This window comes from Ostrea edulis, chromosome 1 (genome assembly GCF_947568905.1).
Source record: "Ostrea edulis chromosome 1, xbOstEdul1.1, whole genome shotgun sequence".
Classification (NCBI taxonomy): Eukaryota; Metazoa; Mollusca; class Bivalvia; order Ostreida; family Ostreidae; genus Ostrea; species Ostrea edulis.
The window spans coordinates 65,682,068-65,754,156 of record NC_079164.1 but is presented as its reverse complement, the minus strand read 5'-3'; the positions used below and the strand labels follow the sequence as shown (position 1 = coordinate 65,754,156).

The 72,089-nt window shown below is 34.8% G+C and overlaps 4 protein-coding genes across 4 annotated transcripts; 1 reads left to right on the top strand and 3 right to left on the bottom strand.

Annotated features, from left to right (window-relative positions):
• Nucleotides 1-7,322: 7,322 nt before the first annotated feature.
• Nucleotides 7,323-8,314, bottom strand: LOC125679192 (uncharacterized). The gene is made up of 3 exons (XM_048918239.2): nt 8,194-8,314; nt 7,706-8,056; nt 7,323-7,561 (listed from the first exon to the last, which is right to left on the bottom strand). The coding sequence occupies exons 1-3, from the start codon at nt 8,312-8,314 to the stop codon at nt 7,335-7,337; spliced, it is 699 nt and encodes a 232-aa protein (XP_048774196.1). The 3' UTR covers nt 7,323-7,334.
• Nucleotides 8,315-23,219: 14,905 nt separating this feature from the next.
• Nucleotides 23,220-24,830, bottom strand: LOC125664883 (uncharacterized). Its single transcript, XM_048897685.2, has 2 exons — nt 24,681-24,830; nt 23,220-23,936 (listed from the first exon to the last, which is right to left on the bottom strand). Exons 1-2 carry the CDS (start codon nt 24,760-24,762, stop codon nt 23,305-23,307), a joined length of 714 nt encoding a protein of 237 aa, XP_048753642.2. The 5' UTR covers nt 24,763-24,830; the 3' UTR covers nt 23,220-23,304.
• Nucleotides 24,831-33,047: 8,217 nt separating this feature from the next.
• Nucleotides 33,048-34,124, bottom strand: LOC125679248 (uncharacterized). The gene has a single exon (XM_048918365.2). The coding sequence runs from the start codon at nt 34,122-34,124 to the stop codon at nt 33,048-33,050; it is 1,077 nt and encodes a 358-aa protein (XP_048774322.1).
• Nucleotides 34,125-40,247: 6,123 nt separating this feature from the next.
• LOC125647045 (signal recognition particle receptor subunit beta-like) lies at nt 40,248-58,394 on the top strand. The gene is made up of 7 exons (XM_048873744.2): nt 40,248-40,425; nt 45,016-45,107; nt 51,878-51,958; nt 54,087-54,169; nt 55,137-55,196; nt 57,496-57,627; nt 57,937-58,394. Exons 1-7 carry the CDS (start codon nt 40,320-40,322, stop codon nt 58,151-58,153), a joined length of 771 nt encoding a protein of 256 aa, XP_048729701.1. The 5' UTR covers nt 40,248-40,319; the 3' UTR covers nt 58,154-58,394.
• The last annotated feature ends 13,695 nt before the right edge of the window (nt 58,395-72,089 follow it).

Genomic DNA, 72,089 nt, shown 5'->3' with positions numbered 1-72,089 from the left:
ATGCGTAACCAAATCTAGCATCGTGCTACCAGCGCGCTAGACCACTCGACCATTTAGGAAGTCAAAAGACGATGAAATTCTCGCCACGCTGTCACATGCTACATGCACGTAGAGAATGGAAATGGGATTGTCAATGTAAATTTCAGAGGATCATACAAGATACACACTGTATTTGAAATATTTTATATTTCATTTTGCCAATTGTGGTCATGGGAATTTCAACATATTTCCATTTTATAAAATGTATAATGACTGCAAAATTTCCAGAGTTACAAAGGAGGAATACTTTATAAAATTGTTTAATCCCAAACTTAATAGAAAATAACTGTTTAAAATTGAATATACATTTAACCGAAGTTTACTATACTTAGCCACTGTATTTCATTTTATAACTGTCTGAAGAGGCTTTAAAGCCGAAAGCGTTAAAAGTGAAATGTTATTCGAGTTTTGTATTTCATTAGGTCAATTGCTGTGTGGCGTGGGTCATACCAAATGTTAGGTCGTTTTTTGCATACCGTTTTTGGCTACAGGTTACTCCATTTGCCTGATGATCAAGACATAAGGCCCACTGTGGATGTGAGATGTAATATGAGTTGTTTGATACAATTACTTGTTTACGTTACTACATAGTAAATCCCTAAATATTGAGTTTTGTGCGAACAATATTAAATATGAAACATGTGGGATAGGGATCTACACCTCGAAAAAAAATACCGGAAATTCCAAAAATGAATAGTATGGTCTTATAATTGTACGGGTGGAAAGTAACAGTGAGTGAAAAATATAAAATTTTAAATGGGTGCTCTGTTGCATAGTATATGGGATAGGAAGATCTTTCGCAATTTAGGATAATTATGTAATCGATATTGATTCAAAAATACAAAGGGAAAGTGACAGATCATGTGGCACTGTTTGAAATATAGCATCATAAAGCTTTAAAAATGTTGACGGTCTAGAATTCAAAGGGAAAACTCTTGTCGTTTTATCTTCAAGAGCTACTTGTACAGAAGTGTTATTGATATTGTACAATTGGAAAGTAATTCGGTCAAAGTGTTGGGCTGTTTGTTTGATAGGTATTTTTTGCCATAAGATTAACATACGTACATGTGTCAACAACCCTCATTGAAGGACTGAAAGAGATATGGGTAATATTAGTTCTCAACATTATTAATCCATAGATTGTCATTTTATGAACAAAATTGAATTACATTACATTAAGATTAATGTAGTCATATTTTAACCATGCGTCAGTTTTAGACACATTTAATATCCCAGTCAATGGGTCGAACGAATGAATATGAGTTACAATGCCTATACTGGATTCCTAAACTACATAAAAACCCTTACAAAGATACATTGCTGGATCCAGTAAGTGCTCTACCAAGTCCCTATCTTTCCTCCTCACGAAAATATCAACAGGTGTGAAGGAGAAACTTCAAACTTACTGTGCGACTACATATACTAGAAGCGGTGTAAATCAAATGTGAATTCTAAAAACTTTTAAAGAACTTTTCGTAAACTTGAAATCCCAAAACTTTTCTTAAATCAACAACATAAAAACCTATGATTTTTCAACAATTTACACGATCATTCCTCACTATAAATTAAAGACTAGACTTTCTGACATCAGACAGTTGCTTCTTCAACAAAAATGGAAAAAGGAAATATTCATTTCTAGTGATCACTCATCCAAAAAAAATTACTTTGTTAAAAACCACTCTGATTGCACGTACCAGTATTCTAAAGTTGAAATAAAAAATATGCTAGAGTTCCTCATAGAAAATATCTTCGTGCACTTTGGTGATCAGGTCTCCCAACAGTCTCTTGGAATTCCCATGGACACGAATTGTGCGACTACATATACTAGAAGCGGTGTAAATCAAATGTTGATTCTAAAAACTTCTAAAGAACTTTTCTTAAATCAACAACATAAAAACCTATGATTTTTCAACAATTTACACAATCATTCCTCGCGATAAATTAAAGACTAGACTTTTTGACATCATAGACAGTTGCTTCTTCAACAAAACTGAAAAAAGGAAATATTCATTTCTAGTTATCACTCATCCAAAAAAAATTACTTTGTTAAAAATCACTACATAAAAACTGGTACAAAAGTACCAGTACTCTGAAGTTGAAATAAAAAATATGCTAGAGTTCCTCATAGAAAATATCTTCGTGCTCTTTGGTGATCAGGCCTCCCAACAGTCTCTTGTAACCTTTACTTCCACATACTTGTTAGAAAATGTTATCAATCAAATGTCTTTGGAATTATTCTAGGTAGGACTTTGATGTTTTCACATAGGTGTTTTATGACATAACCTTGTGATACAATCGTGTTTGATCTTGTGACCTTGACATAATTTTCTTTAAAACCTGACCTAATTAATATCTCCTGAACTATTCAAGATAAAGCTTTCATATTTGTATATATATTTCTTTTGACAAGATATTTCATTTCACACTATGACCCTCTTAACCAGAAAAAGACGGTCATGTTAGTCATATTGGTGTTGAGGCACATCCATGTGTTGTGAAATCATTTTCAGTTATGTTGTGATCCTTTGAGGGCCACGATATGGGGTCAAAAATTTTCATGGGAATAAAAGTTGATAAAAATTGTTTCAAAATCACAACTGCTGTCCAAGGTCACTCAGGTGAGCGATGTGGCCCATGGACCTCTTGTTTGCTTTCTCAGGGTTGTTTATTATGGAAATCGAAAGTTGATTTTTAATCATTTTTGCGCTTATTGCATACGAACTTGGCCTCATATATAAAACAATATTAAAGGTGCAAGCGTTTTGGAGTTTCTCAATATATAGATATATTTATTTTATGATAATTGTTTTTGAAAGTATTATATAAAACATAACGCGTTAAAAACTCAATAGTGGCAGTATCATATAATACATTATGATATTGATTTTATTCACTCATATTGAGACATCACCAGTTGTAAGTGAAATACCACACTTGTAGCGCTTACGACAGTAGCAACGGGGGCTCTTTAACGTGGCAACGCCTATAACGACACGGGACCTTCGTTTTTAGCTCACCTGTGCTCAAATTAGCTTTTCTGATCACCCGTTGTCCGTCCGTTGTAAACTTTGCATACTTTCTACTTCTTCTCCAGAACCACTGGGCCAATTTCAACCAAACTTGGTACAAATCATTCTTGGGTGAAGGAGATTTAGGTTTATACAAAGGAAGGACCATGCCCCTTCAAAGGGAATATAATCACATAAAAGGATAAAATACGGTAGTCATTTAAAAATCTTCTCAAGAACCACTTGGCCAAAAAAGCTGAAATCTACATGAAAGTTTCTTGACATAGAGAAGATTCAGGTTTGTAAACATCGTGGCCCTCGGGCTTAGAATGGGGCCACACTAGGGGATCAACGTTTTATATACAAATATATAGGGACAATTTCTAAAAAATATTCTTCTCAATAACCACTGGGCTAGGGGAGTAACAATTTTACATGAAAGCTTCCTGACATAGTGTAGATTCAAGTTTGTTAAAATCATGACCCCCAGGGTTAGGATGGGACCTCAATAGGGGATCAAAGTTTTACTTACAAATATACAGGGAAAATCCTTTAAAATCTTCTACTCAAGAACCATTGGGCCAAAGAAGTTTACATTTACATGAAAGGTTCCTGACATCGTGCAGATTCAATTTTGTAAAAATCATGGCCAGGGGTAGGTTGGGGCCACAATAGGGATCAAAATTTTACATGCGAATATATGGGGAAAATCTTTTAAAATGGGGCAAGATGACTCAGGTGAGCGATGTGGCCCATGGGGCTCTTGTTTAAGTTCATTTCGCGAAGGAACAATCGCTACCTACATATGTTTACGTCTTATGTCAGATGCCCCATGGCACGAGCGGGACACGAACTTGTGTCATCCCAAGTATTCAATAAATCATAGAATGGCCATCAAACTCTATTTTGCATTGCACTACAGGATAGAATATTAATTATTATCAATTCAATCTATTCTCCCTCGAAAACCCTACTATAGATTCCAGTTGTCAAAACCGAAACTTTACAGGAGAAAACATGACATGGTTTTTTTAAACGGTAGAAATAACAACATCAATTCCAATGTCATTTCGTTGCTCTGATAATTTAGGGGAAAAAAGTTTTGTTATAAAACTGGCTTGCAAATTAAATCGAATCATATTCTGAGATAGCCCATTTGTTCACTTAAAATGATGAACTAGAAAATATCTGGCAGCTGTATCTAAAGAACAGAACACTATTTTTTTTCTTTTGTTTTTTTGTTGAAATATTACTGAAAGTAATCTAAAATTTTATCAAAATTATTTGAATATGTGCATTTCATGTGTGGCACTCAATTAAAACCTGGTAAATGTATCAAACAACCCTAATAAAGGATGTGGATATGCTTTATTTTATACAATTCAGTTAGAAAGAAAAGGTAAAGTGATATACAAGTATCATAATGCAGTAACATGGTTCAATATGGCGTAATGATAAAAATAATGACAATTGCCATGATGAAACTCTCAGAGAAGAGTTTACAGTATAGAACATCTTTATTTGGCTACTCTAAAATTGAACGACTACTCAGTGAATATAGCGTTTGTCTGGATATCGCTGATTTGCTTCTTGAGTTATCTTGACATTTACAAAATGTACCTACACAACGACGAAAACGTTTGCTTAAGCAACAGTATACGACAAAACTCAACGAATACACAATAATACCAATTGGATGCAAAATGCCATGTAATTTTTCCAGTACACATCTTTTACAAGAAATATTTTCTGAGTAAGAGAAATACATGTGGCATATCAATGCTGGCATTTCTGTTGTTAGGATACAACATACTATGACGGTACTGATTAAAGTTAACCTGTTTGATTCTTTATGACGATGAGATACTTGATGCTGATGTAATCCAAGATTGTTCGTCTGCTTATGAGCTCTCCTCTGTAGGGTCCGTATTAAACATACATCAAGTACTGCTAAAAGGAGTATGGGAATGATTTTGGATATCACAACTAGTAAGAGGTCAGCCACTTTTTGGTTTATGATATTTGATTTTTGTCGTACACAACCAATGATAGTCTCAGTGGGTTGTAAAATAGACATGACTGAAATAGCCGTATAGTCACCAAGAGATAAAAATGGGGGGAAATTCCCACCCAAAGCAATGATGCCAGCAAATCCAATTTGGATTATTGTTTTCTTCGAAGTAAAATAGTTGCCAACTTGAAATGGACGTTTTACGACCAACAGCCTCTGCAGTGCGAGGAGGACCATTAGGTTTAAAGACCATGTTCGGAAAAAACTTGGAATGATTCTTGAAAGCAGTTCCCGAGGTAAGCACCAGTGGAAAGGAGTGTACTCATCTCCGTATCCTAGTGTGAAAAAATAGACCGATGGAACAATGTTTGTCAAGCCAGTCAGGCTTTCCAGCAGGGCAATGTTTACAAGGATTTTGTGAGCAGGCGTCCTCCACTTTCCTTTATAAAACGTTGCGATCATCAAAATGTTAATTGGAACAATACAACAAGTCAGAATCACAGATATGTAGCCATGTGTGATCTTAATGAATCCATACTCTCGATGGGCCCCTAAACGATGTGCATTCATGGAACTGGGCGGCTTGAGACTTGTCGTTTCATTATGTGGAAACATTACTGCCTGTGACATGGTTTCACTTTAAGACATGATGTATTCTGTAGAAATAGAAAAATAAGATATATATAAATATATACAGTGTAACTTCTCCAAACCGGCCCCTCAGAAAACCGGTTCTCCCTGAATATCGGCCGATTTTCAAAGTCGCGGCAGAAATCTTAACATTTCCTTACAAAGAAAGTCTTCAACTACAAAACCGGCCACCCCTGAAAACCGGACATCGGTCACTTTTTAAAGTACATTTGTTAATAAACATGTGTAATTTACTCTTATATTAGCGGCCCCTTTTTGAAGACGATAAAATTTTGGCCAGAGGGTGATCAAGATCGGCCAAGAGTGCAAATTGACTGACCGACCGGCCATTAATTTTCTTGGTTTCCATAGACTTAAAATTCCTAAGAAATATTCAAATTAAAAATTCACATTTACTACTGTACCCGTCAAAACAAATTTGTTGATATAAGCGATGAATGTAAACAGAGTTTTTACAGGTAAAAGGAATTCCAAAAATATGCCTCTGCGTTTTCTTTATGTATCCTGTTATAGATTTTCAGTTTAAAATTAGATGATTTCAGCGAGAATATTTCTTGTTATTTATATTACCTGTGTATTTATAATTGCCTGTAGGTACGAGCGGACTAAAATTTGATCACCATCGATAATTGATCATAGATCACCAGAACAAAGTGAACAGTACCTACTTTGTGAATATTGAGATAAAATGTCTCTAAATGCTAAATTCTCGTTCACTATATATATACATTATATATATATATATATAATTATATATAATATATATATATATATATATATATATATATATATATATATATATATTTATTTATATATATACACACAAAGCACGGTAATACCCATGCACTCTTAAATGAACATATTTGTTCCTAACCTAAGTGAAGGAATATTTAATATAAAGCATCTAACATTTCACTTTACTTAGATACCCACTTCCGCCCGCCCCTAAACGGGGTTGAACTCACGCCCTGCGGAATCAAATCTCCTAGCAGAATGTAACCAGCGCTCTAGACCGCTCGACCATCTGTATATATATACACACACATACACACAAATATATATATATAATTAAGAAAAATTAGAACGCCGAAAATAACTTAACCGGTTTCATTTTCAAGAGTTATGACTCTTGAAACCGGCTGAGTTATTTTCGGCGTTCTAATTTTTCTTTATTATACTATTACTTGTGTGGATATTTACTTATATTTTGGATTATATATATGAGTTGCATCAAGCGAAAAGGGACCTTCGGAACAAGATTTTGGAAATTCACTTTTTTAGTTTTATTTAAAGAACAAGTCCTCCTGATTATTTGTGTATCAATTTTCACTTGTTTTCTAAAAAATAATTGCATAAAAACTGCCATATAAGCAAAATGAATTGTTCTGTGTTTTGACGTCATTAGCGTAACGTCAAATAACGTTACGTGGTTTCAGTTTAGAATACATGACATATAATTCTGATGATGCCTTATTATAAGGGCTATTGATGCAGTCAAGGGTCAAAATGTGTGTAGAAGCAACAACAAAGAAGTATGTACATGTAAGCTCTTTTATGATGTTAGAGCATCTATACTTCATTCCAATAATGACAAAGTTTCAATAATAGGCCAAATTATGGTGTGATTATTCCTCGTGATTCGGACAAGTCAGCTCTTTATAAGGATCCCTGACAAATGGTCTGACCATACGATAGAGGTATTTCTGTCTCTCTGGAGAAATCCCTCCTGGTGGTACAGTATCCGGCATCACGGTATTACATGTAGCTGTCAGGCCTTCAGGTGTAACAGCAGACTTTAATAATACAATTTCGGTCTCTACCTGATCAGCCCTTTCTCTGACGTACATCTTTCCTGGAAAAAGAAATAAATATATTTAGACATTTGTAAAATATATTCTTGCAGCCAATGATAAGAAATTCCTACCTGAATCAGTATCTCATGCGCTGATATACAGTTAGTTTGCAAAATGACTGGGGATTTTATTTCTATACTTACCAGGAAATGACGAAGAAAATCTAAAATGGTGCATTTTCCGTATGCCTCTTACTGGGCCAAAGTACTGGGATATAAATGTCTTCCAATCAAACCATTCCCAGTTGTGTTCCCCCGCATCATTTAGATATGTCACCGATCTGTTTGACTTGGCACTTCTGTTTATGACATCCACTAAACCGGATAAACTATCAACATCAGTCCTGTGGTACAAACGCTTGATGTTGGCAAATCCAGCATCCACCAGACAACGTCCATGATAGGGCACCTGCGTTGAAAGGGTAATATCCTTGTGTAGACCTAACAGTGTCCGCCACGACAGATACCCCAGTACGTATCTGTTTTTATTTTCACCTAGAAGAATAGTTACCTCTATAAATATATGTATGAGTATTTTATAGATAAAAAATACACAGAATCATGATGTATAGTTGAAGGTGAGCAAAATACAAAAAATGCATACACTATAACGTATTCAAATGTTAACGTACCTGCACAATTATCACAATGGATAATGCATTCTTTTTCTCCAGATCCAAATGTTGTAAGGCAGTGATGTAGCATAGAAATCACACCGTTTGAAACTTTGACGCCAGCCCCGTTTTCTCCCATTCCCTGTTTATAGGTTATAGACTTTGTATGGGAAAATATGACGACCGAGTTTTTTGGCGCGTAGACGGACCGAGCTTGCGAGGTCGTCATATTTCCCATACAAAGTCTATAACCTTTTTATTATATATTTTCAATTTCATTTAGAAACTAACAATAATTTTATTTTTAACAATAACTTTATCGGTTTAACTGAGTAAAAGATGAAAAACACGAAAAATTTGAAAATTAACGGCGTAGAAATTTGATTGTGACGTAATGTTTGCGGGCCGGAATGTTTCCGGGCATATATCGTGTGATATATGCCCGCAAACTTTTAAAGAAAAAAGAAGAGATGAAATTGAAAGTATATAATAAATGTGTGTGTATGTATGTATGTGTATATCATATATATATATATATATATATATATATATATATATATATATATATCCAGTAATAAAAGTCAAGAAACACAAAGCTCGAATAGCATTTCACTGTTAGCGATTTCGGCTTTAATGCCTCTTTAGACAGTTATAAAATGAAATATAATTGCTAAGTAACGTCAACATATCACGACGTGAATAATTGTCGTTTTTGACGTCATAATGAATTACACTGGTAGCGATATAATACGTGTGTACACAATATTAGACAACACTTGGCAATCATTTATAGAGTTCGGTTAATGTAGTTTCAATAGTCCTCCTTTGTAACTCTGGAACTTTCGCAGTCATTATACATTTTATATAATGGAAATATGTTGAAATTTTCATGACCACAATTGGCAAAATGTTCGCAACATGGTGAACCTCTGATTCTTGGATCGCGAATTTGCTGCTTGTGGACGCGCACACGGGCGTTCAGTTTGCTGGTTTGTCCGATGTAGTTTCATTACAGGAAGGACAGGTCATGCAATATATCACGTTTTCAGATCACCATTAAACTTTATTTGTGCTTTTATTCCATTATACATATTATTAATCATTCTAAAACATTTTCCATCAATGTTACCATATAGCAAACTTTTATTCCAAAGACCGATTCGCCAAATAGAATCAAATGCTTTTTCGTAATGGATAAAAGCACGATAGAGTTTCCTTTTACTAATTTTAAATAGCTCAATAATCACATGTAAAACGAATATATGATCAATAGTTGAATGGTGTGTGGAATCCCGTCTGGTTTTCTAATATCAAATTACAATGATTTGCGTATTTGTTTAGTTTTTCATTTAATATAGATGTAAAAAGTCTTCCAATACAACTTGATAAGGTAATAGGTCTGTAATTTGGGGGGGGGGGGTCATTTACATTGCCTTTGCTTTTATACAGTGGAATTATCTGTCCGTATAGCCATTGGGGGGGGGGGGGGGGGGGGTCATATCTACACCACTTGATTTATTGCGTTTTAGAGATTTGATGCATTTCTTAACTTCTTGTGAAATGGGTGCGTTTTTATTATTTCGTTAAGCTCTTAGATGAAATATTAAGTAATTGCTCAGAAAACAAATCATAATCTGCTACATTACGGTCTTTTTCTGTATTTAATTCTTTATAATTTAATTCTTATTGTATCCTTGTCTCTGATTGGTCAAATTCCAATTGAGGAACGCAAGTTATTTTTGTATAACCTGGTTTGGTATTGGGACACACCCCCTTGACAACCAGATGTCGGAACTATTTTTTTTCTCTCTCTCTAAATTTACATCGCAGCACTGTTTTCAGCCTTCTATGGAATAGAAAGTCAACTTGCACAATAAAATATATACTTCGGTTTGATACACATGTTGTTTTCTCGTTGTCAGTATTAACATCTAGACCTACTTGTACGCAAATCACTAATTGTAAAACATCTTACTCTGTATCATGTATAACATGTATGGTCGAATAATACTATTAATAGATTAAAACAAAGATATTATATTCGAATTAATGATTTGCCAAGTAAGTATTACCCTGTTCATTTTGAAATACATTTCTCACTGGGGAAAAGGAGAGGGGGGGGGGGTTCATTCCTTGATCCGTCTTTCAACAAAGCAAACAAAAATTCATACGTCACACTTTATCACATGACGTGAGACACATTGACATATGGATCGCTATTTGTTACTTGCTTACATATTTTCTTGTGTCGGATTTACTATTAGCGACAACATTGCATACAAGGGTACGTTTTCATCTAGTAGAAGTTTTCACAGAGTTGAAAGCCGTAAATTATTGCATTTTCTGATATTTGAAGATTTATTTTGGGTAGGCCTAAACAATGCAATTTCCCGTATTTTCTCAATCTGTCGGAGATGAGCGACTTCAAAGTCGATCTCTACATGTATCTCTAAACGGCAGCTGAAATACGCATTACATGGATAGTCTACACATATTTTCTATCATGATAAACTTCACTTTCGATACAATATTTTGATGAATGGCTAAGCTCCGTAGAACTAAGATTAAAGATGGCGACCATCGGCTTCGCAGCTAGACGCTTCGTGTCGCTGTTGCTAAGTAAATCATTGCGCGGCTTGGTTGACTTGTATTTTTCCGACTTTATGTACATTTTTATAAACGAAGGTCAGCATCTTTGTCTCTTGCATTAAATTATAAGGAATGACTTTAATTCTGGGGCAAGTTATACGAGTATAACCTGGTATGGGTCAGTTACGCGTAAACTGACTCAAACCAGGTTATAATCGTATAACTTGCCCCAGAATTAAAGTCATTCCTCAAAAAGAACTCATATAATTGCTCAATTCAAATTTTTGTATTTGATTTTCTTTTAATTTTAGGGTTTATTACTTTCCAGTATTCTTTTGGGTTCGATTTCCTTAAGTTTTTAAATTTAGTTTTGATGTCTTTTAATGTGAATTTACTGCGCTTCTTAGTTTCTTTTTATGTAATCTTTCTTCTTTATACATGTCTTCCTTCAGAGCAATATTTCTGTATTTTTTGTGAAGGCGTTTAGCTCTTCTGTATTTTTGGCGCGCAATTTTACATTCGGTAGTAAACCATGGCTTATTAGTATTTTTACTTTGTGTAGGGTTTTGAACACTTTTACGTACTCCAAAAGTATTTTTAGCACTATTGAACAATATCTCACACACTTCTTTAACAACATGGTCAATAAAATTTTGATTTACATTACATGTATCAGTGTTATCCAGTAGCCTACATAAATTAGCAATGTGACAAGCATGACCATCTACATTTATATTAAATTCACTCTGCATATTGTCATCCCCCCGCCTTCATTTCTTCAACACTCATATTCTTTACACGGTTTCCTACCATTATATCACATAATAAATTAATAGAAACATGAATTGGTTCATGACAATCAAAATACAAACTAGAAAAATCTTCAACTTCAAATTGCTTTACAATACCCCAAAATTCTGAATTTCCAATGCAGTAGTCCACTACACTTCTCTTATTACAAGTAGTTTTTCCACTGTCTCTGTCAGCCCCGAAACGCCCATTAAGGATAAATAAACAAGAGTGTTTATACAAATCAAAAAGCGATCACCAAAATTGTTTCAAATTTTATCCATCGAAGGTCTTAATTTTGACACATTCAGATTATCTGATACATAGGAGTTATCATTAATAACATCAGGGTATAACTCAGTATTATCAACGTGATTCAGATACGCAGTAACATTACTAGTTCTTGCATTAAATTCACCTATTATTAAAATCACCTATTAAACACGTTTACGTGCAATCATGGGAATAGCGAATGTACTTATCTTCTAATTCATCAAAAACATTTGGAATTTTCAGGTGGAATGTAAATAACTTCTATTAATACTCGGTCGTATTGTAATGATCTTAACTTTAATCATAAACTGCATTAACTAGAGTTTTCAACAACAGAAATGCTCGAGAAAAATTTATTTTGAACAAAAACAACGATTCCACCAGATTTGACATGGAACATTTTATATCTGTGTTTGGTAAATATTTTAAGTGCCCAGGTGTATCAATAGGATCAGTATCGTCTGTTGTAGACTTTGTGATACAAATAATATCATAATTTTGGATTTTTGAAACAAATTCATGACATTTCAGCTTACCGGTACTAACTAAACCACATAGATAAAAGATCCACAAAGGTATTGACATCACTGAGGCAATCTCTAGCCTGAAAATCTCGTTTGATATCGTTGTCTGTTGGTACTTTCTGTGCGCAATTCGCACTGTGACCAGCTTCCTCAACGACCTATCCAGTACGAAGCGGAGCGTCCTCCCTCCATGCGCGTGAAAAGTCCATCGGCTGACCGGATTCCTGTGGATTAGGCTGCTTTGGGTTTCCTCGGGTTCGGAATCGTCATTGTCGTCGGACTCATCGTAGAACTTGTCATTGACCCGTAGGCGTTCTCGGACTATTTTACTCATTAAAGGCAATGCTATTTTTTTTACAGATTGGACTAATGATCCCATAGAAATTAAGAAACTGAGCATATGAATTATTGAAAAATATTTTAGAATATTTTGAACATGTTAATATTTATATCCAGAAGTTTATATTTGAAATTATTATAGATTATACAACAATATGCAAACCATTTGCGCGCTTGTGTGTTTTTTTAATGATGCTCTTCGATAGGTTAACATTTTGCGGGAAAATAATGTGTCGGAATCTGGAGAAATTAATTTTCATGACAATGAAAACATCAACTTTTATGATTGCGATTTTATTTGTCAAATATGCTGTTTGTGATGTTTTTATCCTTTGGAATATATATCCGGATGTAGCGAAACCCTTTCATGCCAATCACTTCGCTTGACCGATATTATTTCATCATCAACACACACACACACGCGCGCACGCACGCGACTTCTAGCTTGGCCTACATCACCCAAAAGAAAATAAGTAATCCCAAATATTCCTATATGTATCTGATAGAAAAAATTGTTTCTGTTATCAATACAACAAAATAATGATATATGAATTAATAATAATTAACACTAAAGTTAACTTAAAGATGAATTCAATATATACATTGTCAATCGTAGACTGACCTAATAACAACAAGCAAACTGAAGAGGAAGCTGAACTAGCGTAGGTTTCGTTTCTAAAAATAAAAGTTCAGCTTTTCAATTCATTTACCTTCAATTTGATAACTTTAACGTAATATATGTTCATGTATTCATCGATAATCCAAACATGTGTTAACACATTGAACCTGCTGATCATACATGCACATGTAGATTGTCTTTTCCAGCGCAATATGGTAATGTGACTCGGATGCGAATACAGTAATGTATCTTGAATAGAAAGTGTGCACTGATAAAAGATATTGATATTAAAAATATCATGAAATATAGATGAATTGCGAATTTCACAGTGTTTAATAATTCTTATTACCATGGTAATTTAAAGTAAAAGAAGAAAAATACATCGAACGTCATTTTCTTGGAAATCCTAAAATTTCTGCAATGTAAGGGGTTTAAGAGACTCCTTCAACTTGTCGAGAAAACGTTCTGGGAATACACCTTGTGCGTGCATAAAAAAATTAAAATTGACCAGTGAATTTTTTGTAAACAAATTGTTTTCGTTATATACCACCGTGGCCAAACGTCACTTGGATACAACCATTCCTTCGCAGAATACAATATTGCTTTAACGTAGAGTACAACCAACCCTTACTGCAATTTACTATGGAGAGTGTAGATGTCCGTGAGGAGGATATTTTTTATACATATAATTCTTTAAAATTATATAGCCTATCAGTTGACGTAAGAGATTCTGGTTTGAATGATATACATGTACACGTATAACATTCGGCAAGATCCCCTACCACTTGCTCAGACATATGCTCATATATAGAGCGTACGTGAGAACAGCTCCCCTTAATATTACATCGTGTACACATGGGGTGAAAAGACTGACCCAAATCAAAAACAGCTTTCTCTTTACTGTACAGTGTAGTGGGTTTAAAAAGAAAAAAAAATGCCCTAAATATTCATTCTCCACAACACAGGTTTTCGATTTTACAAAAACATGTATAAACATAGTGTTTTCGATAGAAATTCATTTTGATAGTAAATATAACAGATACAGCAGGCGAAATTAACACTAAAACCAAGTACTTACCGAGGGATATCATATACGTGTATCTTCGTCCAAGTAAGATCATACACAGTGTGGTCGAATGATGATTATCAATTATTGAAAGTTTTCGTTGGTGTCTATCCCCCTCAGGGTTAACTTTTAGATTTGATAATGGAATTTCAGTCCAACCTCTGATCAAAACAACCTCAGTGTACAAGTATAACTCAACAAATAACAGCATGTGTACACCTGCAAAGCGGACAATTACCGTTAATAAGTTTTACATAACAATTTACAGGACATTTACACCATTAATATTATATACTAAGTATTTAGAAATCCAATTCAATACTTCTAAATCATTGGCACAAATACCATAAGACATCATTGAAAAGATCAAACATTTTATTAAAAGATTCTATTTACAATGCCTTTAAATTACGAAAATATATTATTTAAAAAAATTTTTACCCTGAAGTTATAGCAATGTTAAAACTACGCATGTATTTTATCACGAGATGTCTTCATACCTTCATTGCATCGTCCATTTGATAGCTCTCACACAATCAACAAGTTTTTCTAGTTTTGTCTTTAATCAACCCAATTTGTACATCGTTATCAAACACATTTGAGAGCATCTAAATTACATAGAAAACATTCGTACATGTACCTTTCTGAGGTACACCACACTAGAAATACTTCACAATACAATTTCAAAGTTAGTACTCGCTATAATTCATTGAATTAAGAAATGAAACTTATAATTCTTTGTTTGATGCATGTATCAAACGAAACATTGGACGGAAAACTTCATCAATGGAGAGATAGATAGATAGATAGATAATTTTACTTGTTATACGCAATTTGATTGGTTCATTTCACTTTATCAACATTCTTTACATCGTATAATCGTACAAAGTTGTACTTTAGTCCCGCTATATGACGTTATAGGAATGACGTCACAATATGTTTGACCGTTCATTTTCCATTTTGTTGCTACGGCGATATTGGATCGCTTCATATAAAATTGATATTTTCTTTAGAATTATCCATCAAATAATATCCAACTCTGTTTACTAAATCAAATTGTAAGGAATGACAGTAATTTTTATTTGTTTTGCACGACATAAAGTACGTTGGGGCAGTTTACGCATTATAAACCGTGAAGCAAGTACTTGGATTATGTTGCAGGTTTTTAATCTTTTTGTTGTATATTTCATTATTTCATGACATCCTATGATATTTCATAGCCGAATAACTTTCCATATGAAAGGTGAAGATAACGAACAGTGATCAATCTCATAACTCCTATAAGCAATACAAAATAGAGAGTTGGGCAAACACGGACCCCTGGACATACCAGAGGTTGTATCAGGTGCCTAGGAGGAGTAATCATCCCCTGTCGACCAGTCACACCCGCCATGAACCCTATATCTTGATCAAGTAAACAGAGTTATCCGAAGTCAAAATCAGTGTGTCTAACAATCGGTATGAAACACCTCAGATAGCATTTGACCCAATGATATTTAACTAGCAACAAATTGATAGGTAAACATAAATATTTACACCTAGGATATATAACTATAATTAGCTGTAATTATTATCATATCATGACAGCATAGTTATACTACATTACGTTCTTCTTCAATTTTGAATTCCGGCATTTGGGATTTTAATTCGAAGCGGCCATATTTCAACCATACATGGACTTTGAAATTGGATCAGTGTCCGATATGTGCCGTAATGGCTCGTTAAAAGCCTACTCTATTTTGCGTGCTAGAGGGGTTGTGATCACTAACACACCATTTTACATGTACGTTCTACCAAACGGACCATGGACATAATTATGTTTGAATACAACAGTGTAAATCTTTATAAACGTAAATTTGTATCAAAACATATCAAACTTATCGTAAAATCTGTATAAACGATAATGTGTGTCAAAGCATATTAAACTTATCATAAAGGTCGGCATCGTGAAATAAAATTGTGTGTTTATTTTTCAACACATATTTGTCTATTTTGTAACCCGTTTATGAGGAATTCTTTATTGGAGGAACTGGAACTACTTTGAACACCTGCAGGCATGTTTACGAAAATTTCCTAAGATTATTCCTTAAAAAAAATTCCATATCTTAAGAAAATTTTCTTCCTAAACAATTTCGATATCTTAAGAAAATTTTACAATCATCCTAAGATTATCTCAGGTGTTTATCAAAGACATCTTAAGAGTGTCCTAAACTAAGACGTTTTAAGTCATTATGACATAGAAATGCTCAAAGTTTAAACCCTTTCCAGGAATCAGTTAGTTGTCATTTTTGCCATATGATGCTACTGGATCATCATAATGAAAATATTTAAAAGAGTTAAAATCAAACATAATTTAAACAATTTTTAAATCTATTAATATCGATAATAATTTTCTAAGCAATCATTTTAATTCGGCAGGATAATATTAGTTGCATTCAAAAATAGAGTTCCATTGATCATTCAGAATTCTTGAACCATGAAAAGCGCGCCAGTTTTTTTCTCCATGGAACTCTTATTCATTGGCTATGAGAGAGAGAGAGAGAGAGAGAGAGAGAGAGAGAGTATATACCTTCACCTCTGTCGCTAGCTCGCGTACATCTTAATTCATTATAAGGAAATGTGTGCTCTAATTTTTAGCTCACCTGAGCCTGTCGTCGTCGTCGTTGTAAACTTTTCACATTTTCATCTTTTTCTTCACAACCACTGGGTCAATTTCAACCAAACATGTCACAAAGCATCTTTGGGTGAAGGGCTTTCAAGTTTTAGTGCAGTGGCAACACGGTCAAATTCTAGAATGACCCCAACCTAGGGTAGAACAAAGTACAACCTAATTGATTTGATGCAGAATTTTGTCTAGATTATGGAAATCATGGTTGTAGTCTGATAAAATATACCAATCGAGAGAGGAGTCAATGAAACAAATTTTGATGTGAAGTATATGCAACTGCTATGATGAATCGGTCTATCAGACGCACGAAACGAGCGTACTCGGAACGAAAAATGAAGACGTTTTTGACAATTTAAGTCCATATTTCTTTCATTATCCAAAAAACCTGCACAGCATTGTTATATAAAAGTCATGATACAATTGGTAGGGCTAGGCTACGTGGTTTAGAACCATTTTTGTTTGATTTCCTGCATAAAGTCAGTCATAATTAGACAAAATGTACTCACTAATTTTTTCACAAAAATAGTGTGACTTTGTGACAGAAATTCCAAATTTAGGTTAAGTCAAACACATTTTATCAGGCTACAACCATCTTTTTCATAATCTAGACAAAATTCTGCATTAAATCAAGTAGGTTGTACTTTGTTCTACCCTAGGTTGGGGTTACTCCCATTTTTAAGCCTCTTTTGAGAAATGACCACAGCACTATTTGTTTAAATGATGGGCCATGCTTCGTGGTTACAACGACTGTGAATTTAGTGGTACCTGTTCTTTCGATGGGACTAAATCTCTAGATGTACATGTAGTACGTTGTTTAGACATTTATTGCCATCAAATGTCCTACACTTATTAGACTTATAAAACTGGATGTATAGTAACCATAATGGGTATGTAGGCTTCTTATTAAAATTGTGAAATCTAGAGCCTTTCGCTCAGGTCCAAGAGTGGGACAATATGGACCATGCAATGAATATGAAGAGTGTGGCCAGTCAAGCCCCACTTCCGTTTTCTAGATTCCATGTCTATCGGAGCTTGCTTGATCCTACTCCAGAGTTCTGCATTTGCAATAACATCTGTCCATCTGATGTTGATAAGGCGTCGGAGATATCTGTTGATGGACGTCTGGAGCTTGTAGGTGTTCTTGTTGTTTGCCAACGTTTAGAGCCGTGAAGGACAGATTTTACATTGATGTTAAAAATTCTGATTTTAATGTGGATTGAAAGGACACATGAATTCCAGATTGGTCCGAGGACAATAAAGGCATGTCGGACTTTGTTGATGCGGCTCTTTATATCCTCGTCTGCCCCGCCATCTTTGCTGACACACTGCCGAGATAGACAAAATTTGTCTGTTTCCGTAATGACTTCATGTCCAAATCGCAGTGGGTTATGTTGCATATTGTTGACTCGCATTGTCATGGTGACCAAACTACACTATTATTATGAACTTTGAAATAAATAAGAAATGAAAGTACCCTGAAGTTGATAGTGAAAAGATGCTGGGGTTCCTCTTTGACAAGATAAATGTTAACGATTTACTAACAACTCAACTTTATGACAAATGGGATGACTTCACCATTTCTATTGTCAAAACCCTAAATTCATATAGCAATATTCCATTATCGTCTGCATATAGTGTTTATGTCTCTCAACTGATTCAATACGCACGAGAATTTTCTGTGTATGATCAGTTTTAATCGAAGTTGACTACTGACAAACAATTTTATGCTACAGGGGTTTCAATAGTCTCGTTTAAAGTAAGTATTTTTCAAATTGTCGTTATAACGATCTCATTTACAAATACAACGTGTCATTAGGTCGAATGCTGTCTGAAGTATTTCATACCAATTGCTGGGCCGTGCTTTACATTTAATTCTCATTTTGACCTGACCCATTTATCTGATCAATATATAGGAATCAGGGGAAGTGTAACTGGTCAACATGGGATGCTTACTCCTCCTAGACACCAGATCCTACCTCAATTGTGCGAAAGGTGAATACAACGAACAGTGATCAATCTCGTAACTCCTAGAAGCAATAAGAAATAGATAGCTGAGAAAATAAAAAACCCTGGACACACCAGAGGTGGGATCAAGTGCCCAGAAGGATTAAGCATCCCCTGTCGACCGGTCACACCCGCCGTGAACCCTGTATTTTGATCAGGTATATGGGTTATCCGTAATCAAAATCAGTGTGCCAAGAATGGTCTAACAATCGGTATAATTGATTGATTACGGTTGTACGCCGTTTTGGCAACATTTCAGCCATTTTACGGCGGCAAACACATCAGACAGCATTTGACCCAATGATAGTTTGTATTGACAGACTAGATCTTTATAACTACCATAGAATTTGCGAAATGCCGACTTTAAACGAGATTGTTGAGACCCCTGCTCCATGAACTTGTTTTTCAGTGATTTAAATAATGGTCATACGCAGAGCTTGCTTTTGCATATCGAATCAGTTGCGATATATACATATCATATGTATGTGATAATGGAATATTGCTACATAAATATTGGAAGTTGATAATGAAAAAGCTGAAATCATCCCGTTTGTCATAAAGTTGACTTGTTAGTTTGTCGTTAATATCTATTTTCAATAAAGTATGACGCAGAAGTGGACCACTCGGTGAATTCTTTTATTTCGAGTTCACGCGGATATATTGAATCGAGATATGAATGAAAATTATTATTGTTAATAGATAAAACGTCGTCGATATATCTAAATGTCAAATTAAAGCCCACATGTTTTGTCCTTGTTTGCTCTAATCTGAATTTTGTATTCTTTATAGGAATTAGAAGATCACTGTTCATTATGTTCACATTTTTTAATAACACGTTACGAATTTATTACAATACAACAATGATGAATTGTAAATACATTAATATATGACCTAAATGTAACTGTAAAGATAAATTTCACGCATGTAGAGGGATAATTGATATTTAAGAAAACTACAGACGGACAAACGGTATTCCGGAATAATAGGTGTCGTTCAGAAAGCCGTAGGCGGAGCCAAGACACTCCTCCGTCGTGTGAATATAACGGTTTTATTTCTTTTTAAATACAGCAATGGATTTAGCAAGTGCCACAGCTGCGTTCACCCGAGGTGGTATATTACATTGTCATAATGGCTGACTTCCTTTTAAACATGAATGAATATATATATATCAGCAATATAATCATGTCTTCCTTGTAGATTTAATGATCTATTTGGGTAGCTCAGTAGGTTAATGTGTCAACTGAAGTGTATATTTTTAGGTTCGAGTCCAGCAGGGGTTTTACATTTATTTTTTTTCCAAATTACTTTCTCCTAAAACTGCATTTTATTTTACTAAATAAAGTAAATTTGAAAGTTTTCAATTTGAAAATACTGTTGTACATACCCTCCACTTTTCATCCATATTACATTTCTCTGGTGTAGTATTTCAACTTAACAGCTGTTGATCAAAATATTTAAATGCATTTATATTTATTTACTTTATAACTATTCGATCTCATTCATTTCTTATTGAAAATGCTTTTGACCCCCCCCCCCCTCTTTTTTAAAATATCAGAATGCGCTTACCATAGTTGATTGATTGATTGATTGTATGTTGTTTAACGTCCCCCTCGAGAATATTTCACTCATATGGAGAACTCACCACTGCCGGTGAAGGGCTGCAAAATTTAGGCCTATGCTCGGCGCTTATGGTCATTGAGCAGGGAAGGGATCTTTATCGTGCCACACCTGCTGTGACACGGGATCACGGTTTTTGCGGTCTCATCCGAAGGACCGCCCCATTTAGTCGCCTCTTACGACAAGCAAGGGGGAACTGAGGACCTATTCTAACCCGGATTCCCACGGGACGCTTACCACAGTTGAAAACTTGCTTATCACAGTTGAAAACAATCATGCATGATGAATGAAAATGGCAGTTAAATTTTTTAAACTGTGTGTGTTTCTTTTTATTTACAGGTGTTTATTCATTCTTAATCATTTTGGGGTATAGCACCCGTTCCCACCATCTCTCTACCTCATGTGTTTATGGCAGTACACGGGGCATTGGCCAAGTTAATGTCATCTTTGTGGGATTTTTTTTTCTTGACAAAAGCGTATAAACTTTTTTGTACCATTCTCTACTTTTACTTTGTGTACTTTTGAAAAACTTGTGCAGTAAGCTCCAGGTCAGATGCAGACTAAACAAGGACTTCTGTGTAACTGTACACTTATTAGTCAAGTTTGTATATTGTATGTATCATGTCGCGAAATACATGTAATCAACTATACTAAAATAATATAGAAAATTACTTTAGGGGACCCTAAAAGCAAACCATGTACAAGTACGTCAAACACATGGTCATATAAAAAGAATATTTCTAAAAACGGGGATTAATCATTTCCCACAATTCGAAATTAGAAATTAATTGCATTAATGCAATCGAAAATTCAGTAAACTGTTTATTTAAAAAAAACAAAATTAAAAAATACAGATGCAGTGTAAATTCAAGCAGTTTTCTGTGGACACCACCACCCACGTAATGTGGATTGATTTTGAGTTACTCACGAATCCCTCAACCTACTGAACTTCATATTCCCAAACCTTCCTTCAGAGCACGTCTTGTATACAATCAAAGGCGCTACCCTGTCCTGCCATGCGTAGGTCCAGTGAACTCGAAATTTAAAGACACCACAGAGTCTTCCACAACTGCTTCCTACTTAGGTATTTTATTGAACATAGATATTTACGGCAAACTACATCTCCATTTTATGACGAACAGTATGACTTCAGATTCTCCATCGCCAACTTCCCATATTTATGAAGTAATATTCCATTATCACCTGCATATGGTGTTTATGTCTCGTAGCTTATTCGATAAGCAAGAGCTTGTTCTGCGTATGATCAGTTTTTTAAATCGAGGCAAGCTATTGACAAACAAGTTGATGGTTGAAGTTTTCAACAGTCTCATTTTATGCCAGCAGTACGCAAATTCGATGGTCATTATAACGATCTAGTTTACTGATAGAACCTTCATTGGGTAAAATGGAGACATTTGTCATACCAATTGAGGCCGTTCTTTGTACACTGATATTCACAACAGATTACTCCGTTTACATGATCAATATATAGGGCTCATGGCGGGTGTGACCAGTCGATAGAGGGATGCTTACTCATCCTAGGCACCCGATCCTCCATTTGGTATATCCAGAGGTCTGTGTTTGCCTAAATCTTAATTTTGTATTCTTTATAGGAGCTATGAGATTGATCACTGTTCGTTATCTTCACCTTTATAGGAGTTATGAGATTGATCACTGTTCGTTATCTTCCCCTTTATTGGAGTTATGACATTGGTCACTGCTCGTTAAAAAAGCAATAAATGTGTGTTACCCACGAACACTGTCCCCTTCCCACACTAACAATGATGATTCCACAGCAGCTATGAAAATAAAAGTAGAGAGTAGAGAAATATGGTACACGTTAATGGAATCCTAGCAACCTTACAAGGCTAAGTAAATAAGCAACAGGGGATGCTTACTCCTCCTAGGCACCTGATCCCACCTCTGGTGTGTCCAGGGTTCCGTGTTTGCCCAACTATCTATTTTGTATTGCTTGTAGGACTTATGAGATTGATCACTGTTCGTTATCTTCACCTTGCATATGACACACCAGAGAAATCTAATATGGAGTGAAAGTGGGGGTTATGTACAATATTTCGAAATTGAAAAGTTTCATATTTACCCTACTTACTGAAACAATGCAGTTTTAATAGAAAGTTATATGAAAATAAATCAAGCTAGTCTGGAACGCAGTATAAATCAGCAGTTGACACGTAAACTTACTGAGCTACCTAGCTAGGTGATTAGATTTAAAAGGAGTATTCATGTATTGCTGATACTTATATTTTCATTCAAGTTTTAAAAGGAAGTTAGGACGATGTACCATTCCTCCTTAAGCTGTGACGTTTAAATTTGATCCGGGATTAAACAAGTCACGAGGGGATCCACATAAATTATAATCTTGAGGCAGCAACGTAAAAATACAGATATATAACAATCCCAATCATTCAGGCACAGAGAAAAATGCGCCAAAAATCCAAAGTTCCGATTTTTAAAATCTGTATTCTGGTTTTGATAGTAACCGTTCTACAGCTACATTAACTTTCATACGGCTAAACAAAATGAACAAACAGAGAATGATATCAGCAATTTAATAGGCCATCATATTTGTGCATATGACGTGTCACTCGAGTAAGTGTTCGCTGGTCTCCAATTTATCAACTCATTTGCCAACATTCTTTTCAGGACACGATAATCTACCCCAATATTCGCATCTGCAAACTGTACCATCACTCAGTGTGGCCGTGGTACCACCCCGCCACACAGACATTTGCCCGGAAATGGGATCCTTAAAGAAGCAGTACATTGGGGTAATGTAAAATGCTGTTGTAGTGGTAGTTGGGGTAGTAGTAGTAGGTATGGTGGTGGGAATGGTAGTTTCCGCCCCGCAGTGGAAGTTGTCACCGTGGATCAGTTGACCATTGTAGGAACACTGCGTGGAATAACACCAGTGCCCGCTTCTGCCTTGTTCTATCATTTCGCCAGGCATATACCACTTTCCATTGTAGTAGCACCCGACATTTGGAGATGTTTGGAGAGTGGTCAATGTTGATAAAGCTGGGGGGAGTGTTGTAGTAGGATATTGACGTTTAATAAAAGAACTGCCAAAGTTCAAGCTGTCAGGATCCTTTTGATAATGGGCCTTTTTTTGGTGATGATGAAGACAAAGATAATTATCAATTTTTTCAAGGTGACCAAAAATGCAAACCAGTCCCTGACAATCGTCTGTTTTACCAGGAAATTCAAGAACAGCTTGTCCAAGTTTATACTCTTTTCCATCGACACAGCAGTTACCTATAATACGCATGAACATGCATCAGGACCAACAAATTAATTCGGAATTTACGGTTTACGTCAACATACTTGTATGTTTCTTGGATTTTGACCAAATGAAAACAATTTTTGGAGAATAATGTTTTATTACCCCCGTAATTGGGGATTCGTGGACATTTAGGTTTTGGTCTGTCTTTGAGTCTGTCTTTCTACAAAAACTTTAACCTTGGCTTTAACTTCTGAAGTGTTAGAGCTTTTTATTTCGTTTGATAAGACTTTACCTTTGGACCTCATGACCTTCAACTTAGAGATTGACCTACTTTCAAAATACCTCAACCTTGGTCATAAATTTTGAACGCTTAGTGATTGGGCTTTCTTATTTCAAATGTGGTTTCCTTGTGACAAGAACTTTCTTTTGGAATCAGACTTACTTTTCTTTCGTACGTGGACGGGTACATCACTGTTTCACAAATGCATCTTGTTTTCGCATAGTTCTCAAGATGAAAATTTTAAAGAGTTCCTAAGAGGTGTTAGAAATTGTTTATTCTCTCTCTCTCTCTCTCTCTCTCTCTCTCTCTCTCTCTCTCTCTCTCTCTCTCTCTCTCTCTCTCATATAGCTTTGCTCCATGTAACTCAATACTTAGTCTAATTTTCCTTGCCAATTGTTTTGCACCGTTGTAGAAGTGGAGACATAAGGATATTTATTTGATTTACACATTTTACCATCAACGTATTTCATTGCATGTTTTTCGAGATAGAACTTACCTGGTTGTAGATCTCTACATGTTGGATTTTCAGCTGCAATATCGGATACTATATAAACACTTAAAAGCAGAGCACACCACATTCTGACGTTATACTTGAAATAGAGTGCAGTAGAGTCTTATCAATCTACTTATCTGTGTCAAGCGATATGTTGCGTGGTCGGCCCTGTTACGTCAAGGTTGATTCTTGTATTTCAATATAATGCAAAAATGATGAATTGTACGTTCATGTTTGATTAATCTTTTTTTTTTAAAGATTATTTATAATGAAGATACAAATTCTTGCAGTTCTGACTATCTCTACAACAGCATTTTTACTATATGTAGAAAGTCGAAAGTTTATAATTTTTTTGATACACTGTTTTGGTTCTTAAAAGTTGTTTTTTGGAATGAATAAAAAAAAAACTATTTCTCTTGGGGTGCACGTTTTCAATGCCTGTGCTTTAGCTGGTGTAGGTTACAGTGGAGATATCGATGCAACAGAGGTGACATGATTTTTCCAAGGCAATGCATGACAGCCAAGTTATAAACGTACAGCTCATATAAGAACCGGCACAAGTTATATGTTTTTATATACGTATTGAAGCTTTAGGATACATGTTTGTTAGTTAACTGAATCTTGACAATACAATGTACCTCAAATGTAGCCATTGTGGATCACAGCAAAGTGATTACCAAGTTGTCGTCAGGTGATATCATACTTTTAAAAAAGACATACATCTAATATGAAGACAATAACAGTTGTGGCGTGACTATTCTACAAATATCCCAATTATTCGTTGTGGAACCCCAATTTAATCACATCTTAGTCCTCAGCATGCGGATAGAATTGGCCAATGAGATTGTACGATATGGAAGGCGAAGATAACGAACAGTGATCAATCTCATAATTTCTATAAGCAATACAAAATAGAGAGTTGGACAAACACGGACCCCTTGGGCGCACCAGATACGTGATATACCATATTTTCTGTTCTTTATTGTAAATAGGGCGTCACTTGATAACATGTTTTGATCGAAGGTACAATAGAATTTGGATTTACCTAGGCCTTAGTATGGATTATGTATAAAGGATATAGTGCATCCAGGTTGTCTTGATGATTTTGTTTTCTTTATTAGTTCCATACCGCTTTGTAAAAATGAAGGGAACTATACGTTTCTTCTCCGTCCGTTCCTCTGCTTGTCAGTCAGTCTGTCCCATTGGTTTTCCAAATTCTTTATGCTTGCAAGAATCCATTAAAAACTTGCAGTATAGTTTCAGAGTGACAAATTACAGACTTCAAAATTTGTAACATTTGATCGATAAGTGTGAACCAAATTAATTTTTATATTGTTACGTTCTTCCATCCATCGGTATCGAGATCGTGTTCCGATGGAAAGGTTGGAAGAAGGGACATCTTAAAGGCAGTCGACGAAAATCATTCGCTGATTGTGTAAATAATCACTTAATTGATTTAACATTCCAAACTCATTAATCGTAAAAGGAACATATCAATAAAAATGAATATCAAATATAAAACTTATACGGTACCAATTTTGATGCACCAGATGCGCATTTCGACAAATAATGTCTCTTCAGTGATGCTCAACCGAAATGTTTGAAATCCGAAACAACAATGAAGTTTTAGAGCTATTATAGGGAAAAACAGTGTGCCAAAAAAGTGGAGTCAAATTCATCTAATGATAAGAGCTATGCGTGAGGGAGATAATCCTTAATTTTGAAATATGTGAATTAACCACGGACTTATGAAGTAATCACATTGTATAGGGTTATACAGACTGGTTTTTTCCATAGAATATAATATTTGAAAACCCAAGAATATTGTCCTGATCCATAGACGGGTTACAATGGCGCCCACGTTGTTGTTGTGGAGCCATATCAATCCTATGTAGTACAAGGTCTGGTTAGAGATGTTCTGGGTGAGGATACACAGTTCATTACTGAACATTTTGACAATGAGTTAAACTACATTGTTTGTCCTAAAGTAGTCAAGGTAGATGCGAAGACTAGCAGTTGTAGAATTCAAGTGAAAATATGCAATATCACTGCTAAGACTATTTCTATAAGACCTAAGTCAGAGGTGTGTCAGCTTAAGATAGTGGACAACTTCGTATCTCAGAAGTCTTCTCGTAGCACTGTAAATCCTAAGCACAATTTGTCAGATTTACCAAATGTTCAAATTGATAAGAAAAACTTGACTACAGAACAGAATGAGCTTTTCTCAGATATTTTATGCAAATGGAGTCATGTCTTCTCCAAAAATGCTAATGACATAGGTAAAACAGACCTAGTAGAGCACAAGATTGTGTTAGAGGATGATAGACCCTTTAAGTAGCCAAATCGCAAGATTCCACCTTGAATGTACGATGAAATTCGGCAATACATCAATGATATGCTGGAAGCAGGGGGTAATTAGAGAATCAGATAGTCCATTTTCTTCCAATGTGGTTCTAGTGAGAAAGAAAGACGGTAGTCTAGAAAGACGGTAGTCTGAAGTTGTGTATAGACTACAGAATTCTTAATTCTAGGACAAGAAAAGATGCTTATTTGCTACCCAGATTTGATGATGTTGTGGATACTTTATCAGGCTCTAAATTTTTCTCCAAACTTGATTTGCGTTCAGGATATTGGCAAGTTGTCGTAGCTGAAGAAGACAAACCGAAAACAGTATTTTCTGTTGGAAATTTAAGGTTTTACGAATGCAATCGCATGAGCTTTGGCCTGACAAATGCGCCAGCCACATTCCAGAGGCTGATGGGGAAATGTATGGGAGATATGTTACTGAAAGAATGTCTTATTTTCCTGGATGATATTTTCGTATTTTCTAAAACATTTGAAGATCACATAATTAGGCAAGAATCTGTCTTTGGAAAATTATCAGAGCACAATTTGAAACTTAAGCCTTCCAAATGTGAATTTTTCAGATCATCAGTCACATATCTAGGTCATGTTGTTGGGGAACATGAAATTTCAGCAGATCCTGAAAAATTATCAACAGTGAAAGACTGGAAAACCCCACAAAACATCAAGGAACTACTAGTTCTTAGGATTTTCAGGTTATTAAAGATTATTCTCAAATTGTCCAACCTTTAAAGTCTTTATTACAGGGACACAGTACAGTCAAGAAGGCCAAAAAAGAAGCAAAACAAACAAGTTTGGAAATGGGAGGATATTCAGCAGGAGTGATGTGAAAGAATTAAGGATTTACTTGAAGACCTCCAATATTAGCTTATGCAGACTACTCTAAGCCATTCATTGTTCATACAGATTCCAGCAGTTATGGACTGAGAAGGCATAGAGAAAACAGTTTGATTAGCCAGGCAAAGAGTTTATTGGCCAGTTTTAGAGAAAGATATTAAAGCTAGAATAGAAAACTGTGAGAGATGTATAAGAAGCAAAACACCTGTCAGACCGAGAGCCGATCTTTGTCCCATTACTTCCACCAAGACATTAGATATTGTCTGTATTTATTTTTTGTCTTTAGAAAAAAGTAAAGGGGGATTCGAAAATATTCTTGTTATGACAGACCACTTCACCAGATATATCTGTGCAGTTCCATGTAAAAATCAATTAGCAACCACAACACCCAAAGCCTTATATAAAAATGTCATTGTTCATTACAGTTTTCCTGCTAAACTGCATAGCGACCAGGGAAGAAATTTTGAGAGCAAGGTCATCAATGAATTTTGTAAGATAGCAAACATAAAAAAGTGAAGAACGACGCCATATCATCCCGAAGGCAATGGATCAGTAGAACGCTTTAATCAGACTCTCATCAAAATGTTAAGTACTCTAGAGGAAAATGAAAAATTAGATTGGAAATCATATGTAGCATCTTTAGTGCATGCTTATAATTCAGTTAAAAATGATGCCACTGGGTATTCACCACATTTTCTAAAGCGTGGATGTCACCCCCGCTTGTCAGTTGATGCATTTTAAGGAATAGAGCCAGGAAACGAAGGATCAAAAGATCATCAGTCTTATGTACATAAACTTCAAGACAGGTTACAGTATTCTTACAAAGTTGCTGCAGAAGAATCAAAGAAAATTTCAGACAAAAATAAAGAAAATTTTGACAGAAAAGTGAAAAATTCAAAGTTAGAAATTGGGGATAAAGTTCTTATAAGAAAAAAGAAAAACATAAACTTGCAGACATGTGGGATAGAGAGGTTTATGTTATTTCAAAAATACCAAATTTAGATATTCTTGTTTATGTCGTCAAACGTGAGGACGGAAAGGATCTGTTCGTACCCTCCATAGAAATTTTCTTTTGCCTTTTAATTGTATTCCAACTAATCTTAATTCTTATTTTGTTTCCAAACAGGTCAAACAGAAAAAAAACCCATCAGAATCCAGCCACTATTTCTTCAGATGATTCATCTCAGATTTCTTCGGAATCTTCAGATGAGAGTGACAGAGGAGTGTACATAATCCCTCAGCGTCGTCATCGACACCTATCTTCTCTACATTAATCTTCTCCACATCATTCTACCAGACCGTCTTCTTTCTCAAGATCTTCAATTTCAGTGATTTCACCCAGATGTAGTACTCCGCCACTCAGAAAAACCACTAGAGTGTGTAGACCTCCAGACCGATATGGAGAGTGGCGGTACGTACAGGATGTGAACCAGAAATCTGTTTACTTAGATACACTGGTATAAGTACATCAGAGACGCATGAGTTAAAAGACACCTGTTTAGTTTGTTCTGTGTGTCAGTGTGTTTGTGCATATAGATTTTTAAAAAAAATTATTGTCCATATACATCTGTATGTTATTGATACAAGTATGTGTATATATTAGGATGACAACTAGGAGTTTGTTCATCAGTGTCACCACTGATGTATGATGGTATTTTTCTTGCCACTTGACCCATGCCCTGGTATACTTGTCAAGTAAGATAATGTCAGGAGCCATTTTCTCCTGGCAGGGGGAATATGTAGCCAGGTATTGGATCTTGGATCCACCTACTTGTTCTTCAGGTTGTTTTATGTCCTTTGTGTTAGAGATAGAAAGAGTGTATGAGAGAGAGTGTGAGTTGTGTTCACATGCCTACTAAAACCATTTTTTACCTGTCCGCCCCATACCTACGCACACCGTCAAGGTTGAAGCACGTAACTTATGAAGTAATTATATTATATAGGGTTGTGCAGACTGGTTTTTAGAATATAATATTTGAAAACCCAAGAATATTGTCCTGATCTATAGACGGGTTACATAGAGGTTAATGTTTGACTACAGTAATAACCTGAATGTTTTATATACAGGTTAGCGTTTAACTACTGTAATAATCTGAATGTTTTATATACAGGTTAGCGTTTAACTACTGTAATAACCTGAATGTTTTATATACAAGTTAGTGTTTAACTACTGTAATAACCTCAATGTTTTATATACAAGTTAGTGATTAACTACTGTAATATCCTGAATGTTTTATATACAGGTTAGCATTTAACTACTGTAATAACCTGAATGTTTTATATACAGGTTAGCGTTTAACTACTGTAATAACCTGAATGTTTTATATACAAATAAGTGTATAACTACTGTAGTAACCTTAATGTTTTATATACAGGTTAGTGTTTATCTACTGTAATAACCTGAATGTTTTATATACAGGTTAGTGTTTAACTATTGTAATAACCTGAATGTTTTATATACAGGTTAGTGTTTAACTACTGTAATAACATGGATGTTTTATATACAGGTTAGCGTTTAACTACTGTAATAACCTGAATGTTTTATATACAAATAAGTGTATAACTACTGTAGTAACCTTAATGTTTTATATACAGGTTAGTGTTTATCTACTGTAATAACCTGAATGTTTTATATACAGGTTAGCGTTTAACTACTGTAATAACCTGAATGTTTTATATACAGGTTAGCGTTTAACTACTGTAATAACATGGATGTTATATATACAAGTTAGTGATTAACTACTGTAATAATCTGAATGTTTTATATACAGGTTAGCGTTTAACTACTGTAATAACCTGAATGTTTTATATACAAGTTAGTGATTAACTACTGTAATAATCTGAATGTTTTATATACAGGTTAGCGTTTAACTACTGTAATAATCTGAATGTTTTATATACAGGTTAGCGTTTAACTACTGTAATAATCTGAATGTTTTATATACAGGTTAGCGTTTAACTATTGTAATAACCTGAATGTTTTATATACAGGTCAGTGTTTAACTATTGTAATAACCTGAATGTTTTATATACAGGTTAGCGTTTAACTACTGTAATAACCTGGATGTTATATATACAGGTCAGTGTTTAACTATTGTAATAATCTGAATGTTTTATATACAGGTTAGCGTTTAACTATTGTAATAACCTCAATGTTTTATATACAAGTTAGTGATTAACTACTGTAATAACCTGAATGTTTTATATACAGGTTAGCATTTAACTACTGTAATAACCTGAATGTTTTATATACAGGTCAGTGTTTAACTATTGTAATAACCTGAATGTTTTATATACAGGTTAGCGTTTAACTACTGTAATAACCTGGATGTTATATATACAGGTCAGTGTTTAACTATTGTAATAATCTGAATGTTTTATATACAGGTTAGCGTTTAACTACTGTAATAACCTGGATGTTATATATACAGGTCAGTGTTTAACTACTGTAATAATCTGAATGTTTTATATACAGGTCAGTGTTTAACTATTGTAATAACCTGAATGTTTTATATACAGGTTAGTGTATAACTACTGTAATAACTTGAATGTTTTATATACAGGTTAGTGTTTATCTACTGTAATAATCTGAATGTTTTATATACAGGTTAGTGTTTATCTACTGTAATAATCTGAATGTTTTATATACAGGTTAGCGTTTAACTACTGTAATAACCTGAATGTTTTATATACAGGTCAGTATTTAACTATTGTAATAACATGGATGTTTTATATACAGATTAGCGTTTAACTACCGTATGAACACAATCAATAGTGTCTCTACATGTGGTTTTGTTGGCTCACGAATAACTATATTTAGTAAATAGTAGTTTAATTTTAAATTTACTTTTAGTACTATTGAAATGGGCGTCGTCTCACCTTAGGTGGCGCTGGATATGATCAGATGATCATATCTTTGGCCTTTATTTTGCATAATCTAGTCAGTATTCTGTAGCATTAATGAGTATTCTGCAACATTGTTTATAGGTTTGGGAAATCAGTACTGATGTGTTCAAATCTTGTGACAGTGTGTAATACATTGTATAAGCTGATTTCCGCTTAATGGTTTTTGAACTCTTTATTTTTCGTCATTTGTTATATTCAATAAATGAGAAATTTCATTCTCAGCATTCAAATTGTCTTGGAAGTCGTTTTAAAAAAAACAAGCCCTGGTGAGCTGTTTCAATGAAGAAAAACAGGATCAGGCATAAAGGGATTCACGATATAGCCCACTGCTGTCATAAGGTGCACATTTAAATACCTCGCTTTCTTAAAGATAAAGAGCATTATAACCATACAGAATTTCAGGTGTCTTTATCAGACATGACATGTATAAGGAGTATTTATGAAACTAAGCTTAATGAAAGGTGAAGAACAGAGATCAATATCACAACTCCTAGATAAATACTTTTACAATAAATACAAGAAATACTGTTGCGAAAAATGTACATAAACAAAGTACATTAACATAATATCAATGTTAAGACCCGAGGTACGCATAAACAAGGACAGCTAAGAGCAAATTAATACTGGTACATTTATTTGTATTTTCTATCGTTTTTATGTTTTATTTTGTAAATGTGATGGGAGTGTTTAGTTCATGCTTAAAATGTGAGAATATGATTTGATCCAGTCTCTCACACATATTTGTCCCTTTAAAAACAAACTTCATGGATATTAGGCACAATTACATGTACTTTGTTGTAGATTGCAGATACAAGGTAGAAATGCTTTTTAAAAAATCAAAATCTAAAGTAATTTGTATTTAAGAAATAAAAGAAAAGGTCCTTACAAAATAAATGAAATCCATCTTCAATATATTTTCATTGTAGGCGCCTCGTTACAACTGGTAAAAATATCAATAATTTTGCAAAATATTTTAGATAAGTGTGTTTTTAGCAAATGCACGAAACTTTAATAGACTAGTAAAACAAATTATTTCATGATGCTTGCATAAAAAGCGAAATATTTTACTCAATTTACTGCAAGTTTGAGTCGGACCTAAAGTGTCGTAAAGAAGATAACTGCACCTACTAAGATAACCAATCGGTTGTGAATAGTAAATATACTTATAAATCAAATTATTACACATACGATGTACATCATTAAGGAAAATGACGGTTCATTTGTAGACACCTGATAACAGATACTTCCACTGTATTAGTGTGGTCATGGTCTTGTCTGTGTATCACATCTCGTTGTCATACTGCCAAGTCCACGTCTTCCACTCAAATACTTCTTCTTTCTTAAATAGAACATTAGTAGCACGTATCGTCGAAATCGACTACTTAAGCAACAGTACATAATCAAGCTGGAAAAGAACACAACCATGTCAACGGGAGAAATGATGGCTAACAAAATATTCAGAGAGCATGCCTTACAGGATAAATTTTCTGAATACGAGAAATATAGATGTACTATTAGGGCCGGAACATCAACCACAAGCACGGCAAATATGATACAGGACGTGACCAGAGACATTCTGTCCGAGGAGGAGTTGACTTTCTTCACTTGTTCCCCCTGTCCTCCTCCTTGTTTCGTCCTCCAGTTCCTTATCTTCCTGAGTTTGTAAACCAAGCAAGTGTTCAGAGCCACCAAAAGAGTTAATGGTAAAAGTTTGGCAAAGACAGTGATGAGAGTGCTGGTTATTTTGATGTTAACGACTGGTTTCCCACGTCTACAACTACGTATCGTTGTATTGGGCTCGATAAAAGAATCTACAGTGACAGATTGGAATGACATATCAATTAAACCGGGAACGAAGATGGAGGCTGCTAAAATTCCAAGAACGAGAATGTAGATAACTGTCTTATTTCTTGAGAAAATCCTGTTTGCGCGGTATGGAAATGTCACAACGACACATCGTTGTATTCCGAGTAGAACGGTTAAATACAGGTACCACGACACAGCTATGCCTGGGATGAGTCGTTGTAAAACAATATGCGGGACGCATAAAGAGTATGGTGTGTACTCTTCCGCGTGCCCTAAGGTGTAAAAGTATATAGATGGTATACATCGGCTCATGGCATTCAGACATTGCAATACAGCCATTGCTATCAGTATTCCATGTGCTGAAGTTCGGAAGTTTCCTCTCACAAAAAGAAAAATCAAACACATATTTACAGGAACAATTATAATTGTGAGGGAAACAATAATGTAGCCATAGGATATCTTCTCCATTTCAAATGCATCATTAGCGGCTAGTCGAATTGCACGTGTAGATACTCGTTTCAGTACTTTCGTCATTACAGCGGTGATGTTTTCAGTTGAATTGAACTTCATTGTTGATTTAAAGTCCTGGAAGGAAAATTAAGAACATGGATAAAAAGGTGAAAATAACGAATAGTGATCAATCTCATAAGTCCTATAAAGAATACAAAATCAAGAGTAGGTCAAACACTGATCCCTGGACTTACCAGAGGTGGGATCAGGTGCCTCGGAGGAGTAAAGCACCCCCTGTTGACCAGTCATATCCGCTGTTAGTCCCATATCCTGATCAGGCAAACGGACTAATCCGTAGCCAGAATCAGTGTGCCAAGAACGGCCTTACCTAAACTTGAAACACGTCTACCCAATGATAGATTCTGAGATTGTATTACTACATCGTTACAACGACCATAGAATTTGCGAAATGCTGAATTTATACCAGACTGTTGAAACCGCTGTAACATCAACTTGTTTTTCATTAGCCTGCCTCGATTTAAAAACTGGTCATACGTAGAATAAGCCCTTGCGTATCGTATCAGTTGAGATTGAGAGATATAAACACCATGTACAGGTGATAATTGAATATTGCAACATAAATATGAGATTCCGAAGTTGACGATGGAGAAACGAAATCATCCCGTAATAAGAGTTCTACAGAACTGTGCATTTCTTTGATACATTTACATAGTGCATTTCCATTGACGTTTTCCGTTGACTTAAAACCAGCAAGAATCCAAATTTTTGTAAAATCTTCAAGATTGCAGTCTTATATGTGCATCATTTACATGTACACTCAAAGTCTCATACACATTCAATTCGGTATAATTTCCGTTCCACTGAATTGACGTTTTACATCCACCATAAAAACCAATAGAAACCCAGACCTTTATGGAAGTTTGGAAGACATCAGATGCATTAACATTTGATTTCTAGTGACTGTGCTTTAGGAATTGAGGTCTTACCATTGTTCTTGTCAATCCTTTTAAAATTACCCTTACACGAGGTCCCCTTTGGACCCCTCCATATATTTATGCATGATACATGTACATGTACTATACTTATCATTCCTTAAAAGTTTCATCAAAGTTAGACAAGCAATATTAATGTTGTATATATAATCACATGCAACACATGAATTTCGAAACCCCCTTTTTAGTGACTTTGACATATTGCATTTAACCCTGAAAACTGATAATAAACCAGATTTTATAAAAGGCATCAAGTTCGATAAATCAGATAAGATGGGTGGTTTATAATTCAGTCCTATACATAAGCCTGAACCAATAGAGACCCAGGCATACGAACAAATGGGTTAAGTACCAAATCACGAGAATCAAAACACATACAGTATATCACAAAACAGAATAAAAAACAAGAAGGATGCAATATTGATATTCACACAATCAGAGGAATAAAGTAATGCATTACACTATGACAGTTCTTGTTCTAAACAGTGATTAGAACCGTGACATATGTATTCCTCTAACTCATAATTTTTATGAAATAAAATTATCTTAACATTGATTGTACATGTATGCTGTATCAGATACGATTTATAAGTAGATGCTATGATAAATTCAAGGCTGCATTTAACTTTCAAATATGTATCAAGCTCGGGTTTATTCATCGTCGCAAACCACGGTTTTGAGTCCACACCACTCCCTCAATGATGGAGAGAATCGACGAGAAGCACCCGTGGGTAACTGACGATGAGGTTTATCGAAAAACCTACTGTTTGTTGAAGGTAATTAAGAAGAAGTACAATAATGGAAAATATAAGTTTAAAAAATGTAATCACGATGAACTCTGTACATTACAATCAATACTGAATCCATATCTTGTAAATTGCGCGCTCAAAATACAGGTCAATATATGTTTGCTCTTTCATATGTATTATAGGGTTATTGAACTTATATTGGTGAATATTGGCACGAGTTGGCTGTCAAAATGCACGAGCTTGCGAGTGCATTTTGACAGCCAACGAGTGTTAATATTCACCTATATAAGTTCAATAACCCTTTTATTATATAGCTAAAGTGTTTAGTTGTTAAATTATATCCCTTTTCACTCAAACTACTCCAAAATAGACGAGAATTCATCAATATTGGCATCTAAGGTGAAGGTGTGCAATATCGGCATGCATTTCTTAACTGTTCAATATTTAACCCGTCATTAATGCATGAAGCAAACTGATTTTGTGAATGGGGACATTATAATTTATGTACAGTAAAACATTTGCTTAAGTAAATATCAAATACCGGCTCTGTCAGATTCGGAGGACCGCCGTCTGCCATTTTGGCTTGTTTACGTCGTTACGATAACGTCAATATTGAACGCTCATACTCGGAATGTTTCGGGCGCATACAATTTACGCAATGCCAAGTTAGCGTTCAATAAATTCTCAGGATATTGAACGCTAACATTCTCTAGATTTTACGCAGATTTTATAATAGACTATTTATTAGCTATATAATAAATAATATTATTGCTGTTGAATTGCATGCAATTATTCTGCTGTTTCACTGTATGAACTTTATTCATATAGCCCTACAAACTCGTAGGCCAATGTATGTAGTACATCATCAAATCAGAGCAGAATCATCTACGGACCCAATAGTTTTCACTTCTAATGCCCGACGCTTGGCGGAGGAATATCAGTTACTACCTATATTTCAAAGAACCCTCTATGCTAGAACTCTGAGCGTCGTGCAAAGTTCAGAATTACAGGCACTTCACCTACAACTGCTGATGTCTCTACCGGAGCGAGATTCTCGAAATGTGACGAAAAACAACAACTGCAGAGTATAAAGTTTTCTCTCCGAACTGATAAAGTACTAAGATGAAAGAGAAAAACAATGTTTTTTAAAAGTAGTTTTACTGTACATGTACTACACTGTACATATAGAACTACTTGATCAATAGCAATACTTCAAAATATATGTTCATGTATAGTACATGTACTGTAAAATATGACAATAACAATGAATGTCTTCGCTTACCGAATACTGATGTTGACTTAGATGTAAGCGTGTAGTCTCATTCCTGTTCCACCATATTTCTGATACATATTCTATGTTGTTAAATTGATCTTTAGTAAAAGGGTATAATCTAATCTGTAGATCAAGTGTAACCAGAAATCAATAGACCCTGAACTAGAATGTAAATACAAACCGTCTAAATTCTTTCTATTCGGTCGTCTGTGTCAAAAACACATCCAGCGGAAATAAGTGTATTAAACGTATATAGATCCTACCCTCCAAACACTAATTAGAAAAACAGTTTGGGCAACCAGAACAATATATCCTTTGGAACAGTTAACCATAATATTAATACCATAGGATACACAAATGTAACTCCAAATCCACCAATCATCCAAGAATCGCAGAAATAAATAAAGTGGAACGATGGCCAGATTGTTTTCTGTACATTGTAACATGGAAAGTTGAAATAGTGAAATTCAATGTTTAAAATCATCGAGATAGAGATTAGAAATGTAATTCACTCTTGAGTGAAAAATGAACTTTACATTGATAATTCCCAAGATTTTGTAAATGTAAATATTTTTCACTCATTACACAGAACCGAATCTGACTGTGTAATATCAATTGTAGGTCTGTGGTGAGTTTTAAAAGAAATCGTGATAATTTCAGTCTGTTTCCATTTGAATTACACCGACTCGTCACAAAATATACATGTACGTATTCCCTCCAAAAATTGTTTGTTATTCATTATATTTTTGGAGGGATGAGGACTGTAAGACAATGAGTTCAGAATTAATTTATCTTTACTCCCACAGAAATACTCAGATTCACGCCAACTCATCGTACAATCTGTAACTTGTGCAAATTAAATACAAAGACTGAGAATGTCATTTTTGTAAACTTAGCACACAATGAATAACAGTACACGCGTATACCTAACCAAAATGCAAAAATAAAGGGTTCTACTTTTCATTCAACGCAAAACTAGCTAAATGTTGTATGTTCTTTATGCCTTATTATTTCATTTACAGTGTACTAAATCAGTCGACAATAGATCTGGAAAAAATCTTAAATACATTTGGATATGATTTATTTAGTGCGGAGGATCGGTTACAATACCACGTGACTAATGGAACAAAACGTACCAGGGCCTCATAAAAGCATCTTATATATTTATAATGCTATAAAGGAAACAGGTTCGTACATAAACAACATTTTATAACTCTTTGTTATGTAAACAAGGCTCGTGCTATGTGTTTGTATACATATACAATCATGTAGATGGCTTAATAGAAAATATCATATTTAAAACAAAATGAGCTCGAGATTGACAAACACTAGAAATTGTGTAATTGTGTTCAGAATTAACTTGTAATTTGAAAAAAGAAATCGCTTTAAACGAAACTTTTATCCGTATACTTGACTTCTGTAAACAAAAACATGACACGGTCCTTGTTTACATAACAAAGAATTGTGAGCTCTATATCTCTCTTATGACTCGACAACTGACATTCAAATTTTTTGCTGAACATTAGAAATTCCTGACTTTATAAGCATTGTAAACATTAAAAATGGAAAAATAAAATTAGATTTTTTTCCACCTCAAATCGTGTCGATGTCCCTTAAGGTTCAAATCATGTAAAATCTGATTCCATTTCAATTGATTTTTGTATATTATCTAAAATGGTTTCAATGGAATTGTAATCACATAAGAAATACAATAATGTCCATTTCAGTGTGTTTCTTCTTTCGGACTCTAAATCCTTTGAGGGCCCCCTGTCCGTCCCTCATATAAATTGCTGGGTTACCAGACATATATACACCGTATATATAAGTTGCTTCACATTTTTTCAAACTTTCGACATCCAGAAAACGTATGTGTTCGGTACTTACAGAGGTGGGATTTTCTGCAAAGATCGATACATCCGTTTTGTGAATAATACAACTGCATGCATAGTTATGTTTGAAAGTTCCTCCTTATTTAGTGTTTTAAATTTTTGACGAGATGTCAAAACAGAAAAAATAAATCTGCATATTTCAAAAATGTTATATTTGTTCTTTTTATTGCATGAAGAAAAGAAAAATACCCACATATACATATGTACTGTACATTATTCTTCACCCGTATAGTCAGTGGTCCTGCAAAGAGACTTTCATCACGTGAAACTACTAAGGTACAAGTAGATGGTAACTATATATACTAGTATGTTATATAATATATATGGAGAGGGCTTCCGCAATTCGTGGCAGACAGCTCTAGAAAACTAGTCTCATAAAATGATATTAGTACTTGTATAGTTTGAGGGCTGTGAGATTTGTGGGCTCTGTTGAGAGCTTTTCAGACCAGAGAATAATTCATGGTACATTTATATTCTACAAGAGTTATAAATGACGTAATAGTTTGCATTTCACACCCCTCCCCCTTTTATCGAGAGTCTATGGGGGAAAATTCACACTTGTTTCTCTTTTATTTTTAACCTTCAGAATGATATCTAGAATAGAAGCTATTTCCAAATCATGGCTCGCATGGGCATTATATAAATAATTACAGACAAGCACAAAGAGTATAATTTTTTTTTTTTTTACAGAATCAATGAAGGTTGATTTTGCGTTATCCAATGGGGAAAAAAAGCCAGCACGCGTTATTATAGATTAAATGGATGAATGTTCCATTATTATACCCATGTACATCTTATTGTTGATGCAAATCAGTCAGCAAATATAAAATTAGGCATCTTGATGTTTTCTGTTTCTACTGCATCTACTTCTATGAGATGAGTGATCGCGGCAGTTACTTCATTTTAAAATTGTAAAACAGCTTCTTTGATCGAACGACTCAACTGAGTCCAGAGGGAGATAATTCCAGCTTTTAAAAAGAAGCTAGGTTGGTGATAAAATCAAATTAAGTTTAGTTTTCAACAAAATTTGACGACATTACATTTATCCGCACCATCAGAGAATTCCTATTGTTTTTCAGCTTATTAATATAAGATTTTTTCCTTCACGTGTACACCACAGACACACAATGTTTTAAATATGTATAATAAAAAACGGCTTCCTGTAAACAACAGCTTGTTTACAGGAAGATGACTTTTTTTTAAAAACATTATATATCTTAAAACGTCGAGTGCCTGTGGCATGTGGTGTATAGCTATGGCTAGAAAAAACATCGGGCTAGATATTCTTATAATAGCAACGGAAGTTTCGGTGTTGTCGACGTTAACTAGTCAAAAAAGCACGTTATTTGTTAAAGATGGATCTGATAGATTTTTTCTCTGAAGTTTTAGAGGGGTTGGAAAATAGAGATACTGCAGTCATTGGAATAGCTGTTGGCATATTTATTGTAATATTATCTTTCTGTAAGTATCTTCCTTCATGAAATAGCTTTTTTTTTAATGTTTATAAACCATGAACCCCATCTGACCATATTGCCATATGGCATATGCAGTAATATCACATTCACAGGTATCAGAATTTTGATCAATAAATAGAAACTAAAAGAATATATATTGGCCTATAAATGAAACTGCAATAATGTAGCCCTCTTCGGTTTTTTTAATTTTTTTTTTTTATTTTTGGGAGAGGGCTACAACTCCTTAGGATCTCCGGTAATGGTGCAAATGGCGAAATGCGGCAGTGAATACCCCTGCAACATTTTCCACCATTCTAAACATTTGCTGACTTTCTTTACGTAAATAAAATGTTATTCTATGTTTTTTAATCATTATGTAAATTTATAACCTGCAACTTACGATTTGTGAGGCTCTATTCTACCGTTTTCAACAATTTCGATATATTCCACTTTGTCAATTCATATTTGTGCGCCATTTTGATGTACTGAAATTTAAACTTCTGACTGTCAAGTTATTTGCATATGCCTATATAAGGTAGTATTTACATGAATGGACAAGTATGGAGGAGAAAGCTATTTCGTCTAGGGGTGAAACGATACAGAACCTTCTCGATTCGATTTTCGATACTTTAGTCTCGATTTGATGATTTCCGATTCGATACAATAGCAGGTACCAAATTCTTTATAATGCTAAGATTTTTTATGTGTCATGGTATTTATTGCTCTCTGCAAATAAATTCTACATATGTAAAAACGTTTAACATAAACCAACAGTCTTATCACTTGTCCTAAAGCCGAAATGTTGTCATACCCAGGATTTATACGTTGGGGGTACATTTTTCAACTCGACTGCGTCCATTTTGATACAGCAAAGTATACTCGCATGTTGATTGGGCAATTTTCAATTCCATTGGCCAATCAGAAACCATGTTATCAAAAACAATGTGTGCAATGATTCTAGAACCGTATCGAACTGAAACAGACTGGAATAAATCGAACATCGAATCGAGACCACTGCATCGCGATTCGGCCGCATTGCGATGCATCGTTTCACCCCTAATTTCGCCAGTATTAAAAGGGTTTAGATTTAATATCAAATTAAAAAAGGAACAGCAGAGTGTAAACTCTTTCTGCAACCATAATGGCATATGATTTTCCTTTCTTTGTCGGAGTGGCTCGAGTAACTACATTTTCGCGCAGATTGTCAATGTTTAGGTTTTTCAGTAGATCCACCTACGAGATCTCGCGATAACAAGCATGGCGGAGCAGAAGAAGAATTTTGATGCTGTACTTGATGGTTAATGAAAAACACCTTTATTAAACATGCCCAAGCACAAAGTTGGTACTCCTTTTGATGTAAACAACATTGGGGTCTAATACATGGAGCTTATTAATGGTTATTCATAAATTTATTTTGCACCATTACGGAGATCCTATGGAATTGTAGCCCTATTCCGAAAACGTCAGAATAAAAAATATCGGATAGGGCTACATTATTGCAGCTTTATATATATATATGTGTGTGTGTGTGTGTGTGAGTGCTATCTATAGGTTAGCAACAGTCTATACACAAAAGGCAAACTGACACCGATTAATGATAATATTATATATATATATATATAGAAAAAACTCTAAACTCTTTGTTGAAATATTTCGACCGTGTTACCGGTCTTCTTCAGTCGTGTTTTTTATATATGTATAAAGCACTAAAAATGACCAACAACACGAACAACAGTGACTTGTCAAAATTTTCGGGATGACCTGTCCGTTCCTCAGGACGATAGAATATTTACATAGAAATGGAAACTAACATTACAACTAAACTACAAAAGCTGATAACAAACAAAACTTCTACATATTAAAATTATCGAGTGTAATAAGTCTGTTCTAATCGAGCGTCAAGACTGAACTGAACTAATCAGTCCTACACTGGGTCAAGTCAAAAACAAAGAACGAGTTAAGTAATCAGTATCCTTAAGCGGTTTGTTTTATCATTATAAGCCATCATTAGAACGAGTTAACATTCGGTCGGTTTTAACAATTATTAATAATGGGCACTTAGGCGACACTGCTCTCTAAATAAATATAGCTTATTTATGTTAACTTTGACAGAATCTCTATGTTTTATCATTATATCTTTTCAGACATTATTGATAGACATTGTTATTAGAGAGTAAGAGTTACGAGAAAGTTCTCGATGTTTGTTAGTATACATCCTTACTCTGAAGAACTCTCTGACAAAGGTTCCTGGTCAAGATTCATCACAAGCACAAACAGTATTGAATATGTGAAAATTTCTTCAAATTGAAATGGGGTTTTTTTTTTTTTTTTTTTTTTACAATTTATGCAATTATTTTATAAAGATCTGCAAACCCAGTATGGGTTCAGGGTACTAAATACAATGAATGTTTGATGTATCACATTCCATTCTTGATCGATGTCAGTTTGCCTTTTGTGTATAGACTGAACTTGCTAACCTATAGATAGCACTCAATGAAAAAATCAGATTTTGTCTCGTTTTACCAAAAGGTATGCTATTTGAACAAGCTTAGTTCCTGGTAAACGTGTACATTTCATTTATTATCCAATATTCATTAGCATGAAAGGTGAAGAAGTGATGTCACAAATATGTATGTCAAATAGGACTGTCACAGTTCAGACATTTTTTGGTTCTGCATGATCAGGAAACAAACCTTCATTTTCAGTATATTCATTTTCAATTTTATGTGATAAAATAAGATAACTTGATAAATTCAAAAATAATGAGGACCCTGAAGTAATTATTTTTCTGCACAAATGCAATCATCAATTTCTAATGAATTTCATTTAACAAAATAACTTAAGTAAAGACCCATCTCATGACCATAGGGTCAGTGAAAATGTAGGCGGAGCCTAATCTAAACAGATGTTATTTACCTGGAGTGGCCAGGGTCTACCAAGGTGTTAATTGCTATATCCCATGGCACTCAAAGAAATACACAGAGGCAGAACATGGTAGAAATCTACCTGTCCATGCTTTTTTATAGTTTTGATATACACAGGACCTGTCTCAGGGACCTCTGCAGAGTTTCTGTGGTCATAGTGTTTGAATAATGGTTGTATTCCTAAGGGTAGCTGACACACATTCTACACCCACCCACCCACCCCCCCCCCCCTCTCTCTCTCTCTCTCTCTCTCTCTCTCTCTGTCATTGACTCAATGAATAATTTCTGTTATAAATATAGAGGTATCATAAATTGATGACATAAATTATTTCAATAGGTTACAAGTTTTAAAACTTATTGTGCAAATTATTGTTTGATTTCTGATTGTGTAATTTATAATACATGTACAGGTATATAGAGGGGGAAAATTACAATTATATTGAAATTGCATTGTTCAGGGGCCTTTTTAAAAACAATTGAATTACAAGAAAATAGCAATTGTGGACAGGTCATTTGCTATCACAACTCAGGTGTACTGGGCTTCCTCAAGATCTAAAGAATGCCTGTAGATATTGGCTGTTATTGTTATCAAAACACCTCTCTGGGGTAGCTCCAGATCACAGTGTCTGCAGATGTCATTCCACCTGAAATCTATTGTTAAATGTTTGATTGGCAGGCAGCTTACAATTTGGGGGTGTCAACTTAAAATTGGGTCTTTAAGTAATATTTTTTTTAAAGACAACATTTTGTACACTACAACAGGCAACATCAAACCTCAAGAGCTTTTTTAATTGGCTATAAGCTCAAGGTGAGGTACTGTAAACTTAGACCTATGCATGGCGCTTATGTTCGTAGTAGTAAGGGTTCTTAAATGTGCCAATGCCTGACACAGGACCTCAGTTTTTAAAGGTCATATCTACATCCATAACTCTCACTTCTAAAAAAGGAGCGATCACTACCTATGCTTATGCCCCAGGTTTGAGTGGGGCTCGAATGCATGACCTTTCTGTCACAAAGCAGACGCTCTACCAATGAGCTACTGATCCTATTGCATACATCAACTCGCACTTTAATATTTTGCAGACCGATTGCTTTGTTGAAAACTCCTGACTCCCCCTTTCATAGAAAATTAAGTATTCCCACCCTTGAAATTTCTTTGTACATGTTGCCATGTTTTGTTTTACTATTACCAATGTTACATGGAATTTCATTGATTAGAATATCATTGATAAAAATATCGAACTAATTACAATATTACATGTATGACACATAAACAAAACAGGATATTGTAAAATGTGAACCAAGCAAAACAATATTTTCCGGAAAATACAAATCAAACAGAACCAAATGTGTATTGACCATGTTTAACCGACTTTTCAGGTAACTGTGACAAATTCATCCCATTATGATGATAAAACCAAAATCCAAAACCAAATACCAAAATCACTAGGAATCTTACAAATGGAATATGCCAGTGCTTATAATGTTGATCTGATGTAACGAAAAAAGTCTGCCATACCATTATAATGATATCTGTAAAGAAGCATCAATCATTGATAGGTGTTGTGTTGTCTTGAACTTTTTAACCTAATTTATATATCTAGAATTATTAGAAATTACTTTGAAGTTTTCTGTTGACACTGCTTATGCTTATATTAATCACCTACTTTCAGTGGTCTTTCTTCTAAGTGGTAGAGGCAACAAACGACAAGGTGTTCTTCTCCTGGGAATGTGTGACACTGGCAAAACACTCATTTTTCATAAGGTAATGACAAACAAGTTTTAGCTCACCTGAACCAAAGGCTCAAGTGAGCTGTTCTGATAAAAACTTTCCGTTGTCTCAACTTGTCTGTCGTTGGTGTCGCTGTCATTGTAAATTTTTACATTTCCATCTTCTTCTTTAAAACCGTTTCGTCAATTTCAACCAAGCTTGGCACAAAACATTCTTGGGTGAAGGGGATTCAAGTTTATTTAAGTAAGGGGCAACCCTTCTCCAAGGGGAGAAAATAGTGAAGATACACTGACAAATTTAAAAAATTTCCTTCAGAATCAGCAGGCCAATTTCAATCAAATTTAGTACAAATCATCCTTGGGTGTAGGGGATTCAAGTTCAAATGAAGGGCCATGTCCCAGGGGAGATAATCTCAAAAATAAAAGTCATTTTAAAATTAGAAAAGTTCAAATTTACTTGGCAGCTTCCTGACATAGTGTAGATTCGAGTTTGTAAAAATCATGGCTAATGGGGGTAGGTTGGGGCACAGGGGCTCATCATAAATTTATCCTCTCTATTCTATATTTACACAGGAGAGGAATCCGGAATCCCAAAAATTGTCACCTCAAATTTTCATTCATTTCCTTTTTATATTTCAAGGACGTTAAATTTAACAGTCCCAGTTTTGATCGAGGAAAGATCATAGTTTGTAAAAATGCTTGATTAATATCTGTTTGCACTGGCAATAAATATGAAGAAACAATGCATTTTCTGTCATTTTTGAAACTTTTCCTCAATCACCCAAAATAGAAGATGCATTCTCATTGGTCAATTCAATTCGCTCGTCAATTTTGATCACGTTAACTTGTACGATAATGCTTTTGCGGGAATCTGTCAACATAGATATAGAACATGCCGTACTATTGGGTCATAATGTTTTGATCACGGGTGCTGCAGGCACAGGGAAAAGTTTTTTTTAGTTCAGAAATAATTTTAGAAAATCTCTGCTCTTATACATTTGTGAGAAAAACTAAATGTATGGTCTATGTGTGGGTTATGATACTCAGGTGACCGTAAAGCCTGTAGGCCTCTTGTTTAAGTTCGGTTTGGTGTAGAAAGTATTCCCTTTTTAGCTCTTCTGAGCCAAAGGCTCAAAGAGCTAATGCTATGGCCATTTGTGCGGTGTGCGTAAACTTTTTAGAAAAAGGGCTATAACTCAAGAACCCCTTGGCCAATTTCTTTCAAATTTGGTACAGGGTATCATTGGCCCAAGGGCTTTCATACATACTAAATAAAGGGATGTGATCCTTTAACAAGGGGAGATAATCAGGAAAATACAAACAAAAGTAGTGGTTGCTAAAAAATCTTCTTCTCAAGAACCACAGGGCAGATTATCACCAAACTTACACATAAGGATGAGGATATGTTGTAGATTAAAAATTGTTCAAGGCATTACCCTGGGGCAAAGGGCGTGGTCTCAAGGTCACTTCAAAGTTGACCTAAATTTAAAATTTTTTAAATTCCTTAAATCTTAGATATTTTAGCCATTATAAGGACTAGGATCATCAAATTTTGACAGTTGATGCATCTTAGGACCTTGTGTCAAGTTGTCTCAAAAGTAGGTCACGGTGACCTACTTTTTGAATTTTGCAGGTATTTATTTTAAAATTAATTTTGATGCATATCTTGGACACTTTGAAGCCTATGATCATCAAAACTTGTCAGTTGGTGGATCATGGGACCTTGAAATGCGTCAACTGAAAAATAGGTCACTGTGACCTACTTTCTGAATTTTATGGTTTATCATTTATAGATATATTTTAAGTTGTTATTTCAAATACCGAGAGGTTTAGAATCATCAAATCTTGTAAGTTGATGCATCTTGAGGCCTTGAAACATATTTATAAAAAAGTAGGTCACAGTGACCTACTTTTTGAATTTTGCAGATATTCAAATTTCACATTTTCAATTTTAGATGCATATTTTGGGCACTGTAAAACCTAGGATCATCAAACTTTGTCAGTTGATGCGTCTTCGTCTTCGGTTTGTGTCGACCAAAAAGTAGGTCACCGTGACCTACTTTTGGTATTTGACAACTAAATTACTATATTTCAGACACTATTTGACCTACAATCATCAAACTTTGACAGTTGATGCATCTTGAGTCAACGGAGTGTGTCGACCAAAAAGTAGGTCACCTTGACCTACTTTTGGAATTTGACGGCTATATTTATATATTCAGATACTATTTGACCTACAGTCATCAAACTTTGTCAGTTGATGGGTCTTGCATGTTCGAAGGGTTTCGACCAAAAAGTAGGTCAACTTGACCTACTTTTGGAATTGGACACCTATATTTATATATTTCAGATACTATTTGACCTACAGTCATCAAACTTTGTCAGTTGATGCGTCTTGCATGTTCAAAGGGTGTTGACCAAAAAGTAGGTCACCTTGACCTACTTTTGGAATTGGACGGCTATATTTATATAATTCAGATACTATTTGACCTACAGTCATCAAACGTTGTCAGTTGTTGGGTCTTGCATGTTTGAAGGGTGTTGACGAAAAAGTAGGTCATCTTGACCTACTTTTGGAATTTGACGGCTATATTTATATATTTCAGATACTATTTGACCTACAGTCATCAAACTTTGTCAGTTGATGGGTCTTGCATGTTCGGAGTTCGATGACCAAAAAGTAGGTCACCATGACCTACGATTGGAATTTGACAGCTATATTTCAATATTCAGATACTAATTGGCTTAAAATCATCAAACTTTGTCAGTTGATATTTCTTGGGTTCTCAAAATGTGTAAACCAAAAAGTAGGTCACATTCACCTACTTTTTTTGAATTCTTAGGATTTAACTAAAGATTTAGAATACTAAGAGGCTAAGAATAGAAATGGTGGGGTTGTACAATTTATCAGAAGAGCGATTCTAGGCCCTTGGGCCTCTTGTTTCTATTTCTCATTACTTCACCACCCCACCCCCATTATGAAAAGAAAGGAAATAGAAAAACACAAACTATGTGTCTGCTATGTGACATCTAGAAGTTTTATTCATTTTTGCATGCTTAATTTAAATCATTCTAATAGTTATTAAAGTTTTGATTCTTGCTTACCACAAAACCTTGTGTTTTCCCTCTCAAACGCCGACATGGTTCTCTTCTATATATTTAAAATGCCTGCCTAACTACTCTCAGTCTCACTCGCGATGTATGAGTTAACTTGATTGAAACTGAAGAGCAAATTGAATAGATCAATGGCAAATAAAACTCCAGATTATCTGCCCTGAAATCTAGGTGGCGCACAAGTCTTCTATTTTGGATGATTGAGGAAAACTTCCTGTGGTTTAAAAACGACAGAAAATGCATTGCTTCTTCATATTTATTGCCAGTGCAAACAGATACTAGGCATTTTTACAAACTATGATCTTTTCTCAATTGATAGAGACCAAGATTGTTAGATTAATGTCCTTGACATATAAAAAAGGAGACAAATGAAAATTTGAGGTAGCAATTTTTGGTATTCCGGAATCCTTCCTTGTGTAAATATAGAATAGATGTTGTCAAATTTTGATAAGACAAAAATTTCATGATGAGCCCCTGTGGTTATAGCCAAAATAAGGGATCAAAGTTTTACATTATGTACAATATGTACATGCGAATATATAGGGAAAATTTTAAATATGGGCCAAGGTGATTCAGGTGAGAGATGTGGCCCATGAGCCTCTTGTTAAAGGATTTTTGGGGATTTCATTTTCCATGCTTAAAAAATCAGCATGAATGACCAAATTTGCCTTGAAATTCATTTGTTAGATATGAAATGTATGGTACTGGTAATATTTGATATTAACTATTTCATATCAGCCTGAATGACCCCATACATCTATATCAGTCCATGGGCTGATATGGGGTCCAGTTGATTGATTGTATATTGTTTAATGTTGAACGCCCCTCTCTTCCAAATTTAGGCCTATGTTCGGCGCTTACGGCCTTTGAGCAGTGAGGAATCTTTATTGTGTCACAGCTGCTGTGACACGGGCCTCTGTTTTTGCTGTCTCATCTGAAGGACCGCCCCATTTAATCACCTCTTATGACAATCATGGGGTACTTAGGACCTATAGATTGATTCTAACCCAAGGGCTGATATGACGTATGTTATGGATTTTACATGTAGTATTCTGTTTATCATACAATGTATATGCTTAGGTATTTTATACATATGAAGACAAGAGTGCAGAATTGCTATTATATAATTAATAACTAACTAGTAAGCATGTGGTGAATTATTTGAATGCATTTGGGAAATGACAAATAGTTTTTGATAAATATCTATAAATTCACACAATGGAATTTGTTGTAACTGATTTTTTAAAGAAAGAAATTTATAAGAATGTTGCCAAGGCTTCAAAAAACTTTGTTTTATCCATAAACATGGTGTATCAGTGTTTGAACTAAACAAGTTCTACTGTAATCCATGTAATTTCCATGAAATTTCATCAGCCAATAAATGAACATATATTTCTTGGAAATGAAATGGGCAAAGTCATTTTGATTTTGCTTGATATAATGTTTTATTAGGTCACCTGGGACAATCAGGTGTCAGCCCTATTGCTATTGGTCTGAATCCTTTGTTTTGTGTTGTGCTTTAATGATTGAACATTTTTAGCTTATGGTAACTCAGGGTTTGACACTCGTCAGAATTTGGACTCGCCATTCGGGCAACCTAGGTACTAATTTCAGGTTGCCCGAATAAGTTTCAGGTTGCCCAAACATAAAGTACTTTAAATGTTTTCTTAAAATTTATTGCATTTCTATTTCAGTTTCAAACAGAATCTTCGCAAACATCGTTTTCTCTCTCAAGCGTCTCCTTAAAATCACTCATTCTCTCCAAAACTCTCTATGCTCTGTACCACAACATTCTCCTTACTTCACTCCAACCAACATTTAAGATTTTTCTGCTATCTATAGTTTACTTAATGTATGTTTGTTATTCTTGTATGTCCTTATAAATGCCTTAATTGACCCAAAATTGAAAAAAAGAACCAAACACTGTTTTCTTTCTCATTTGTTTCAAGCAAAATTTCAACTGCTGTTTCTGTCCTTAAAGTATATACTTGTCCTTGTCTTGTGTCTGGAATAGAATGTAGCTTATATATAATTGGAACGATGTTGAGTCCTGAATAAAGTCGGAGATTACGTGGGCAGCAAGAACAAAACATTTTCTCATCTTCATAAATGAACCATGGACGCTCCTGAGTGAACGATGTCTTAAACGACCCCTCTTTAACGTTTCTTTTATAGTTTAACCTTTTTTAAAGATTGTTTAGACGTCGATCACCCAGTTTCTTTACCCCAACAAGATCGAATGCACACGTTGTTTAACCAGATGTTTTGCTCTTGCGTAATAAAATGCAAATCTGATATTTCTAAAATTCTTAAAAGACAACTTCCGTCATCGCACCAAACCAAAATATTAACGAAGTTTTACTGACTAAATCTATTTCATTTCACATTATTTTGAATTGTATTCATTTTCTAAATGTATACAAATTTTAGTCAAAATCCAAACTCGTCACCAGGTCCGAGGCAGGTCGTCATTTGTGCGAACTGGGTTAACAAACGGGTCATCAAAAATCATTTTGGGGTGGAAATGATGAGGTGACGAGCGTAAATGTCGAACCCTGGTAACTACCTTTCCAATTATTTTTAAATCTGGTACATGTATGAAGCATTTTTGAGACCAGGGGGATATAAATTGTAAATTTCAGTACTCCTGGACCCAAGGGGCCTTGGGAGTGGAACAAAAACTGCCAAAAATTGACCAATTTTCAAAAATCTTCTCTACATCTGCACTTTATAAGAAAAACTAAATGCATTGTCATGTAGGGAAGGAAGGCCTCTACCAAAATTATAAATTTCATAATGCCGAAGTAGAGAGGTTCCGACTCCAGGGTGGGACCAAATGCCGCATACATTGTTTATGTGTAAAACATTTGAATAACATCTTCTTTCATGCTATTGATCATGTTGATAATGAATTGAAAGTTTATTAATATTGTTAAGTACATGTAGCAGGTATCCCTATAGGAAAATTGTGAATTTTATGATCCTAGGATTAAGGGTTTTGGTACCAGGGAGGGACCGAAATAGTTATAGTAATTAAATGTCTTTATCATTTGAAAGTTTTGTATTTTAATTTTGCTGATACTGTATTAAAGGGAATGCATATATATATTATTTCGGAAAACTAGAAAGGTATGTACTGTACCAAAATTGTGAATTTTTCAACACCAGGTTTCTGACTTGTAGCCCTTGGGGCTAGTGATACTTTTAACTAAATTATACTCAGTTGACCAATAAGGCCTGTGGGCCTCTTGTCATAGTTTAGAATTTGTTGAAGAAATTGTTCTGAAAAATTATGTTTGGAAATGCTGAATATTGACCAAATATTTGAAATGTAAATATTGGACTGCAAAACACGTGTAGTATTAGTGAGTAGAAGGAAAATGCATGTCCAAGTTAATACAGTGCCCCCTCGATTTATTCCATATTGATTGCTGAATTAAACTAAAAATTATCTAAATGTTTATAAATACAGAATGGAGTCCAAATAAATTTACAGATTCAGAATTGAATTTCTTTTGACTACTCAGTAAATCATCTGTAACGGTGAATTTGTTATACATGTATTGCCATCCCGCTTTATTGCCAAATTTGGTCTTGAACAAAAGTTGGCAATATATCGAGGGAACAGAGTACTTTCATATGATTTGCATATTGCATCTGAAATAATTGTTTCGTTTTATCTTTCCTCAGCTTGTGTACAAGAATGACAAGCCATTACATACAGTGACTTCAATGGCCCCAAACAGTGGAGATTATTCTGTTCCAGGAAAGGTAACTCCGAACATTATTTCTTTGACTCCGATTAACAGTTAAAGACACTAGTATTGTGACGGGTGTTTTGATTACTGTTGTTGATCTCTACAATGTACAAGTATTTACCAGGATTCACATTTTCAGCAGTGAGGTATCTTTAATTTAGATTATGGTGTAATTGTATTATTTTAACTACATGTAATTAATTAAAATATATGTTAGAATTCATTTAATTCACACCACATCCCAAACTACAGAAAGACAGGTACATGTAGCTAGACAGCTGGCCGACAGAACATTTTAAGAAATAGGGATATCATGAATTGACAGGCACAAAGCCAATGTTAAAGTCATGTATTATGACATAATTGCACTTTACGCTGTTGTACATTAATTGTCAAACACCCAACCTCAAGACCATATTAAAGTGTTAAAATCAATACATGAAAACTGATACAAGTATGTGTATAATTTTTCTGTTTGTTGTTTGATGTCCCATTTGAGAAATTTACACTCATTTACCCTGGGTATTATCAGCTGTAGATATTGACCAATGCATGACATTACCAGCTGTAGATATTGACCAATGCAAGACATTACCAGCTGTAGATATTGCCCTATGCATGACACTCCCAGTCATTCAGTGAGGGTTCTTTATCACCTTCCATGAAATGGAACCTATGCTTTTTTTATATCATGTACAAAAAACCTACAACTTTTGCTTTTAATGCTGGGTGCTTGATTAACAAACAATCACTACCTATGATACATGTTTTAAGATGTTGATATGCATTGCCAAGTGATAATAGAGCATTCACAATTTATCATAGAATTCTTGTTGAAAAGTTTTTATTGGAACCAAAATATACGACTTTTCAAATACTTTATAATTTCATAAAAACTTTTTAGACTTTAGAGTAAAAGCTTTTGTATTTTTTAGCTCACCTGAGCTGAAAGCTCAAGTGAGCTTTTCTGATCACCTGTTGTCTGTCTTTCTGTAAACTTTTCACATTTTTGACTTCTTCTCCAGAACCACTAAACCAATTTCAACCAAAAGTTACAAAAAGCATTCATGGGTGAAGAGCTTTCATGTTTATTCAAATGCACCTTCAAAGAGAGAGATAATCATAAAAATGCAAAAATAGGGTGGGGTCATTTAAAAAATCTTCTCAAGAACCACTGGGTCAGAATAGCTGAAATTTACATGAAAGCTTCCTGACATACATGTAGTGCAGATTCAAGTTTATTAAAACCATGACACCGGGGTAGATTGGGGCCACAATATAGGGATCAAAGTGTTACATGCAAATATGTAGGGAAAATCTTTAAAAATCTTCTCAAGAACCTCTGGGCCAAGAAAGTACAAATTTACATAAAGGTTTCTTGACATAATGCAAATTCAAGGTTGTTAAAACCATGGCTCCTAGGGGTAGGATGGAACCACAATAGGGGATCAAAGTTTTACAAATATATAGGGAAAATCTTTGAATTTTTCTCTCTCAAAAACCACTTGGTCAGAAAAGTTTACATTTGCATGAAAACTTCCAGACATACTTCAGATTCAAATTTGTAAAAATCATAGTCCCTGGGGTTAGGTTTGGGCCACAAATAGGGATCAAAGTTTTACATGCTAATATGTACAGTTGTATAGGAGAAATTTTTAGATATTGTATTTCAAGGTCTTTTAATGCTGTTAGATAATTGCCAATAATGTTGGAGTCTCTCTAGGTAGAACTGTAATGAATCATTTGTCTGTTCTATTTAACAAGTCCAAACCAACAGCACAATACACTTTACCTTGTGACATTGTTATAACCTTTGATGTACCTATTAAAACTTAATCATTTCGGTCAGATCACAACTTTGGCAAGTGATAGAACATTCAAATTCAGTTCAAAATGTAAATGGAATTTGTGTTGAAAACTCTTTATATTGTTCAATCTACCAAACTTTTTTCACTATAAACTTAGCCTTGACATTTGACCAGCTTTCCAAAAAAAAAATTATTCCCATTGTGTAAATTTTTCCAGGTGAGCATTTCTATGTCCATGGGCCTCTTGTGTTATTTTTTATGTGAAAATAATCTACTTCAATGACTATCATTTTACCAATCTTATCAGCATATGTGATTCTACCTTTTTGACAGAACACATCTTTGAAGATACATGATCTGCCTGGACATGAAAGACTTCGACTACAGATTCTGGATCAGTTCAAAGGGCTTGCCAGGTAAGACACATTTAATCACAGTGTTTTTCATAGACATTGATTACCTGTAGCTGGTTATAGAGTTTCAGGTGTCTGATGGCTTTAATAAACTCATCTGATAGGATAATGAATATGATGTACATTGTATACATCACTCTTTATGGGAAGTTAATGAGTCTGACTTCCTTATAATGGAATCCTTTTGTTGTTGTTGTGTTTTCTCTATGTGTCAGTCCTGTGATAAAGATAGAATGTTAGTAGCTGTTTCAATAACCATGAATCCCCTAAATAATTAGTAACAATATTTTCAACCAGTGATGGAAGCTGATTTTTGTCCACATCATTTAGGTCACTTGTCAGAGTATAAACATCAGGTGACCTGTTGCAATTGGTCAGCATCCACTGTGCATTTTTAAAAATTTACCTTTTTAAACTTCTTGATAACTACATGTACCATTCCAATTCTTGGATGAATGCAGACCAACAGCAATAGGTCACCAGAGACCTAAAAATGAAGAACATTGGGACTTTTCTTTTAGTGTTTTATTAAATCATTAATGTCATCAAATGTCTCACTAATTTAAAAGATATTGTACAATCACATACTAATATTGTTAGTCTAATTAACTTGCATGAATGAAAAAGTCATCCAAGATGTGTCGAGTCTTTTAAACAAGTTTAAGATTGCTAGGGGGGGGGGGGTCATGAATCTGTTAAGGGAACTAACTGTCCAGAACAAATTGTGTTAATAATTATGAGCCCAGGTCTTTCAGTCCTATTAATTCCAGGCTTTGCATCATATAATGTTCAAACTTTCTTCCACTGTCAATGACATAATTTGTTCAATGATTCTGTTTCTTTTCAAATGAGCAAAGTTGTAAGTTTGTCTTGACAGTACATGGATATTATTTGTATTGGCAGCCATGTTAACTTTAATGTTAATAAATTTCATCCATTCCTTGTCATTACATGTAATTTCTTTTTTCAGGGGTATTGTGTATGTCATAGATAGTAGCTCTTTACAGAAAGATATCAAAGAAGTTGCAGAGTAAGTAGACATGCTGTTTGAAAAATAACTGGTGTAAAAGGAACATATTAATATGTTTACGGTGTGACTGTTAAGACGACTTAAGACCCATACCATCTTACGACATGACTAGGCAATTCATTTAACGTGGAATATAACACGGTTGATGTAAACAGTGCATTGTGATATCATCATTAGCTGCGATTGTTTTTCTTTCAATTAAACCAAGCAATTATCCTCAACAAAATGTACGAAGGTATGGGAAAGCTTGTTTAGAATTTAAAATCATATTTGATACATGTACTTTCCAAACTATTTATTTATTTTATCTACGGGGTTGTCAATGTAGTATACCACAGTGATGGCGACATTTTTCCGAAAGCATTATGGGTTATCGCCATCATTTTTCGGCTGATGAAGAGCAAATCATGTGACTCAAATTTTGTGTAATCATTGGAGCAAGCTCGTCGAGCTTCACTCACTATTATAGAACTACTGTGCGCACATCTTGAATTTACCCCAGGTTATTTTCATGGTCTGTCCTGATCCATCTTTACTTAATACATTTCATGGTTTTTACATTCATTAAATTCAAATTTCATGGCTAGTTTATACTGTATAAGTAGTATTTTTAGTGAGGATTTAATTTTGGCATAATTGTGACAGTGATGAAATCGCTGATATTTGTTCCATATTAGAGGCAATAACTATCTTTCTTGGAATGATCAAGTTGCTAAGATTTGCTCTTGTTAAATATATATGTAAGACTCCAAAATGCGATGGTCACGCCAAAGTGCGATGGTCTGCGCCAAACCCCGATGTTGTGACATGCCAAAGTATGATGGTCCTCACTCATGCACCAAAGTGCGATGGTCTGACACGCCAAAGAGTGATGGTGTGACACGCTGAAATCCATTGGTTTGTAAACGACACAAGTGTTTTGGTACAGACTGAACCAACCGTGTGTTGTTTCATCAAAATATCAGTGCAAAATCCATGCACAAAAAATAAGAATGAGAACTTATTTCAATACCATAGTTGTCATATCATTAAACACAAAACTTTCCAATGCGAAATCATATAGAATATTTTGCATTATAGCATACCCCCAGAAATTTATTACGTGTACACCACAACTAATAAATGATTATGAATTAAAGAATGCTTAGGCGAAGTAGATAGTTCAACAACAAATGTACTTCTCACAATCCTCAACAGTGTAAACCTTGCCGTTGCTGTCGTCCATGTAACATTTCTTCGGTTTTATTTTGAAAGACGTTAAGAATGATGTCACAATGATATGACGTCACAAACGTTACGACGTCACAACCGTTACTGAACTCCACACCATCGGACTTTGGCGTGACCATCACACTTTGGCATCCATAACATTAACAAACCACCACACTTTGGAGTGACCATCGCACTTTAGAGTCTTACATATATACCCATAATTTATTAACATATCATTAAATTTGTGTCTCGCTAAAAATACCACTTATACGGTATTCACTTCAGTATTAATTCCAAAGTTTTGGCCTATTGTCAAAATTGGAAAAAAAATTTAAATTACAGTGAAAACAAAGCTGCATGTATATAGTGTATAACTTGTCAGTGTAGAAAATCTGTGATCCACTACAAACATGTATATAGTACATGTATATAGCTTGTCAGTGTAGAAAATCTGTGATCCATCAAAATCTTTTATGCCGCCAATATCGAAGATTGGGGGCATATTATTTTTGTCCTGTCTGTAATTCTGTCTGAAACTTTAACCTTGTTAATAACTTTTGAAGAGTAAGTGCTAGAGCTTTGATATTTCACATGAGTATTTTTTGTGACAAGACCTTTAAGTGGGTACCAACATTTTTGACCTTGTGATCTTGACCTTGGAGTTTGACCCTTTTGAAAACTTTAACCTTGCTAATAACTTTTGAAGAGTAAGGCTAGAGCTTTGATATTTCACATGAGTATTTTTCTTGTGATAAGACATTTCCATGGGTACCAAAATGCTTGACCCTGTGACCTTGACCTTGGAGTTTTATCTATTTTTTAAAAAAATTTGACATTGGTCATAACCTCTAATTGGTAAATTTATTTTAAAGCTTTCGTATTGCACATGACCATTTCTTGTGACATGATCTTTCTACTGGTACATGTACCAAGATATTTGTTCTTGTGACATTGGCCATCTTTAGAATTGGCCATTATCGAGGGTATTTGTGTTTCACAAACACATCTTGTTAAGACATGCAATTTACAGGTCTGCAGATACAGTCTGTTTATTTTCAGATTTTTGAGCCTGATTTTGTCATTACAGATTCCTTTACACTGTGCTGAGCGACCCTGTGATCCAGAGCAATGCCCCTCCCTTCCTTATTGCTTGTAACAAACAGGATCAACATCTAGTCAAAGGAGCCAGTTTTATTGAGAAGCAATTACAAAAGGAAATGTAAGTTCCTCTTCCCGTGAAATATTTTTTTGTTGTATTCAAAATTGCAGATACATTTTGTACTAAATAAAGTTCATGATATTCCTTTCAATGAATAATCTGGATAGTATGTCGAAATGTTTGAATTCATAAAAGCCAATATTTTTGAATATTTTTTTTGGTAAAATTATATTAGTACATATGAATAAATGAGACTAGTATTCACATTTGCATCATTTCTGATTTTTGATCACCATAATTGTTAACACAGAAGAATGCTTCCCAGGTTCCCCACGTAATTGGGACATTGTGTCATGCATGTAATTTCAGGAATACTCTGAGGGTGACACGTTCAGCTGCCCTCCAACAGTTAGAGAGCACTGCAGGAAACAATAACACCTACCTTGGTAAACGTAGTAAGAATTTTGAATTCTCTGATTTGAAACCGCTGCGAGTGCAGTTTGTGGAATGTAGCGCAGTGGATACTTCTGACAAGGATCAGCCAGGACTGATGGAAGTCGAGAAATGGTTGGCAACATTAGTGTAAACTCGAGAGTTCTGGAAAATTTACCATGAGTGATTTGTAGACTTCATGGAAAATTATAATATTGTGTAAATGTACTACAAAGTATGTTGTTCATGATAAAGAAGAGACATGTTGAGAGGTAGAATTGTTATGCATGTTCTGAGATTGAATTTTGTGAGTTCTTTGATAATTGGTGATGTTACATTATTTAGTGCATTTTCTGTCTTCATTAATAAAAAGTTTGTTTATTTTTCATTGCCAACCCTTGTGACCTGTCATGAAAATGTAATCAAAATGTGCATACAAACTCACCTGAGCTGAAAATGCAAACATTTTAAAGAACTTCTTGGCCAATTTTAACCATACTTGGCACAAAGCATATTGGGTCGAGGGAATTTATTCTATTCAAATAAAGGGCCAGGCATTTCCATCCAAGGGATAAGATAAAGAAATTGTCTCCATAGAGTGGGTTGATTGAAAAAAATCTCAAGAATCCATTAGGCAGAACAACCTTGCATGAAATCTTCCTTAAAGGAAAATCCTCATGTAATATTGGTTGACAGCACAATCTCAGGGACCAGGACTAGGCCATGATAGGGGATCAGACACCACAATCTCAGTGACCAGGACTAGGCCATGATAGGGGATCAGACACCACAATCTCAGTGACCAGGACTAGGCCACGATAGGGGATCAAATTATACACAGGAATATTTTTGATGTACCATGAGTGTACAATATGTCATTAATATGTTGCATAGTACACACGTGTTGAACACAAGATGGTGAACTCATTAAATCATTGCACAAGGTAATTAGGTTACATAATATAAACCAATATTAGATCATCTCTTCCAATTCCGGATAAAGATATAACAAATATGCAAGCATCCGCATGAAGTGTAGGTTGATGTCAACCGTAACTACTCTGCTATTTTGTAACCTTTATGGTAAAGAAAGTTAAGTTTGTTGAAACCATTAATCTAGGATTCTGGGTGACCTATTGCAATTGGTTGTCGTCGTCCGTTTTGCGTTTAAAGTTAAACATTTTTAACTTCTTGATAACTACTATACCAATTCTTTTCAAATTTAATTGGTATGAAGCATCTTTGGGACAAGGGGGACATAGATTGTAAATTTCAGGACACCAACACCCCTGGGACAGGGCAAAAACTGCCCAAAATTGACCAATTTTCAAAAGTCTTCTCGAGAACCGCTCATGTTTAAGAAATACTAAATGCATTAGGATGTATAGCATGAAGGCTTCTACTAAAATTGTAAATTTCATGATCCCCGGGGTAGGGGTTTTGACCCCAGGGTAGGGCCAAACTTAGTATATAGTGTTTATGTGTAAGTTTGCTGATACTGTTTAAAATCTAAATGCATAGTAAGGAATACCAGAAAAAAGATTTACAAAAAATGGTGAATTTCACAACACGGAGTTTTGACTCTAGGATGGGTCCAAATTAGTCATATCTTTTAATGTTAATACACCTATTATATTATGTGAAGCCTTTCATCAGTGTATGCACTTATGAGGGCATTAAAGTTGTAAGAACACATCTTGTTTTATAATTTTGCTGAATGTTAAGATTTAACTTGGATATTCAGAACAGGATTTTTTTTCTAGATTTCGTAGCCCTTGGGAGTAGTGATAACTTTTCACTAGTACTCAGGTGACCGATAAGGCCTGTGGACCTCTTGTTTTATATTACATGGGAGGTTGGATATGCTCAGGAGAGCGATTTTGCACATGGGACTCTTGTAATTTACTATGGACGATTTCATTCAAATTTTTGTTATGTCGGGCAAAAAAAAAGAAGAGAAAACATCATGCTATCACAGTGCAAAAGATAAATTTCAACAAATCTTGAAATACTACAAGATAGTTTTCTCGTGTTACATGTACTAAAACGCATCTCATTATTACCAGAAAAGACTCTTAAAGGACACATATCGTGTTTTCAAAGTATACAAAATTATATGCATTTTGTCTTCCTTATGCTTATAGAAATTAATTGTAATAGTTCGTTCGCTGAAGTATTGCGATAATTAGCCACAATACGGAATTAAATCTAAGCCCCGATTTCAAAAAGCCTAGTTAATTAGATAGGTAGTCACGTGGTACAGTGACGTCATATGCGACCTTCGTCGATCAACTTGTTGTAAAAGTAGTGTTAGATATTTTTAAAAACTCGGGTTTTAGGGGCCTAATAAATTTACCATGGATAACATTTATTTCGATGTTAACAAATTTCCCGAGTCTTATATCTTTTAACCACCAGTGCATACAAATAGCGACCCAAATGTAGCGAGTATGAAATCTGCGAGTAAATAATGTTTAGGCCTACATGGGATCACTGTCTAAACACAATATGGTAATGTAATTTCTGTAAAGAACTGTAATTAGCGTTGTTGCTTTTTGAAAATAAACAGTGCAATTATTATTAAATTTATTTTGGAGAAGTTAGATCTAAATTATGATACGATTATGTATCATTGACAACTAGGCCTACTGTCACGGGTGCATTTCGAGAGAAAAAATAATAATAAAAATTATCAAACTTATGGTGAAAATCCCAATACTTTTAGATTATTTTATTCAAGCAATTTTATTAATCATTATTTTTTTGTTATCTACACGTTGTTACTTAGGAAGTGGGAGCGCGGCGTGCTGTACGTTACATTGTAAACACGTACGCGTTCCTTAAAAAAAAAAATGAAAGCATTATAATTCAATTCAAAGTTGGGAAATATCATATTTCATTATTTATAATTGAAAGTTCAATTATCTTTTATCTTCAAATTTCTTTTTTAAAACTACCAGTTGGTAGGCACTGCTAGCGAAGTTCTGCCTATATGGTGTTACAAGGTGAAGGTCAGTTGGTGCGTGTGTGTATTGAATTTGACAGCAGAACGGAAAGCATAAGCCGTAGGCCTATATGTAACAGTGGGTAGCTTTGATAGAACCATTTTCTCGCAGTTTATCTACGTCTTTGTCCAAGTGCTTGTTTAAAAAAGTACAGGGACAAATTCTACTGGTTTTTTTTATGGCAAAGTCGTTGTGCCGACAAAAAATATTCACGTCTTGTCCCTCATACCTTCCTTCGAAAATTGAAAAAAAACACAGTCCAAAGCCTCTCTACTGACAGCATGTACACCCTTAAACGGCACAAAACACCCTAATGCAGTGTTATTTACAAGCCGTTAATGTGATAATTGTTTGTTTGTCAATTAAATCTAATCTGTTAATGAAATGGCTAACAACTGTTTTCAAATCTTCTCGCTCGAGGTCGCATATGACGTCACAGATAATGGCGCGTAAAATATCGAAGAAAATATGCATATCGCAAGATTTGAATTTCATCGCTTTCAAACTCGAAAACTACGCAAACTGTTTCTTTTAAAACACATGTAAAGTAGTTTTAGGCATGAAATGAATTAATTTTGCTGAAAAAATTAAAAAGTTTAAAAACATGCGATGTGTCCTTTAAATGCAAGGTGATATTGGATTGCATACCAAATTATTACAACAAAATAAGACGAAAAACGAAGTTCCCATACATCACCGTGTACAATGTCACACTTGAGATGTCGTCACTGTAGTAATTCTGGGCGACTCAACTTAGGTTGAGCTGTCTATACCAACCGGAAGTACAGTGTGAACTGTTACAGTACCCGCAACGTTATTCTTGACATTCCTATCGTGCGTGTATCCTATCGTATCGTGCGTGTATCCTATCCTATCGTGTATCAGGTTTTCCGTTTTCTATCGTGTTTTGCGTTTATCGGGTCTATCGTGTATCGTATTTTGCGTGTATCAGGTTTTCCGCTTATTGTGAAAATCGTTTATCGTGTAACTTCGGAAACTATCGGGATCGTATATTAAATCTAATGAAAAAGTAAGATACTTTCCGAAAGCTTTATTCGTTTTGTTAAAGAAGCTATGTTTAGGAATCGAGGAAAGACGGTATATTTGAAAGAGAACATAAAGCTGTCGATTTTAAGGCAGAAAAAGAGCTATATGTCTGTCCAGAGAGGGTGAAAATTTATCACAATTTCATTCTAAGTAGTCTGGAAAGTAGGCAGTGGTTTGCCGAGCAAACCGATGACAGTAAAACGGAAAGCTCCTTCATCTGGAGTTCATAAGCATTTCCCTGTCTAGAAACAATTATTTGTAATTAACACTAACAGAGAAATAGGAAGTTCCGATTTGAAAGGAAAAATCAGTAAATTACATTGTTTATTAGATATATTTTAATAATGGACAGAATGGTTCTTTTTCTTTCGATTTTGTTCACCTGTATTCAACTTATATACCAACTACTGAACTTGTACGCGTTCTTATCTATCTGATTTTGTGTATCACCCGTGTTTTGACAATAAACATTCTCAGGAACATTGTATTTCACACATCTAGAAGATTAAGTTTTAAAAGAGTGCAAGGGTATATTGCATCTCCCAAAATTCTGCTCAATTGGGCACGATTCAGCTGTCATCGTTGTTGGGTTTTTTTTTTTTATTTGTGCATGTACGCATATACCAATAGTCGTACGTGTAGATATTGGAAATTTATGCTGGTTTTGATGATTATTTGAATTTTTTACATGCTAAACACAAATATTTTAAAGCGTTTCTAAATTGCGACTTTAAATCAAGCCGGGTTTCGTATTATTAGTTACACAGTTAGTTAGTGACCTGATACGGAAAAATACATGGTGTGAAAAGAAAACCCGTATCGGGCGAGGCGAAGCCGAGCCCGATACGGGTTTTCTTTTCACACCATGTATTTTTCCGTATCAGGTCACTAACTGACTGTGTAACGAATTTATCACGTCGAAGACCTCTAACTGTATATGTGGGAGTCTATATCATACAACTTAGTCAAATGTCTTTCCTTTTGAAACGGCTGCAAGTCGAACCCGACGATAAATAAAATTACTCGCCCAATACGGATTTTACTCGCATGATACGGTTTTTTTTCACGGCGTCATGTGACCAAGATCTGACCAATCAGATTTCAACAATTTTGTCTGAGGCGTGATAAATGTTTTTAATAGTTTATTTATTTTTTGTTAACAAAATATCAATTCATATAAATGTGTTCCAATTACTTATGACTATCAATTATCACTCATAGTGTAGAAATATCTAACATATGAGCATATGGTGTAGTGCAGTGGATTGTATTTAAAGCGGTCATTATGAAAATAATTGTAGTTGTTGAATGAGCGGTGAACTCAGAGTTTGATGCAAAATAACCCCCCTCCTCGCTACACACAAAATATTACTTGGTTTTATTTGATATCCAAGATAATAGACATTAGAATAAGAGAGCTATTGAAGCATGATATCACTACATTATATTACATTTTGTTAATTCCCTGTTTAATTGCTAAATGCTCGGCATCAAGTGTGAATGCCACGGGTCCTCGGAGATGACCTTAAAAACAGACGCCCCCTGTCACGGTAGGTATGGCACGCTAAAAAAAACCTCACTGCTCAATGGCCGTAATTGCCAAGCATAAGCCTAAATTTAAAAGCTCTTCACTGGTCATGGTTACGTCTCCATATGAGTGAAATGTTCTCGAGCGAAACGTTAAGCAAGATAAAAATCAATCACTCCCTGTATGATTCATATATTAAACATTCAAGGTGACAATATACGTTTTAGAATCATTGGCTGAGAAAATTCATATAGATATCAAATAATGAATTCAATACCGTATATAGTTTAGCTTCCGGATTTTAGCTGTAATGACGTTAAAAAAAACCATAAATAGAATTTTTAAAAAAACCCAACAAAAATAAACGTACTGTACAACTGTGGATAAATAAATTATATGCTTTAGGTATATATTGAGTATTGAAATCCTTCAATATTATTATCAACATAATGTAATTATTTCGTACGTATCAAACTTTCGTTCTGTCTAAATTGTTTCTAAATTTATAACATTTCTATCAGGTTTTCCGTTTATCGTGAAGATCGTTTATCGTGTTTTGCGTTTATCAGGTCTATCGTGAAGATCGTTTATCAGGTTTTGCGTTTATCAGGTTTACAGTGTATCCTATCGTATCGTGTGTGTATCGTGTTCTATCGTTTATCATGTCAAGAATAACGTTGCGGGTGATTTTGTCAGATTTCTGCATGTTGCACGTTTTTCATGGGTATGGGAATATGCGATTACTTTTGAGTTTTAACTTTCCTTTTGCAGTAAACGACTGATGTACTTACCCATCTATGTGTGGCGAAATTTTAAAGGGTTATGTTTGAATTTTACATTTAGTACCAATCAAATTACTGGCTTTGATTATTGATATGTTTATAATTACCGAAGGGGGGGGGGGGTGTCGTTATATCGCACCTTGGTACGTCATTTTTCGAAGCTTGGGTGATGTTTTGATTACAAAACATTGAACGCTTACATCGGCTGTTTAATGGATATGGACAGACGGGATCGAAATTTTAAGTTCAAAAGGGGCATAACTCCCAGAAAAATTATTAAATTAGGATTTCCTGGAAATATGTACATCTACACAGTGTGTCATTATTAACAACAAAGTTTCACGAAATTCTCTTGAACGATCTCAGAGGAGTTGTGCACTGACAAGAAAGGGAGTGCCGGACGGGTCTAAAATATTATATGTTACACAATATCTTCGTGGTCTTTGGTGATCAGGTCTTCCAACAGTCTATTGGAATTCCCATGGGTACGAATTGTGCTCCTTTGTTAGCTGACCTGTTTTTATATTTATATGAAGCAGAATTTATTCAAAAACTTCTACGCGAGAAGAAAAACTCTCTTTGTTGTGGCCTTCAATTCGACATTTAGATATATCGACGACGTTTTATCTATTAACAATAATACTTTTCATTCATATATCGATTCGATATATCCCCGTGAGCTCGAAATAAAAGACAGCACAGAGTCGTCCACTTCTGCTTCCTACTTGGATATTTTATTGAAAGTAGATATTAACAGCAAACTGACAACTCAACTGTATGACAAACGGGATGATTTCAGCTTCTTCACCGTCAACTTCCCATATTTATGTGGCAATATTCCATATATATCTGAACTGATTTGATACGCAAGAGCTTGTTCTGCGTATGGTCAGTTTTTAAATCGAAGAAAGCTACTGACAAACAAGTTGATGGTACAGGGGTTTCAACAATCTCGATTAAAGTCAGCATTTTTACAAATTCTATGGTCGTTATAACGATCTAGTTTGTCAATACAACCTATCATTGGGTCAAATGCTGTCTGACGTGTTTCATACCGATTGTTAGACCGTTCGTGGCACACTGATTTCGACTACGTATAACTCCGTTTACCTGATCAAGATATATTGCTCACGGCGGGTGTGACCGGTCGACAGGGGATGATTACTCCTCCTAGACACCTGATCCCACCTCTGGTGTGTCTAGGGGTCCGTGTTTGCCCAACTCTCTATTTTGTATTGCTTGTAGGAGATATGAGATTGATCACTGTTCGTTATCTTCGCCTTTCATTGATACCCTCCGCAACTCGTTGCGTGGGGGTATAACAAGAAAATTTAGTAGTCTATGATTAGCTAGTCGAGTGTGTCAATCTACTTCGGGTTTCTTATGATTGAACATTTTTCTCTCTTGCAATTTTTGGCAAAATTAAAATGTGAAAATTTTACGATTGAATAATTTTACTAAAGACATAGGTTTTATCCATTACTGTAACAAGTTTCTTTGTATGTACACCTCTGGTTCTGGTGCCTTCTATGTACTATCTTAGTTTCTATCACTCTGTCCAAATTTTAAAGAAATAGTTGGTACATGTAATTCAACACGTTCCAAAATCTAAACAATACTTTGAATAATTTCTTTTAATGCCAATTATATCAATGGTGGACATTCCAGTTTGTTGTATTACATAAAGGGCATGCATGTTTATCTAATTCAAAATTTAACAATGAATGAATACTACGATCAACTTACACTTCTGGACTTCTGTGTTTGTGAATGAAAACCAACATCTTTGTATATATATATATATATATATATATATATATATATATATATATATATACATAAAATACCTGTATGGTTGACATGTTACATGTACAATTCGTTGGAAACATGCTAGAGGGAATCAACCCATTTTATTTATCAATTACAAAACCGTGATTTGTTCTCTCCAGAGTTGGAAATGCTTCCTCAGTTTATTTATCTTCCTAGTTAATTAAAACTCGACTACTGATGTATTTCACCCACTCACGCAGATCTTAGCCATCTCGGTGAATGGATTAAAGGCTCCACGCTGATTAAATTGGTTTTCGTCAGTAGTAAATAGATGTGTCGCTTTTTTTGATAAGGTAAAAAATTAAATTCAAAGATAGTGTTCTGGAATTTTATTACAACAGCATTGTCTTTGTAAAGCTCATTATTACAAGTATGTTTTAGACGAACTTGGCATTAATTCCACATTTGGTAACTATACCTGTACCCCAACTGCCCTTCGAAAAGATGCAATTCTTCAAAATCATGCTTCAATTTTAGACACATTTAATATCCCAGACAATGCGATGAATGAATATGGGTTACCGTTTATATATTGGATTCCTAAACTTAACAAAAACCCTTACAAAGAAAGATGCATTGCTCGATCGAATAACTGTTTTACCAAGTTCCTCACGAACATGATAACAGCTGTCAAGGAGAAAAACTTCAAATGTACTGTGCCACAACATATGCCAGAGGTGGGGTAAATCAAATATGGATTCTATAAAAAAAAAAAAAACAACCTCTAAAGAACTTTTAGGAATTCGAAATCGCAAAAATTTTCTCAACTCAACAAACACCACAACGCATGGCATTACAAATTTTACACAAACATTTACGATAAATAAAGACTTGGCTTATTGACATCAAGAACAACAATTTCTTCCATAAAAATGGGGGAAGGAAATATTCATATCTTGTCATCAATCATTCAAACATTACTTTGTTCAATACCATTTTGATTCCATGCACAAGTACCCTGAAGTTGAAATAAAAAAATATGTTGGAGTTCCGTATTGACAATATCTTCGTAGTCTTTGGTGATTAGATCTTCCAACAATCTGTTGAATTTCCCATGGGCACGAATGGTGCTCCTTTGTTATCTGACCTGTTTTTATATTCTTATGAAGCAGAGTTTATTCAAAATATTCTACATGAGAAGAAACAAATCTCTTGTTGTGGCCTACAACGTGACATTTAGATCTATCAACGAAGTTTTATCTATTATCAATAATCATTTTCATTCATATGTCGATTCGATATATCCCAGTATACTCGACTTGAAAAACACTACAGAGTCCACCACAATTGCTTCGTACTTAAATATTTTATTGAAAATGGATATCAACGACTAAGTAACAACTCAACTTTATTACAAACGAGATGATTTCCATTGTCAACTTTCAATATTTATACAGCAATATTTCATTATCACTTGCATATGATGTTTATATTTCTCAACTGATTCAATAAGCAAAGGCTTGTTCTGTGTATGATCAGTTTTTAAATCGAGGCAGGCTACTGAAAAACAAGTTGATGTTACAAGGGTTTCATCAGCATTGTTTAAAGTCAGTATTTCGCAAATTTTATTGTCGTTAAATTGATCTAGTTTGCCAATGCAACCTACATGTATCATTAGGTCAAATACTGTCTGATGTGTTTCATACCGATTGTTAGACCGTTCTTGGCACACTGATTTTGACTACAGATTACTTCGTTTACTGTATCCAGACATAGGGCTCATGGCGGGTATGACCGGTCGACAGGGCATGCTTATTCCTCTTAGGCACCTGATCCCACTTCTGTTATGTCCAGGGGTCTGTGTTTGCCAACTCTCTACTTTGTATTCTTTATAGGAGTTATGGGATTGATCACTGTTCGTTATCTTCACCTTTCATTGATATTTTGAATAATGTTTATATTGAGTATTTTCCGCTTAGATCAAACACCTTACACGAATACTGCACAGGAATCCTAAAATATCTAGTCATTTAGTTTCCAGCGCGAAGCCAGGTGGATCCGGGACTTTGACCCATTTGTCTACGGATATTTAACCAATGAAAGGTCATTTTGAGCAATGAAGTAATGTTGAGATCATTTATGCCCCTCCCTCACTACAGGGTCTTATGTGCTATGGATGAAATTCAGTAAATTCAGTATTATCATTACTATGTAACTCGAAGGATGGTCTGCTAGAATCTTCGTAATTAAATTCATTTTTCGGAATCCACCTTGCTTGGCCGATTGTCTTAACAAAGCGGTTGAAATCCTTTTGTTAATAAGCCTTTCATAAATCATTGCTGAGTATTTTGGTGCAATTCAGCCATAAATTTGATTTCTTTTTCTTGCCACCTGAGTGTAATATATTCAACGCATTAGTTTAATGTCACCATACGTTACATCCACTCGTAATCGTATCACCCAGCCTTACTTCAAATTTTGATCAGCCTTCCCCTTAGTCCTTTTTAGAACTAATTTCATGGATGAAAACAATATCAATACTTTTCAGCGCTTAGCAGAACGCTGTTTGACTATTTCTATTTCAATGCGATGTACAGCCTAAGAAATAACTCCTTCATTCAGTGAGGTAGGTATTTGTAAAACTTAAGGCTTATACTTCTTGTATTCAAAGATAATTATCTCACCTCGTGTGTTCCACCCGCATTTGAACCTATAGTCGCACGATATACTGTAAACGTATTATATTTGGCGTGTACGATATTTGGCGGAAATCGTTTTTTCAACAAGTTAGCGTAGATTTGATTTAGCGCATTCTTGAATTACTTTAAACATCTAGATTTACGGATGGCATTTAACGATGTACTTGATTTAGCGGAAGCTGCGTTCCGCCAAAGGCGCTAAATAGAATACACAGCCAAATGTAATACATTTACAGTAATTACTTGATCTTGTCACCAATTCAAAGTCACGATGGTTCATAACGCCTATCCCCTGTCGACGGGTCACACCCGCCGTGGACCCTATGTCTTGATCAGGTACATTGTAAACGGAGAAATCCGTAGTCAAAATCAGTGTGCCAAGAACGGCTCAACAATCGGTATGAAACACATCAAACAGCATTTGACCCAATGATAGGTTGTATTGGCAAACTAGATCATTAATACGACCATAGAATTTACGAAAAGCTTACTTCCAACGATATTTTTGAAACTCATGCAACATCAACTTGTTTGTCAGTAGCCTGTTGCGATTTAAAAACTGATCATATGAAGATCAACCTCGAGCGTATCGAATAAATTGAGAGAAATAAACGTCATGTGCAGGTGATAATGGAGTATTGCTACATAAATATGGGAATTAGACGATGGAAAAACTTAAATCATTCGGGTTGTCAAAAGGTTGAGCTGTTAGTTTGCCGTTATATCTATTTTCAATTATATATCTAAAAAGGAAAGAGATGTGAAGTGGTGTGTTTTATTTTAATTTTAATTTGAACAGCATCGATTTCTGGCACAATTACGCATTTATCGTGAGAAATGATGGTGTAAAGTGTTGAAAAGTTATGCGTTATGATGTTGTTGAGTTAAGAAAAGTTTTGCGATTTCAAATTTTCTAAAAGTTGTGTAGAACGTTTTAGAATCCACATTTGAATTACACCACTTCTGGCATATGTTGTGGTACAATAAATTTGAAGGTTTTCCTTGGCAGCTATTAATATTTTTCTGGGGAGCAAATATAGGAGCTTGGTAGAACATTTACTGGATCCAGCAATTGATCTATATTTGCAAGGGTTGTTGTGAAGTTTAGGAATCCAGTATAGGTATTGTAACTCATATCCATTCTTTCTTCTCATTGACTGGGATATTTAAATTTGTTTAAAACTGGGTCATGATTTTGAAGAATTTCATCTTTGGAAAGGGAACTAGGGGTATAAGTATGATTACCAAATGTGAAATTAATGCCAAGTGTGCTTGAAATATGGTAAGAGTTGTAATAATGAGTCTTACAAACAAAGACAATGTTATTACAGGCTTTGTCAGCTGGAACGAATACACATTCCTCATGCAACACTTTCGGAACTTCTGAGTGAAGAATAACAAAGTTTGCTATTAGCAACGATAACTTTCCCTGCGAGCGACAAGTTTGAAATGTTTAACTGTTTCTTTAATATACAAAAGATATTGTGCGTAATATTGAAGAAAGCAATAAAATCTACGTTAGCTCTCTAGACAGTGCAAAGATTTCGACATAGTTTGGAAATATGGTATTCTAATAAAATCATACGAAATATTTGGTAAATTCTTAAAGTATTTCATGCAAACTAGTACAATTGTTGTCAATTGAACCCAGTTCAGTTGGTGTCCTATTTTACAAGGTGGTGTACGGCAAGGTGGGATCTTTTTATATATATGAACGTATTGTTAACCTTGAAAATCTTAAACTGTCCCTCACAAGCAGACGATATCGCATCCGTCAGAATCACACTAGCAACTTTGCAACAAATATTTGATACATGTACTTCATATCAATACTGTAGTGGCGGTTTTCCCTCAATGATGCAAAATCATACATGCTACAATTCCGTGTCTAAAGTTACAAACTTAATGGGATTGTATTTAGAAATTAGAATATACCACAATCTTATATTCTGTCTAGAGATCACTATCAACAATAAAGTCACACTCTCAAATTGAATGTTCTGAGCATGCTGGAGGGGACAAAAATCGTACTACAACGAACTATCTTAACCTGTTAGCTATCTCAATCATACTACCTACAATTACCTACGGTTCTTATTTTTGGAACAAGCTAACCGCCGCGGTGGTTTAGAGGTTAGAACGTTCACTCCGCATGCGGATGGCCGCGGTTCTAATCCCGGCTGCGACAAACCCATGTCGTTAAAACAGGTAGTGACATATAGAATATCACACTCTAATGTTGATCTCGGACCTGGGATTGGCCCCGAGAGTTGATCTCTCGAGGGGCAATCCCAGGTCCGAGATCAACATTAGAGTGTGATATTGTTTATATCATATACCTAAAACACAACAAGTTGATAAACATTTTTTTTTAAATTGGGGGGGGGGGGATTGACCCAAGCATAAATACATGATATACTGTACAACGATATTTGACTATTTCATTCCTTCAGTGAGTTTACTTTAATGGTTACGTTTCCAGTACTATTGGTATTGTGAAACATACTAAAGTCTGGGTTTTGTAGCTTTATTCCATTGCTGGTCACGATAATTGGATGATTAATTATGGGTCCACATCCCCTCATGTGGTCTAGAATTAACTGAACTGTTTGGCTGAGAAACTCGTCATATCTATCGTTGTGTTGTTCATGTACATGTATATTCTATTAAGCAGCTCCTAGGGGCTTGCTAATTGATACTAAAATTGGAAATAAGTGAATTATTTATATTTATTTTTTCGGATTTACCAAACTCGCCCGTTTTCAATATTTCATATAATTTGTAAGAGTTGTAGAACTTTGTTTACGTGGCGTCATCGTATGAACGGGAATGTTTACAGATCTGGTGCTGCTATTTCTTTGCTTAAGGAATGCTACCTTATACTGAAGTAAGTTTTTTTTTTTTTACCGTTTCCCATCTGTTTAGCATCTATAAGTCGTTGAAATACGTCGGAAGATAATGGTTCTACTTTTCTCGTTTTATTGCCAAGTCATTTTAGATTTCAGAAATCGTTTTAAAACAGTTTTCTACATCAAAATTGCTGTAAATTAACATTTTATCTCCATTAGGACCGGGAATTTCTGAAAATGCTTCAGTATCACCCTCCATAATCCTCCTACTGTTTTCTGTCGCCTAGAACGTTGATTGTTTTGAAATGAAGTTAAACGTGTTATTGTTCTAAATAAACAATTGTTACTTGGGTTACCCCCCTTTGCTTAGATACTCGCTACAATTTAGGGCTGTTTTTGAAAACGTTTTT

Bases quoted from the DNA above. Each gene is read 5' to 3' on its own strand.
- LOC125679192 (XM_048918239.2), bottom strand. From the start codon at position 8,314: ATGGGAGAAAACGGGGCTGGCGTCAAAGTTTCAAACGGTGTGATTTCT. The intron at 8,057-8,193 runs GTACGTTAACAT...CTATTCTTCTAG, and splicing joins CCATTGTGATAATTGTGCAG to GTGAAAATAAAAACAGATAC. The intron at 7,562-7,705 runs GTAAGTATAGAA...TTCTTTTTCCAG, and splicing joins ATTTTCTTCGTCATTTCCTG to GAAAGATGTACGTCAGAGAA.
- LOC125664883 (XM_048897685.2), bottom strand. From the start codon at position 24,762: ATGTGGTGTGCTCTGCTTTTAAGTGTTTATATAGTATCCGATATTGCA. The intron at 23,937-24,680 runs GTAAGTTCTATC...TGCGTATTATAG, and splicing joins ATGTAGAGATCTACAACCAG to GTAACTGCTGTGTCGATGGA.
- LOC125679248 (XM_048918365.2), bottom strand. From the start codon at position 34,124: ATGACGAAAGTACTGAAACGAGTATCTACACGTGCAATTCGACTAGCC.
- LOC125647045 (XM_048873744.2), top strand. From the start codon at position 40,320: ATGGATCTGATAGATTTTTTCTCTGAAGTTTTAGAGGGGTTGGAAAAT. The intron at 40,426-45,015 runs GTAAGTATCTTC...ACCTACTTTCAG, and splicing joins TATTGTAATATTATCTTTCT to TGGTCTTTCTTCTAAGTGGT. The intron at 55,197-57,495 runs GTAAGTAGACAT...TTGTCATTACAG, and splicing joins GATATCAAAGAAGTTGCAGA to ATTCCTTTACACTGTGCTGA.